This window comes from Hypomesus transpacificus, chromosome 22 (genome assembly GCF_021917145.1).
Source record: "Hypomesus transpacificus isolate Combined female chromosome 22, fHypTra1, whole genome shotgun sequence".
Taxonomy (NCBI): Eukaryota; Metazoa; Chordata; class Actinopteri; order Osmeriformes; family Osmeridae; genus Hypomesus; species Hypomesus transpacificus.
Genome location: NC_061081.1, coordinates 13,264,117 through 13,335,166, shown reverse-complemented (window position 1 = coordinate 13,335,166; position 71,050 = coordinate 13,264,117). Strand labels below are relative to the sequence as shown.

The window sequence follows — 71,050 nt, the reverse complement described above, 5'->3', positions numbered from 1 at the left end:
AGGGGGGAGAGAGGAGGCACCCACACTCCTCCTGGCTGTCACAGGGGGAGGGGGGAGGGGGGGAGGGGGGAGAGAGGAGGCACCCACACTCCTCCTGGCTGTCACAGGGGGAGGGGGGGAGGGGGGGAGGGGGGAGAGAGGAGGCACCCACACTCCTCCTGGCTGTCACAGGGGGAGGGGGGGAGGGGGGAGAGAGGAGGCACCCACACTCCTCCTGGCTGTCACAGGGGGAGGGGAGGAGGGGGTGGGGGGGAGGGGGGGAGGGGGGAGAGAGGAGGCACCCACACTCCTCCTGGCTGTCAGAGGGGGGAGGGGGGGAGGGGGGAGAGAGGAGGCACCCACACTCCTCCTGGCTGTCACAGGGGGAGGGGGGAGGGGGGGAGGGGGTAGAGAGGAGGCACTCACACTCCTCCTGGCTGTCACAGGGGGAGGGGAGGAGGGGGGGGGGGGGAGGGAGGGGGGGGAGAGGGAGGGAGGGGGGGGGGGGAGGGGGAGGGAGGGAGGCACCCACACTCCTCCTGGCTGTCACACTGAGCTGGGTATTCACATGGTGACAATTCACAGATGTGACAAAAGATATTAGCTAAAGTAAGAACTCCAAAGTGACAGCATCTGTTTTGGTATATCTCTAATGTAATATCATTACGCTACAGCTCTAATAATGTACTTATACCTCAAATAATTCCCTCTATACCTTTAACAATGTACTCTGTACCTCTAATAATGTACTGCTCAGCTCTAATAATGTTTGTTTTTTACGTATAATAATATACTGTGGGTCCAATTATGCACTGCATGACTAATAATGTACTGTACAGCTCTAATAATGCACTGTATGGGACCACATACCATACTGCCTTTACTCGTAGTACATCCTCCTCTCTCGACTCTACCATATGTCAGTTCCGTTCGTCTTTATTCTCCTTACTTCTTGTTCCCACTTGCAGTGGCCTTGCTCGTGACCCCTACTCCCCCGTACATCCATTCTTCACAACACCGCGCTCCAATCAGAAATCGGTAGGCTAGTTACCAAGTAGATACCGAGACCGTTTTTTTCTTTTTAACAACATCCCACCCTTCCTCGCATACACCCCCTCCCTCTTTCCACAGTCAATTTCTGAAGGTTTCGCACTCTCGTATTCAACGGAGGTATTAGTGACGGTAGATGAATGTCTCCTAGCTTTTTCCCCATCAGCCATACGTTCTGCACACGTGCACCACACGATTAGAGCTCCAGACGCAAAACACTGCTACTTTACTGAAGGCTCGATCAAGTCCTACGCACTGATTGGCTAGTCGTGCCAGTACATTCTTCCCTCCCCGCACACAATTTGAGCTTTGACCTACCAGTTATCATTTAGCAGAGCGCGTAGGGAAAGGTCACAGACATCGTATGATTTTGAATAATAATTACCACATTTGCGAGTCGGTCGCGGGTGTTATTTATGTAATCCGGTCGCTAGCCACGAGTGTACACCAAGCAAGTTTGATAAAAAGTTTGGCGTGATATTACCATCCCTGGCAACGTTTGACTACTAAAATACCTCCGTATGCCAGCCTCGTCCATTAATTGCATGTCGGACAAATTATCCCTTACTCCTCAGCGTGAGAAGTAACATGGCTACACCTTGTATTTTGACTCAACATTGCGTGCTAGCGTGTTAAACGGTTGAACTACTTGAGTCTCACGGCGAATGCGTGAACCTTGAGAGGCTTGTTGTTATGACAAGGATGATGGTTTGGTTTGAACATTTGTGAGGCTAAATATTGTTATCACCCTGCTAACACAAAGCCTATCTCATCTCTGCTGCTAATAATTGGTGGGGACCAACGGTCTCTTAACATCGGTAAGGACACGTTCTGCCTCTAACAGTCTGCATGTCACACAAATGGGGCTTCTCCAAAGAGACAATGCTGTGTACAGTGTATTTCTCTCACAAAGCCTGCAATTCAAAGACAGAATTTTCTGCACCATGCCATGGGAGAACATCAAAGTGAAAAGGTAATCCTTCTGGAGACTGGACCCCCCAGAGACAACTCTACAGCACAGAGGGGGAAAGGGGGGAATTGGATTAATGACACGGCCACAAAAACACTTCCGGTTAAGCAATAACGCACAGTCGATTATGTAAACATGTGGATGGCCTGATGTCCTTTGCTCCCTTCGTGAAGTGATTAGCCATGAGAGGAACGGCAAACGCTGTTCACAGAACAACTTGACAGTGCCAGCCCACTTCATTATATCATTACACTTCACTCGACTGAGCAAATGGGTTGCCTGGCCCATCGTTCCTTAAAGAGACTGTTCTAATGATCAAGCCACTTTTACAAATACACAATGAATACAAATTTGACCGCAATTATTGACATAATCATTCACTTGTGTGAGAACTGTTTAAAACAAACAGACTCAAGATTGAAGGGCAAACATGCTAATTTGGTTCATGGAGGCACTTCAATATAATAGTAAATAGAATAGAAAAATAATAGGATTTACACATTTGAAAGAGCATTCAGTGTACTGCAGCCATAATATGTTGATTGAAGTTGTTAATGAGACAAGCTAAGTTTGAGAAAGACAGACATGGATAAAAGCGTCTGCAAAGTGAATACATTATATTATGACAGTCCCGAACAGAATTAATTGTGGAGTGCAAATATATCCGGTCTGAGGTAAACATATTAGCAGCGGCTGCATGTATCAGATGTGTGTGAGACAGTGTGTGAGCTGAATTTGAGTTGGCACAGAGCTTCAGCTATATTTCTGAATCTAGATTCTGTTTGTGACCTTGTTATGAAGTTCTACAGACTTGCTGCAACAGCAGCTGGAATGTGAACACCTGAGATTTTCCCCAGCTCTTCTGTCAGTTAGTGAGGAGAAATATCACCCTTCTCACACCCTGCTGATGAAGGCATCATCGGAGAATGTCACTTGGAATGATTCAAATAAAGCTCACTCCAAAATGAGGTTTCAGAGCATAGCAACGACAACTCTGTCCTCTGTTTCTGTTATCTTGCTGCTGTTCACTGTGGCAGAATATTTTGTGCTACATGTCGTATAAAAAAACAAAATGTATACACAGTTAATCATATAGGAATCCAAAATGTATATATTGTAAATTATATAGGAAAACAAAATGTCTATACTGTAAATTATATGGGAATCCAAAATGTATAGACTATAAATTATATAGGAATCCAAAATGTACATACTGTCAATTATATAGAAAACCAAAACTTAAGAATGCAGTCTTAATGGTCCTCAAAAACAAATTAAGATTTATACTGTCTAATTAACAACAATCTGTGTGCATATTCAGTATTTGTTGTAAAGTGAATTGAATTGGTAAAATGAACTCCTACTGGCTTTGTGCTTTGGATAAATAATTTTAATAGCAAAATGTAATACTGAATATCAAGCAGTAAGAGAAGGTCTCCATCACATATAATGTAAGGTAAGTAATTTAAGGACAAAAATGTCGATGTCATAATACTACTCAGAATGTTAATCCTCTGTGCAACATCTTCAATTCTATCAAAGACGCCCAAAATAGCAACTCAACACTATCAAGCTCAGGGATTTACTGCAGAACGTTCTCGTTAGCAAATCCAAGGGTCAGTCATTCACATGAAGGCCAACACGGCTTGAATCTCATACACTTTTTAAGGGCTCATTATCATACACCCAAGTACCATAGAACTGTGATTTTTCGACGGACATACATGGACACATGTTCCAGAGACCCCTGCATGCAAAGGGTGTTCCCCCAGGACGAGCGCTTCCCTCGCACAGTGACCCCCCACCTTCGGGGGCACACGTGAAGAATACACTTGAGCAAGGACTGGCAATGAGGTCAGGAAGTCAAAGATGGAAGCGTTGTCGTACCGTCATGGCAGGTTCTAGAGCAGACTGCATGAGCAGCGTCATGGCTGAGAACAGGTTCTAGAGCAGGCTGCATGAGTAGCGTCATGGCTGAGAACAGGTTCTAGAGCAGGCTGCATGAGTAGCGTCATGGCTGAGAACAGGTTCTAGAGCAGGCTGCATGAGTAGCGTCATGGCTGAGAACAGGTTCTAGAGCAGGCTGCATGAGTAGCGTCATGGCTGAGAACAGGTTCTAGAGCAGGCTGCATGAGTAGCGTCATGGCTGAGAACAGGTTCTAAAGCAGGCTGCATGAGTAGCGTCATGGCTGAGAACAGGTTCTAGAGCAGGCTGCATGAGTAGCGTCATGGCTGAGAACAGGTTCTAGAGCAGGCTGCATGAGGAGAGGGCATCAATATTCCATTATCTTTCTTCTTGGGAATTCTCCCCTGAGATGGCTTAGTGCATCTTCTGTTCTCTAGACAAAATATTCTCTCCCCCCCAGAGCATTGCTATGTCCTGCTCTTTCACAGGGAATGAATTCTGTGCAGTGTTTTAAGGGAGGAATTCATTAAAGACAAAAAAAAACACTACCTTCGGTCATTATTAATGACACACATTGTCAAAGCTGTTTGGTAGAGTTCCCCTGGAGTTGAAATGTATGCGGCTTGACTCGTCCAACTTCACAACCACCACTGCGACATTTAAATGTCTTATTGGAAAGAGGTTTGGATAGTAGGGGTGGGGGGAGAAATCGATTCACATTTGAATCGCGATTCAGATCGATTCACAATTCGATTTTCTTTTTTTTTTTCATCTCTGAAAAATTGAAAGTTGAAAAACATTTCCTCTATTTTTTAAGAGATTAGCATTAAGCTGTGGTGTATATTACGCTGTGTATGGCATCATAGAGATCCTGCTGAATATGACCATGATCTCACACAGCATGTTCTGGCTACAGTCTTAGTGCCCTTGTACCTAGTTTATTCACACAGTTCACTGACAGCATGTAGTCCATCTGTTCCAATGTACTGCATGAGGTCAAATGTACTAAAATATCCCCCACAGTACTCAGACGTCATTTAATGAGTGGAATGGAGCTCGAATGATGGTGTGTTAGCGTGATCGCTGAGGAAGCGGAGTCGAGAAGGTAGAATAATTTACGCACACCTTAAAAGTTGTTAATTTGAATCACGGGTGTGTTATAATGAGCTGAAATTGTTATTTTTCGGTGTATACTTATAGGTGTTTGTGAAGTTTATTTATTTATCTATGACGTTATTTTTTTTCACTCTTCACTAATGAGGCCTTGTTTTGTGTCTTTCAATCAATACCGTTGAACGTCAGTGGAAAGCAGTCCAGTGTACCTCTCAATCCCTTCTCCCTTTAGCTCATTCCACCCCATTAATAAAACAACAGTTGCCACGGTTTACAGTGGATGCTGTTGACATCAAGTGAAATTTAAGACTGAAACGGTATGATTTTGAGAGTATTTTGCCGACGCATGGCAGAAACCCTAGCCGCCCCCAGGCAGGAACCTCCCTCCAAAGCTACTTCACCCTCAGCGTGTTGACAACCTGTCTGCTCAGGCCTGTACCACAGTCTGCTAAACCACATACGGTTCCTTGGCTTTATATACAAAAAAATACTGCTAGAACCGAACCACTTCTAGTCCTTGATTATTTCTATGTCGCTTTGGATAAAAGCATATGCTAAGTGAATAAAACGCTGTGTGGCTTTGGGCTCCGAGGCTGCTGCATGATGGGAAAACAACAGCACAATAAAGAGCTTGTCTCAATGCCTCAGCGCTCATTCATTGCGGCCCGATCATCTACTGACTGGAATAATGTCTAGTCCATCAGCATCATCATGATCATCATCATGACAGCCTTTCACAGTGAAACTGACACTCTGGAGTGTGTCTGAAAACACATGCAGGGAGACAGAGTCCGCTTTTTGGATGTCAGGGAGTGAGTGATCATAAAGAGGCCCCAGGGTGACCTGGCAAGGAAGCTAATCACTGTTTCATCCGTCAAGAGAGCGTCGATATCAGAAGCAACTTGAGGTGTGGAGGTGACAGACAGCAATGTAGAGAACCCGTGTTTTCACACTGTGTTTCCAGGGCATTTTACCCCATTAGCTTTCCATCGTTTCATCCATCAACAGATATAGGATCATTATAATTCAGCGACCTCAGTAAAGTGTTTATGTAAAAGGTTGGGGATCAAGGAGACAGAGAACATTTGACCAGGCACTGGTCAGCTTCACTGCCAATATCCCCCCAGTGGCCCCACCACACCCACCCCACAACAACAGGATCAGCAGCATATGTTCCTCATTACTCCTCTTTAGTCCCAGACACCCCTTCCTGCTTCCTACACACACACACACACACACCCACACCATGATCGTGTTCATGGCTGATTGAACCATTATGGACTTCACTTAAAGAAAGATGCCCACCCACCAGCACATTCAAACACAGGAATAGATTTAACCCTTCTGCAATTACCGCTAATCGGAGGCCAAAGGCATCCGTAATGGATTTCAATAAGGCAGGATTGACACCCCAGACTGTGATTTATGTGTGCTGGCCCGTCCTGTAGAGGGAAAGTGGTTTAAGAGAAGAAGCAATGGCTAGAACTGTGGACATGTCAATCGGCTGTTTTGAATAGGGACAGAGGGCATGAGGGAGGCTGCAGTAAACAAGGTGACTATTGGCTGTTTGTCTGTTGATAAGAATAGACCTTTCTAGAAGATTGCTGGATGTGTTCATGTGTAGCATTGTGAACACCTTTCAACAGCTGTACTCTCTCTCACTCCCTCTCCCATAGGTAAAGAGAGAGACAAAGGGTGACAGAGCTAGAAAGAGAGAGCAAAAGAGAGAGTGAGATAAAGAGTTGATGAGAGAAAGAAAGAGAGGAAGAGAGAGATGGAGAGACAGATTGCACTTCACGCTAGTCTAACACACACTCTTCCAGTCTTCTGTTATTTCACACTATATGTAGGCTACTGCAAGCTTACTATCCCTCTCTCTACCTTCATGTGTCTCTCCGTTTCTCCCTGTCTCTCTCCTTATCTCTCTCTCCACCACTTCATCTCTCACCACATTTCTTATTATATCTCCATCTTTCTCTACATCTCTTTCTCTCCATGTCTCCCTCACTCTCTTTCCATCTTTCTCTACATCTCTTTTTCTACATGTGTCCCTCCCTCCCTCGCTCCCTCGCTCCCTCGCTCCCTCCCTCCCTCCCTACGTCTTCCTCCAGTGCGCTATGGACTGTTTGATGTATTTTCAGCACGGGGCATTTGGTTGGGATTACTGTTAATTATTCAGGGCTGTTCTTCCCTGCTCTCCTACCTGGCGTGATGTACAGGGCTTTTAGAATGAATCATAGACCGCTGCTTGTTCAGGACTTAAGCTCCATATATACTCGTGGAAAGAACAATTCAGGTGAGAAACCCACGCCCCATTTAGTTACACACAGGTCTGTCACACGGACTGGAACAGGCTACTTATGGACGGAAGCTGACATACAAGCACCCACACTAACAAGCGACCAGACTATTATGGCAGTTGACGAGCCGTGTCAGAGAGGCCGAACGCCCCGCCCAATCCCCAACTCCCCGCTGCGAGACTAGATGCAACTTCAACAGAACAGACAGGCTGTACGCAGTGGGATACGGTTAAAATAGACTACAAACAAAACAATTTACCTTCCTGCAAATATTCGTTAAGTATAGGTAGGGCGCTTAGTATTTTAAGTGAATTATTTTCAGTTTATTTAGTTTTTCTATTGACATGTTAACCTACATGTTGTTGCTATTTGAATGTACGAAAATACGTGCGCATCCCCTTGCAGTATAACTAGGTAGCATAACCTGCTAAACTACAACGACTATTAAAATAACCTACTTACATTTAATATGACCATCAATTTATTTTGTATGAATTGTGTCAAGGTGTCTTGATCAGAATCACGACCACAATCTATTCAATTTGATAACCTACCTCGGGTTAAAATATACTTCATTTTCGAAGTATAATCCCAAAGAGCCTCCTTTTGTGTGCGCGGATGAATAAAACTGGTCTCTGCTTCAAAATCCGCGATCCGGGTAAGAGAAAACGGTGACAAACCCAGGTCAGCGTCCAGAAAAAGTTTAGCCCGATGATTTTACCTTGAAGCGGACTGGAGAACGCGGTCTCCCTATGACTCCGCGCTCGGTCATTTGAGATGTGTACGCGGCACAAAATCTTCTATTTACATCCAGACAATCCAGAGCGTCTCCAAACAGACCACCTCACCCCACGGGTGGAATCGACCGAATAGGTAAGAAAATGGCAAGAATACATAAACAACCGTCACAGTGTAATCCACTGAATTTGAGCATATCTATCCATCCGTCCCTCGTTGTCCAACTCGGGAGTTATCCTGTGAGTGTGCACTGCAGATGGGCGCGCGAAGGTAGCATCACATGTACCCCTCCAACGCGGATCTGCTCCGGAGTTAAAGGGAGCCCGGTGTGCGCGCGCGCCTTAAACAGAGGCACCGTGTTGGGGTGTATCAATGCTATCAGCTCTAAGTGAAGTTGGTTGAGCTCTTACATCCAGGCAACACACAACGAAATTGAACCCTAAAACATCCACGGTCTATAATTACCAAATCATTGCAGTTGCCTAGCCCTCGCATCCCGATGCTTTTCGGAATAGAAAACGCCACCTGAATCGTTTATAATATTATACCTGCCTCACACCTTTAGACGTCCTTGTATGCGGACGACGGCCATGACGTTATCATATAAAAATGTATATCACTCTATCCATAGTGCCTTATTTTTCTATGGTTAGATTTAACAGTGGTTTAGCTTAATGTACAGCCGTGGCCAAAAGTATTGGGAGCGACATATATTTTGTGTTTGCAAAGCTTGCTGGGCCTGCTAACATAATTTCAGTAAGTCATAGCACAGGGGAAAGTGTTAACTAGTTCTAGCCAGGTGAAATCACTCTCTTTCTGATTGGATTTTAAGAGCAGATTGACTGCTGTAAAAGAGGAGACCTTTTGCATATGAAAATGTTCGCCCCCAAAAGCTTGAAAAAATATGAAATGTGCCTTATTGTATTCCAGTACTCTATAGAAACATGTGAAAACATTCTCTTCAAATACTGAACCAGCAAACTTTGTAAAACACATCATTTGTCATTGCCAAAACTTATGGCCATGACTGTATTTTTAGGCTGCCAGAATATAGACACAGTAGACTATATCCCACACAACTTTTGTCTCACGTGGAGAAATTGTATTTTTTAAATGAATCATCCCATGCAAAGCATGAGGTCATCCAGATTTGATTACCACCGACCATAGGCGGAAATCCCTGGGGGACAGGGGGGACACGACCCCCCCCATCTTGGGAAAAATATGATTTGCCCCCCCCCCCCCCAATAAGTCACTGTAAACACAACTATGTAATTTCAATAATATTAATTATACGCAATGAAAGCACTTTGCTGATAATGGACACAATGGTGTTTTTTTTAATGTGCAATGTGTTACAGCAGTCATTTTGGTGTCCCCTTCAGGAATTACTCTTGAGGACCTATAGTTATAGAGCTTAATATATGTCTGTTGTGTATGCTTCTGTAATATATTTGTTATTTCTTGTCTTTCTGACTCCTCGGGTTGTTCACTCGTGCTCAGCATCAGTAAACAACAGTCTTTGCCAGGTCCATTTTCTCCTGCATGAATTAATGATGTCTTCATAAATTAAGCACGTTGCCTCATCTATCCGGGGACTTGTTATAAAGGCATGTGAAATAATGCGTATCATTTGGATGTATATAAATGGCAGGAACAACAGATTGCCACATGGGTTTACAAAGTCACGTCGCCTTTCACACCTTTAACAAAAACACAAACACTGATATTATATTCATACAAGTTTATCTGCATTCTGGAATGCAGTTGCTGTTCTTCATGGTTAATGGGCAGTACTGTGTTGTAGCCTCTTGCAGTAAATTATTGAATCATGGGTCTCCGAGACATTTAGAACGTCTCTGTAGCTGCACCTATCTCTCCCACTCTTTACCAATAATACACATTGTTGTGAGAGACTGAGGAGAATCACTGTGGGTGTTTTAGCTATCTGGGCAGAGTACAGAACAGGAAGCGCTTGTGACTCAGACCTTCTGAGATGCCTGTGTGCTTTTATTCCATAGTCAGCGTATTTGTTCTGAAGTCTCTGGATTTCCTCCAGTGGTAGAGTTGTATGCATAACCTACTCTACATAGAGCTACGGTGCTGCTCATATGAAGTTGGGAGTGGTGGAGGAGAGTTAGCGTTATCTTCTGCAGCACAATCAATGATTGGAACAAGACGGAGATTGAGTGGTGGTAACAGCCACCTTGTATCGGATGCCCAACTATTAATATTCATGTGACAGTCCTCAGATAGGGAACTCCAAGCCCCTTAGCCCCAGAGAAGGAGAGGTCCATATGAATGTTAATTAACTGGTCTCAATCTCCTCTGGGGTGGAGAGGAACATGAGCGCCTAAGCCAGCGTTTTTGTGTCAAGTCATCAATTAAGAGTCGGGTGGCTGAGCGGTTAGGGATTTGGGCTCGTAATCAGAAGGTTACCGGTTCGATTCCCGGCTGTGCCAATGATGTTGTGTCCTCGGGTAAGGCACTTTACTCTACTTGCCTCGGGGGGAATGTCCCTGTACTTACTGTAAGTCGCTCTGGATAAGAGCATGACTAAATGTAAATGTGTGCTTGTGTGTGAGTCTGCCTTGGGTCTTACTAACTAGAAGACGGTCCTCTCTGCTTCTCTAGTGAAACAGAGGTCAGTGACGTGGGACAAGTACCAAACTGTCGTATGAACATTCCATGAGTCAGAGATTAAATCCTGCAGCAGGTATTCAGTGTTTTAGAAAGGCTGCAAAAGATCTACACAACATGGGTTGGATGACGTGAGCTGTCCAATGTTGGAAAAAAAGAAGGGATTTGATCTAGGTTGTCTGCAAATATTCAGTTCATGTTTATTGCACGTACTGCCACCAGTGTTTTCATTCAGACCTAATTAGGCTGTCCCTTTCCATAATGGTGCCATCACACACATACCCACTCACCCACCCACACAAACACACACACACAGACTCACACATACACATAATATGTACACATTGACAGACGCACACACGCACACTTCAAATAACATGGGCGGTTTCATTCAGCACCGTGGCAAAGTGGCTTGGCTGGTGAACGTGCATCACACCATGGGTATATTTGATCCCGGCTGTAATTGATATTCATCTAATCCCCCCCCTTCAATTCTAGACGGTTAGACATGCTAAAATCAGTGCAATCCCTTCTACTCATGCTCTAAAGCCTTCTCTTGCTCAGGCAAATTGATGTGTGTCCCCCAAGGGGCCTCCAAACACTGTTAATCTGTTAAATCCAAACGTAATTACTGCTCGCTTCCTATCCTATCTGGAACAGGTCTGACGGCTCCTCCTGTGTTAGTCGTGTCACCAGACAGCAGGTCCTGGTCCGTTGTGGTAGAGGGGGGAGGCTCAGTGTTTCTTTGTCTTTCCTTTCCTATAGGTACACTCTTGCACTTTTGAGGTTTATGTTGTTTAGTAATTTGTGATTTGTTTAACGACATGCTCTTATGTTTTTCTTCCCATTGGCACTTATTTGCTTTTCACAATGTATGCTTCATGTTTTGGCTCCCCGCAATGTTTTTGGGGCTATCGCGTTGTTTATGATCATTGACCTATCCGTTTTTGTTAAGCTCTCTCTTGGAAGTCACTTTGGATAAAAGCGTCTGCTAAATGAATAAATGTATATGTAAATGTCTTCTCACATGGAAATGTGTGTTTGGAGACAATGTATATTAGGTTGGTCCTGCTTACACAGTGAATAAGTAACGTTGACTAGCCTGTTGCCATAATTCAGAGGTCTTTTTGCACGACAAGAGACGAGACCGTGCAAAAACTTCTTGGTCGTTTCTGAACTGTTTTTTTTCCCCTCAAAGAGTTGAGAGATGCTCAAAATGCAGCATCGCTCTTCCTGTGTCTTGGAATCTCAGAATTATTAATGGCAAAGAGTCAGACTTGAGAAATAGAGAGAAAGAGACAGAGAGAGAGAAAGGGAGAGGGAACACACTTTGCCATCTTCTGCTGACTCCAGTAGAACTTGGGGGGGGGGGGGGTGGGGGGTTGACTCCAAAAGTGCAAAGTTTACTTTTGATGAAGTGGTGTTGAAGAGAGACGTTTATTTTTTTTGCGTATTATCCAGAGGGAGGTGTCTTCGCTATTGATCGCTAGCCACAGAATGGATGGCAAAATGCCTGGAATGAAACTTTTAACAGTGTTTTCTTCTACTGACCTCTGCAAACATTGTGTGTTTTGAGATGCTGTTTAAGCAATGTGTGCTCTGGTTCCTGTCACCTTCTCTTCAGCTACCTACTCCATATATCCTATCACACCTACCCTGGGGAAATCACAATGTAGTTGGGGACCAAAAAGGACCAGTCCAGTCTCCAAGGCCGTGCCTGGACCCTTAATGCCAGTGTTAGGAGATGGGCAGCACTAATGACGGGGGTACCAGTAGGGGGTCTGTCACTGGAGGAGTTGACCAGTGGGGTGGAGGTGACATGTAGGTGACCTTGACCAGTGGGCGGGGAAGGGAGGGTTGTGGGCAGGGAGGGGCGGGGGAGGGGGGGTTGTGGGTGGGGGAGGGGGGGTTGTGGGTGGAGGAAGGAGGGTCGTGGGGGGGCGGGGGAGGGGGGGTTGTGGGAGGGGCGGGGGAGGGGGGGTTGCGGGTGGGGGAAAGAGGCTTGTGGGAGGGGCGGGGGAGGGAGGGGCGGGGGGAGGGAGGGGCGGGGGAGGGGGGGGTCGTGGGCGGGAGAGGGAGAGGGAGGGTTTTGGGGGGGGGGTGTATTATAACTGGACAATGAGAGTGTTAGGTGTCCGGCTGGAGAGCAGAGGCCACAGGACGTAACACCATCCCTCTTCACCCACCAAAGATCTCCACAGAAGTTCATTAATCACCACTATTGATTCGCTGTCACTTTCCCCACGCTGGGGCTGAGAGCGTCACATGGTTCACCCTCACAGCGGCAAGGAGACCCCCTCCCACGACTCACACTGGGTGTCGCCATGGCGGCGCCCTTTCACTCTCAGCTCCCCCCCCCCCCCCCCAACACACCCATACTCAACTCTCTCTCCAGCAGAACAGTTCTTTAACTGTCTGTGAGGTCCATCCGTGTTAACCTCATCATGTTTCTGTTTGCATCGTTATTCATCATTAACTAATCATTTTGATCAGTTCACAGCCTCTTTGCTGGTAGTTTATTAACACTGTATGCCATGCTAGAAAGCATACAGTGTTGCAGAGATTTGGCCGCAGAGATTTTATATTGTTGTTTTGATAAGCGTGTGTATGATTCATGCCCTTGTGAAGTTAGGCAGCTTTTGAAGTCTGTATTTTAGACGTCAGTTCTTTTGTTACAGGGATTATTATGTGTTGTGTTTAAGTCTCTCGTGTTTGGCTGCCTTTCCATATCAATCCAAACACTTTCATGTAATCAAAAGGGAACTGTCAAAGAACATCAACTAATTATCCTTCATGTTCATCTCTTCATTCTCCCTAATTAGTCTAACGTCTCTGGTGGGAGATCTTTGATATGTTACGTTCATGGACAAGTCAAAAGTTATTCCCCAATGTGATTCTTCTTGTAATGAATCACTGTCGATGTATGGTATGATGATGGTATAATGTGATGAAAGGTAAGTTTTCCCTGCGAGGGAGAAATAACGACATCCACAGACACCTCGTCCCCTGAGGGTTTCAATCCAGTGGAGGAAAGCATTGAGGTCAATCTTCTCACCCAGCAAGGCCTCTGAGACCGCCTCAAGGACTTCCCAGTCTATTTGTTCTTGGGTTTAGCAGGAGAGGCAGGTGCCCTGCGGTCGTGCTGACAGTTGGGAACAGTGTGCGAGGAACCGTAGTGCCGTGGTTCATCTCCCTTGTGACTCTCACCGACACGCATACACACACGCGGAGACAGGCACACTTGGACACACACACACACAGAGACAAAATCCCACGTAGACACACACACAGGTGGAGATACACAAACACTTGGAGAGACACACGTACACTTGGAGAGACACACACAGAGAGACACACGTACACTTGGAGAGACACACACAGAGAGACACACGTACACTTGGAGAGACACACACAGAGAGACACACGTACACTTGGAGAGACACACACAGAGAGACACACGTACACTTGGAGAGACACACACAGAGAGACACACGTACACTTGGAGAGACACACACAGAGAGACACACGTACACTCACACACTTACACAAATAAGACCATTACCACATTACTTGTGTTCGTGCTGTCATGTACATGTCAGAGGGGCCAGGGCTAAAAACATCTCAAAACAACATGTTCCTTGCGACTGTGAATGCGGCTTTATATTCATTTGTTTTTCTTTTCCGCTGAGAAGTTCAGAACATGGGGTCGCTCTTCTGAAAACAGACATAAAAATACCTGAACATTTATCCACATGGGATAACAGCACAGTCAGTACAGCACAGGGAGAAGAACACTGTCACAGTCTGAACAACAGTCAGAATAGTAATGTCGGTCCCAGCGATGCTGTCTAGGCAGCCACAGGCCCGGCAGGACTGGACAGAGCAGGTTCTGGATCAGAGCTCATGGACCCGTGTCTCTGTCACGCAGCGCTACTTACAGACCAGTGAAGAAACAGGACAAATATTGTGCAGAAAGGACACTAGAGTCATCATTTCCCACACACAAAAGTTTGGAATTATTGTAGTACTTTATCCACTCACTTTAACCACTCAGGGATTGAGTATTTTTGCAAAACATCCTGGTAGCTGTGTAAAACTGCTCTGGTTGGAATTATATGTAAATGGCCGTTAACCAGGGTAGAGGGAACTTAATAGATGGCTGTGGTTTTTACAGTGGTGGTTTACAAGGCAATCCATGGTGTCGTTTCAGTATTGTCGTGGATGAGTGCAGTGATAAGGACAGACTGCAAAGTCAAGGCTAATATTTTCAGTCTTGTTAGCCGTCTTTTCAGCGCTTAGATCACCAGTCTTCAGACACAAGCAAACAGTTGCGCGATCGATCGATTCATTCTGACACCTAGACAAAGGCCATGGTCAGTCTACCAACGCAAAGAGGATTATCCTGCCTGTCAAACATGCTCACGGACAGAAGATAACCTTTTATTTTCCCTTAGTTTAGTGTACCAATGTGTTTCCCCCTCCCCCGGTTAGAATTGTAAACAACATTCAATTTAATACTCATTATCGGGCAACAGTCATTCGGACTCTGCAGGGAGATTTCCTGTAGGGCCTGGCGGGTTGAGAGTGACTCAGAAGAATGTCATCATTAAACAAACGCTTCCATCCGCTTTCATATGGAGTCAGATGGCTGAGCGGTTAGGGAATCGGGCTATTAATCAGAAGGTTGCCGGTTCGATTCCAGGCCGTGCAAAATCAAGGTAGGGCACTTCACCTGTGCTTACTGTAAGTCGCTCTGGATAATAACGTCTCCCAATGAAGACATGTAAATGGTCATCCAAAGCGGATATACAAAAGGAATCTGCGATCTGTAGAAATGTAGTCAAATGCTCTAACTACTGAGCTCTACCCTTACCCTCAGCTCAGGGTTGAGAGAAAGCAGACACAGCTCTAGTGAAGACAACCGAGGAACAGAATGATTATTTTATTTATTTATTTAACCTTTATTTAACCAGGCAGAATCATTAAGAAAAAATTCTTACTTTCAGTGATGGCCTGGCAAAAAGCAGCTTTTTGAGGGAGAAGGGAAAGCGGCTAAGGAAGAAAAATCTGGTTAGAAAGCACAACGGCACACAACCACAGCAGTACAGACAGAAAAAAACAACAAAAAAGCAATGACAAAAACAAGCAGGTTAAACAAAGCAGGGCATTAGTGATGATAGGCTAAAGCCTTAGCCTCTGCAGAATTGGAGATGGCAAGGTGTGGCAAGGTGTGGCAAGGTGTGGCAGCTGTCACCCCAACAAAAAAGACTTGCCACCCCAATCTCGCTATGCTAAAATATATTATTGATACATTATAGTACATTTAATTAAATCATAGGCCATATTAAAATAATATTATTGTTATCATTAGAACTACAGTGTTACTGGTGGTAATTTCTTCCCAAGCCTGCTCTGTGCCACACCCCAAATACCTCCTGCCACCTCTTTGCCACCCCGGGTGTAGATGTCTGCTCTGCAACACTGTATCCATTTCACATTGCTCTATGCTGATATTTTATAGTGTGGCAAACTACGCTTTGAGGCGACGATCATTACGACAAAGTGGTAACAACCAATAGGTCTGGCTCGGGTTGATTTCGTTTTCCCAGCAAAAATAAACAAAACACTTAGCCTACGTATGTGTTAAGGGCTTGAAGATATGTGGCAAAAATAACAAATGAGAATGAAGTTTAGCTGACATAATGGGTTTCTTACTAGGTAATTTACAGTGTAAAACAGTGCTTTTTTACAGTGCTTTGAAACGTTCAACGGACGACGGTTAGACAAAAGTATCGAAGCATCAATCACCTTTCAGATTAGCTGCTTGCATTTCTCCAACTTAAATCAATTAAATCAATCAATGTAAAGAATGATCACTTTCAAATGGGTTTGTTTGCTGCTAAACAAGGCAATACTAAAGCAATTGTGCAACTCCATCGCATAGCAATTGGGTCAAGCACAAGCCCCAAATGAGTCATAATGTACAGCGGGAGTTGCACTCTCTCCCTCTAATGGTCTTCTGCGTTTTTAAAGCTCAGGAAATGTGGCCAGATCCTATCAATGGTTCACACCACCCAGACAACTTTAACAAGTCATTATCCAGGAAAACAGGGTTTTTTTCCGCAACAGAGAGTTTTTTTGAAAAATGGATCCATTGCACAATACACAGGGGTAGACAACTGTTTGGTAAAAAAAAAAAAAAAAAAAGCCCTTCGTCCTGCCCCCCCCCCCCCCCTCCACACACACTCTTTGCCCCCCCCCCCCCCCCGTACATCTCTTAGGATGAATAGTGTCGGCTAAATGAGCACATTATAATATTATTAGTAGCCTAGTATCATCTCCCATTGTTTGGATTAGTATCACGTTCTCCCATAGTAGGCAGGCATGGAGCAGTGCTCTATGTCCCTGGGATCATGCTGAGATTGAAACCAGATACATGTTCACTCCGGGCTGCCTGCCTGCTTTATTTACAGTCCTCTCTCTCTCTCTCTCTCTCTCTCTCTCTCTCTCTCTCTCTCTCTCTCTCACTCTCTCTCTCTGTGTCTCTCTCTCTTTCTCTCTCACACACACACACACACACTTAACACCCCCCCCTCTCTCTACCTCAACCCCCCCCCTATCTCTCTCCATCTCTCTATCTCTCTCTCTCTCTCTCTCTCTCTCTGTGTCTCTGTCTATCTATCTTTATCTCTCTCTTTCTCTCTCACACACACACACACTTAACACCCCCCCTCTCTCTCTACCTCAACCCCCCCTCCCCTCTCTCTCTCTCTCTCTCACACACACACACTTAACCCCCCCCCTTTCCCTCTCACACACACATTGAGGTCACATTATCTCCAGTAATGACTCAGTCCAGATGTTACTATTCCCCACTCCAACATACAAACATTTTGTCAGTCATTTTCTCATAGAGTGAACTGAGTTTGGGTCACGTGCCATTCCCCTCTCTAGGCTCTCTGGCATGGTCTAAAGTGATTACGCTGATTACCAAACCAGACAACAGTGGTCGCAATAACCAGGGCAAGAAAAATAGAAACTGGGGCATCATTTGTGAATCCTTTCTCTTCAAGTTGACATTTTAGCCGCTCTCTCTTTGTGTGTGTCTGTTTGTGTGGGTGTGTTTGTGTGCATTTGTGTGCCTGTGTGCGTGTGTTTGTGTGTTGTTCTCATGTCGAAAGCACCACACTCTCTGGGGTATTACTAAGTCAGGTGATACACAGTTCTGACCAGGATGAGACATGACTGCCATCTAGTGTTCATAGTGTCTACTGCACTGTGTACAACATGGACTAATACTGCAACATCTCTTGATAGTAGGCTACATTCAGAAAAGTAGCATAAATATTTATAGAATATCACTTTGTCACTTGTGCCACAACTCATTATGAAGAATTGCATTTATATTAGGTTTTTGTGCTGGGAGAAAAAATACATTACAGTAATACAAACAAATAGTACTGTTTCTCCATTCTGACATAAATAACCATGTTACAGTATTGCAGCCAAGAGTTGTTTACCAGCAAGGCTAGTGAATGGAAATGATTCCAACCACACCCCCAGTCTGTTTACACTGTTGTTGTTGTTGTGTTGTTGTTATTCTTATCTATTACTGTGTATGTGCATGTGCGAGAGTCTTACCGTGTGTGTGTGTGTGTGTGTGTGTATTTTTGGGTGTACACCGTCTATGTGCTATGTGTGTGTATAAATACTGTATGTAGGTGTTTGTGCGTAGGTGTTTGTGTGTTTGTGTGTGTGCATTGTGTGTATGTGTGTGTAGGTGTTTGTGTGTGTGTGTGCATTGTGTGCATTGTGTGTATGTGTGTGTAGGTGTTTGTGTGTGCATTGTGTGCATTGTGTGTATGTGTGTGTAGGTGTTTGTGTGTGCATTGTGTGCATTGTGTGTATGTGTGTGTAGGTGTTTGTGTGTGTGTGCATTGTGTGCATTGTGTGTATGTGTGTGTAGGTGTTTGTGTGTGTGTGCATTGTGTGCATTGTGTGTATGTGTGTGTAGGTGTTTGTGTGTGCATTGTGTGCATTGTGTGTATGTGTGTGTAGGTGTTTGTGTGTAGGTGTGTACTGCATCCGATTCAGAAAAAGCCTTCCTCCTGGGCCAGCGTGAGACAGTGAAATAACAGCCTCACGGCGCTACACAACTCCCATATCATCAGCCAATCATGAACTACACAGTACTGTGCCATGATCCTATGGGTCCCATATCATCAGCCAATAATGAACTACGTAGTCCTGTGCCATGATCCTCTGTGTCCCATATCATCAGCCAATCATGAACTACGTAGTACTGTGCCATGATCCTGTGTCCTATATCATCAGCCAATCATGAACTACGTAGTACTGTGCCATGCTATGTGCTGAACCCAGACGTGCTGTGGTTAAAAGGAGATCATGTGAATTTGAATGCTCTGAACCTGACAAAACCGTCACGCCAATGTCTTAGGGCTTGTGTTCACTGTTATCAATCTGAATAAAAGAGCATCTGCTAAATGACTAAATAATAATTAAAATATTCCTGTTCAATACTGTTTCATTTGACATTTACATTTAGTCATTTAGCAGACGCTCTTATCCAGAGCGACTAACATTAAGTACAGGGACATTCCCCCGAGGCTAGTAGGCTGAAGTGCCTTACACAACGTCAAGTTTTGTTTTTATCTCTAGTGTGGCCATAATGTGTTATACCACGTTGACCTCAAGGTGGCGTAACGTGCTACAGAGCAGTGGCAGTGAAAAGGATGTGGGACTTATGGCTTACGAAAGCAGCAAACATTTTATAGGTAGGAGTTCATTCAAAATCTTGAAGTTATTACATTTTGGGGGAGTGGCTTTGAAATGGGGTGGGGTGGGGGGGTCCCTAGGGGTCCCTAGCCCTCAAAACTTACAGATTCTGCCTTTCAGCTTTCTTAATGTGGTCTAACTCGTTCTGAGATCATATTGTGAATGCCTTTAATTAGAAATCAGAGTGAAATGTACTGTAACAGAAAGATGAAACACTGTATCAACAAAAGCAATAAAGGCAATAAAGTGAACAAGGACCCTACTATGCAGGAATGCAGCACACAAGTTATGTAATCATCCCCTTTCAACAACATTGTTAGAGAACAATTCCTGATCTGTACTGAGCACAATAACTGTGGTGTAACTGTTTTATCAACAGTTCCTGTAGAATAAAGTCATAATAAGGTTAGGAAAAATGTGTTCCGGTGTGTGTTTGAGAACCATGATTTTATTTATGATCCAAGGAAAATTGACAAGATATGTTTATGAGTCTGAGCACAACACACAACTCTTCTGTGACCTCAAACATAATCCTTTGCAGTGTGTAGAAGGATATATGCCATATGCAGAGTTCACAAGAAACACAATATTGTGTTTTTATTGTGCACAGACCAGGGAAGCAAATTCTACTATCATTCAGTAGCAAAGTACCTCCGTATAGACGCTCTGTGTCAGACCTAGGCACACAAAACAGCCTGCTTGGTGGCTGTGCTCTGCTTCTGCTAAATTCTAATTTAATCATTGGTTTCATCTGTTGCTTGTGTGCCCCTTTTTGTTTCCCGGTTACACCCTGTGTTCTGAGTTTCAGTCTGAGCCTTGATCCCCTAGTCTTCTGTATTTCTGTAAACCGTTCTGTATTTCTGACCATTTGTTTGCCTTCTGACTACGATTTTTGGATACACTACTTTGCCGTTAGCGGCTATTATGACCCTTTGCCTGTACTCAGATTATGATTTGTAGTGTCTATAGTCCTATCTGCCTGGACCTGTCTGCTTGACCACGCTCTGCCTGTTCCCTGACTACCCTGTGTCTTAATAAAACCCTCCTGGGTCTGGTCTAGTTACACTCCGTCACAACTGTTACGTGTTTTAATAAAAACATTTCAAGGATACGTGATGTGTACAACACAGGACATCTCCAATTGAATCTTTTTTTAATGTATATTATTTAATAATCAGCTAAACAAAACTTGCGTACACACATGCATATATCATTCACTAAAAAACTCTCACCCAACAATTAAAACTGTACATTCAATATATTATATACATTTTTAAAAAACAAACGTTAATCATGGGTTCAACTAAACTTTAACACGGTTAACAAATGTAGGTCCCAAAGCAGTCTTTAAAGTCGACGTTTCAACTCATTCTCAGTCAGACTTTACAGTAAAACCTACTGCACAGCGCTACAGTGCATTAATAAGCAACAGCCAGTTGCCACAGTATGGACATACAGAACTATAGGACCCTGACATAAACCAACATGTTATTTTGACATTTTTATGTATACTAGGAAACCACAAAGACTGTGGCACGAGATACTGCAAAGACTGCGGCTTTTGTGTTCTGGATTACCGCAAAGACTGCGGCCTGTGTTTGGTTGAGTCACATTTTTATTTATATTGGGATACCACAAAGACTGTGGCCTGTGTTCAGTTAACCCTAACCCTTTTTTACTTTTATTACTTGTATTATTGTTTTTATGTAAAGTACGTTGAGCTGCAATTCTTGTATTTTGCTATATAAATAAAGTCTTGTTATTATTATTATTAAGTTAATTGGCAGCGAGTCTGTTAGGAGTGTCTACCAAAACAAAACTACAGAGATCATTCTGAGAGTACAAAGATTAGGCCAAATCGCCCAGGCATTTTCAATACACCGATAGGTCACGGTTAAAGTTTAAAAGAAAACAAAGTTGAACTCAGCAATGCAATAAATAGTTAGACCTTTCTGCTTTAGGCACATAGGTACAGTAAAGGTTAAAGACTGGAATGTTTGTAAGGATCGGCTGAATTAGCCTGGGTGGGGGGATAGAGAGAGAGACCATCGGTATGGGTGGGGCAGAGTGTGGATGGAGGGGGAAGTCAGTCTGGTTAAAGGAGGGAGTGGGGTGAAGGTGTCAGTGTGGGGAGAAGGTAGGGGGGATACTCCATGGAGGTAGCCTGGGTGGAGGAGGGAGAGATCGTCAGCCTGAGGTAAGGAGGTCGTCCGGGCTGAAGGGGGGAGGGAGGGAGGTCGTCCGGGCTGAAGGGGGGAGAGATTGGTCAGCCTGGCCGCTCAGTAGACGGGCCGGTAGAAGACCTGCCCGCCGGCCAGCCTGCGTTTTAGCTCCCTCCACAGCAGGCTGCGCTCCCTCTGGGAGCCCTTCATGAAACCACGGTTCTCCTGGGCACGCCGCGACAGGTAAGGGATCACCTCGTTCACCGGTCCGTATGGAACGTACTTATACACCGGGAAGCCTGCCTGACCTGGGAGAGAACCGGACAAACACAGGTGTAAGAGGAACCTGCCTGACTTGAGCGAGTGAGAACTGGACAAACACAGATACTGTATTTATTCAGCGGATCCTTTAGCCATACAATGCGGATTTGAAAGTGGGACGTCTTGACAGACATGGCAAAAGGACACACATCCTTCACTCAAGTAATTGAAAAATTCAACAACAAAATTCAACCTCGACACTTTTTTTGTTAAACTTTTTTTTTTAAATATTTAACCTTTAGGAAATTATTTTCCAAACCTTTTCAAACAGATTTCTATATATATATATAATTTTTTTTACATTTCTTACATTTCTTACATCTCCCCCCCCCCCCAATAAAAATCAACCTTTTGAAACTTTTTTCCAAAATATTTTTTCAACCTTTCTAAACTTTTTTTATCCCAACCTTTTTTCCACACACAGTGAAAGGAGCCTGGCTAGAACATTTAAGAGGTATAAAGTACAGATATTTGTGTCAAAAAATGTAAGGAGTGAGACAAAAGTTGTCAGAAAATGTATAGTGAAGTAAATTACCGATTCCACAAAAATCTACGTAAGTACAGTAACAAAGTATTTCCCATCTCTGCCTCTTGATTTGCATTCAAATGCTCTACCACTAAGCTACACCTATTCCTGGCAGTTGTCTTGGGTGAAAAAAAATCATTTCTTAACAACAACACGACAAGTCAATATCTAGAATACTGTTTGCAGGAGCAACTTGAAAGGACATGCCTGCAACAGGCCCCAGGTCCCCAGGGGTGAAAAAGCTCCACCTTTGAACAAAAGATCCTGTGATGTTTACGCAATAATCAAGTGTTTACATTCAGTACCTAGGGGGAAGCTGATTTGGTCACACATGCCGAGCAGCTGTCCAAAGTAGACCTTGTTCTCCGTGGGCGACAGACCCATCTCGTTCATCCTGGTGTGAGAGAAAAACATCATCCAGTTACACAAGAGAGGAACACACATGCTCCTCTCATTGAGCACATGCTTTTGGCCAAAGTGACATTCTCTACAAGGGGAATTTGAACCTGTGACCCCGTGACCTGCAGTTGACTGCTCTAACCACAGGCCAACATTCCTATGTCCATGGTGTATTGTATGAGTATGAGATGAATGCAAAGCAGTCGTTACTCAAACTTGGTCAACTGTCTGTCATTATGTTCTGAATGTGTTACATGTTAACATGGCAAATGCTTTTATCCAAAGACGTGCAGGGGAGAATTGAACCCGGGTCTCTTGATCTGCAGCCACAGGCTCTACAGCGAACCCCTGAGCTATACCCCTGCCCTTGGAGTTCTCATTCTGTACAATGGCTCTTGAGCGAGAGTGCGGTCTTACTTGTCCAGGGTGAACTTCACTGTCTCCTCATTGTGTGACGCCACCATGACGTTGGCCCTGCGGTTGTGGTTGATCTCCTCCAGCACGTACTCCAAACACCTTCAGAGAGGATGGGAGAGAAGGGGAGAGTTCACTTTTGGATTCACCCCAAACCGACTCACCACAGGTGACCGATTCAAACGAGCAAACGACTCACGAGCAAACCGACTCCCAAGCACAACCGACTCACACAGCAGTGGAGTGGATACAGATCCGGGTGAAAAGTGATAAGGCTCACCCAGGGCTTTACAGGAACTTACTTGTGGTACATCCTGTTAGTGGCTTCGTAGTCGGGGTTGATGGGGTCCTCGTAGCCGATCTCCTGGGCCCGGGACCTCTCCTGGTACATGTACGCCCCTCGGACCAGCTTGGCGCCGAAGAACCAGCCTTCCCTACGAGACAGCTCCACGTCCACTGACACGTTATCATAGGCCTCCTGTGGAGACAGAGAGGGGGGTCACTTACATTTGTCATTCAGCAGACGTTCTTATCCAGAGCGACTTATAGTAAGTACAGGGACATTACCCCGAAGCAAGTAGGGTGAAGTGCCTTGCCCAAGGGTCGGGAATCAAACTGGCAACCTTCAGATTACTCGCCCGATTCCCTAACCGCTCAGCCACCTGACTCACACTTATATATAGGACACACCCACACACACACAATACATGCACACACACCTCAAATGATATATATGCACACACACACACTATACATATGCACACACACACACACTATACATATGCACACACACGCACTATACATATGCACACACACACAAACACGATACATATACACACACCCACACAAACACATGATACACACACACACACACATATAGACACACACCTTGTGATCTCAAGTCGCAAGGGTCTATTGCATTTGTTTTAAACAGGGTAGATGAGTAACAGCAATTCTGGTCATATGAAATCATAACCTTGAGTGTATGCATGATAAAACCAGAAGTGCTACTAAATGGATCTAGAGGCTGATACGATGTTCACTCTGTGTATTCAGCTGCCGCACACACACAGGGCCAACACGGACTGTTATCAGTGTAGTGTGTGTGTGTGTGTGTGTGGGGCATACCTTGAGGTAGCACTGGAAGGTGTTGAAGATGATGGGTTTATTCCTGTTAAAGATCCTCTGCATCTCCAGGGTCAGTCTGGTGATGGCGGGCTGAAAGTACGTCTGCTCTGCATCCACCATCAGCCTCACCCCGTTCTCCACTGCGTACTGGGAAACCAGAGCCACACAGCGGTCACCTCCCCTTCACCTACGACCGCGTGACACCCCTCCTCCGCCCCCCACCGGAAAACATCCGTCCTCCCTTCACCGGCTGTGTATACGCATGTATCTGGGACATACATGTTTTACTGAGAGGCTCTGACAGTGTTGGCGTGTCTGCTTCCAACACGCGTGTGTTTGTTTGTCTGTATCCTGAGGTACTTGGTTTAGTTAGGTGATGCAGATTCTCGTTGTTGTTTTTGGCTGGTGCAATCTCCAGGTCCCCTCTCAGGTCTCCCACAGCGCTTACAAAGTAAACAGGGCTGGGATACGCTATGTAGTAGTCCTTTCAGAGTTTGGCCAAGCAACGATTGCTGAAACCCCATCCAGGAATCCAGAAGAATCAATATAATTTGAAAATACTGGGCCAACAGGTCACTGTTTCTATGGTGTGTTAATGTGTTTACATAGCAGACGCTTTTATCTATCGCAACATACGGTGGGTTTCCAACTTAAAACAGTCTGTCGTAAAATTCTCTACCGCTGAGCTATACTCTGTAAAATAGGTTGTGATAATGACAATAACTTGATGTATGAGAACTAACTTAAGTAAAAGAGGTAAAGTATTAGCTGGGATATATATATTTTTTGTTACACATAACAGTACCCTGGTTCATCAGTAATGCACTGGTTCTTTTAGTCTTTTGTCAGGCTATTTATGTGAGAATGTATTTACGTGAAATCTGGGACTTTTATTGTGAAATCTGGGTCGACACACTGCATGAGAAACCATGCAAGTGATGGGTTGTTGTATGTGGTTGACGACGGTACCTTGGCCAAAACGTCCACTCTCTGCAGCAACCTCTTCATCTGCTTCTCTTCCTCGGCAGTGAACTTATTCAACAGAGGCTCCAGCTTGCCCGTCTGTAAGGCGGAAGAAGCATGTTTCCTTCATGTTGTGAGTTGTGCTTTTTAATAAATACTAATACAAATAATACTAATAATGTGTTCATTTAGCTGACACTTTTATTCAAGGCGACATCCAGGTGGAGTCAAATTCACTAACACCAAGATATACCCTGTCCCAAAGCCATTTGCAGGAGCATTTTCCTAACATTAGCATGGTTGAATAACCAAGACTAACACATAGATCGATGTTGATGTTTTTTACTTGAGTGATTCCTTTGAAAGTGTATACGCTGACTATTCACCTCTGCATGTAAATGCGTGGTCCATTAGCTAAGCTCACCTCAAAGTTTGGAATCATGAGCAGGTTGGAGATTTTGGTTCTGTCATTGATCAAGCTGTTCCAGTCCAGAAGATCTATGGTTCTGGAACATGAGAGGGTGGAGAACCATAAGCACATAGAATCATAAAAACTATCAAGAATCATGTTTGTTGTTTTTCTTGTTCATGACAATAATACTGTGAATATTATCATTCTTAAGTTTAAAAAAGCTACTGAAGCTTAAGATATGTGGCCCTTATAAAAATGCCCTTTATAATGCTAAATATCAACTACAGTGTGATTTAAACTGCTGTAAGGAGGAACTAGTGTACGTGCTCTTCGGGTAAGGGGGGAGATTCTTACCCTGAAGAGCCCAGTTTCTCTCCTGTAAACCAGTTCTCAATGTCATCTTTGGCCCCAACCCCCAACTTAGTCAAACTATCCTGAAAAGAAACATGAAAATGTATAACTAAATATCATTTAGATATATTAATATCATTAATATTAATATAATGTATTAATATGAATATCATTAACAATGTAAACAAGTGGTGGGGGATAGTTGTTTTGGCTTTCATGAGAAAGAAACATTGTTTTAGGGATAATTTTTTCTTAATAAATGACACTCCTTAGCCTCCACACTTCAACGGCATCTTCACAGCAGTTTGTTGATGATTATTTGACGAGAAACATTCAAAACGGTGGGCTTCAAGACGACAGGTCACTAAGAGCGAACCTGCTCATGCAAGACACTCAGAGTCTGTTTCCACAACAACCCCTTTTTTCCAGTTGTTGCCCAGGGCAACCTTGCCCACCTTGAGTTGCCCCAGCTCCAGTTTCTGCTCTAAAGCTGCCATATCCGATTTGCCTTGATGTGCTGCGAGCAGGTTGAAGAACTGCCTCCATTTGACCAACACCTCTGAGAACTGGAGCTGGTGGGGGGAACAACAGAGAGGGTCAGAAAAAAAAACATCTAACTGAGAGGAAATAAATCCCAAAACGTATTTTAATACGACTATATATTATATAGTATTTAAAATGACTTGAATACAATTGTGATGGAACTGAAGGCAGTTGAATGTAACAGTCAAACTCACCAGGAACTGAGGACGACCAAGGGCAGTCATCTTAATGGCAGAGAATCCATCTACAGAACTCCCTCCTGGGAACCACATGTGTATAAAGTACCGGGGGGTTAGGTATGGCTTAGTGGTTAGAACACCTAACTGCAGGTCTACTGAATGAATACTTTGTTATTAGTATTATCATTATTATATGCAAAAGATCTAGTAGTGTAACGTTGTTTTGAGTATAACTTTAGTGTCCAGACCTCTGGTATGTCTCCTGCCAGAGACTATGAAGCAGATGAGGACAAAATGTCCACGGAACATTTGCCTTAAATTAAATCACTTGCGAACCTGTATTACGTGGTCCACCACTATTCAAATCCCCAGGCCTTGAATCAGTTGAGGATGTAAATACCTCCCTAAGCATGAGAGTAGCATTCCGTCTTAGGCAGCCATTTTCAACATTTTCCCCGGCCCATAGCTCCAAAGAACAGACCCAACTGCCTACCGGAGGCCTTGATGCAGTTGAGGAAGGTCTCCATCTGGCTGTCACACTTGGCTTCGTCGGCGTAGAAGTACGTCCGGGCACTGATCACCCCACCGCGCCGGTCACCAAACTGTCGGTGGGCCTTGTACTTCTTCTCGCGACGGCCGACGCCTGGAGAAGAAGAACAACAATAGGGTGTGACGTCACCAAGGTAACGAGACCCTGTACCCGTCTGACCAGTGCACAACATCAGCAGGACGGAAACACACATAGCAGGTATTTGTTTTTCTGTTGACACAACCACCTGAATGATATGATTTTAGCCTAGAGATACCAAGAGATCTTCTTGTTCAGTCTTGTTTGTACTGGGATGGTTACATGTCGTTGGGTAACATTCTCCCAAGCAGAGATGTGAGATGTGACTTTTATTTTTCAGATTCAGGTTACACACAAAGCAACTATGAGCCTTTTTTTGTTGTTGTTGGAAACTTAGCTTAGCTAACCCTTTTCGAAATTGTTAAAGCTGCTTTGTGTAATTCTGGACAAAATATATAGAATCGACTGATAATTGAAAAACATTCCATAGTAATACATACAGAATGTATACATATAGATAAGATATACAAGATATTCCAAAGTGTCTTCTGCCATATTGAGCTCGTGAAGGGAGAGGAGAGGTGACTGAAGGGTAAACGACACACAGAGTCCGGGTCGCCTTGACCATGGCCTCATCTGTGTTGTAACTCCACTGACAGGCATGCCCTCGTTGGCCTGCTCCAGCTTGCTTCCAGGAGACAGCCAGATAGAACCAGCTTGGACCATCAAGCAAACCCACATGTCAGCCAGCCCTTTCCTTCCATGTCAGCAGGAGGGGTCAGGGCGCTAGGAATGCAGGCTGTGCTGGGGCACAGTCAAGCCTGCCAGGCTGTCCTCTCACTGGCATGTTAACATTAGGGCACATTGATGAGGGGCCTCTCTTCCAACCCCAAAATACACTTCATAGCCACCTTGAAATGTCAAGAGGTTGGTAACCTTTATTTCGTCCGGAATTACACTAAGGTACTTTTACGAATGGTTGCAAAGAATGGTCAGTGAGATATGTTTAAGACAACTAACTGGTACATCCTTCACTTTTGTTGAGTTACAATTTATCTGTAAATATATTATAACTAAAACCTTGGTCAAGAAATATTCGCTGTGGTCATGCTGGACCATCAACATGCTGCATGCAGCCCTGAAATCTAGTTCATGCTGTTTTCCTAAGTGCAAAGAAATTCTACTGAAAGTATACATACAAAGTATGTACAAACATATGTACGTGTAGTTAAGTTTTAAGTATCCTCCCAATTGCATTGGAAAACAGATTTATATAATGACAATGTATTAAGCTCTCATTTAATATATTTAAATTCGATTTCAGGGGACTTCTGGAGGTTTTCTGCATGGGTTGTGTTAAGCTGTTGAATATTTTAAAGCTGGCAACACATCACATGCAAATAAATCGCTGAATGACACAGAATGTAATTGAAATGTATGAGTTGAGTCCATGAATACACACCTGGGGTTTCCTTCTCTGCTTCAGATACACATGCACTGAAAGAGAGGGGATTGGAGAAAGAGAGAGATGAGTAACACATAGTGAATTAATGAAGTCCTGTCAGGCATGCATGCACCAGGGCAGTATTTAGACTGGCTGAAGAGGGTGCATGACACTAGAGACAGCTACATGAACCGGTGAACACATGATCAGACGAATCAGGTGACAGCATGGAAAACTGAGTTGCAAAACGAGGTTTTAGCCAAGCAAGGTGTTCTTAAGCAAATCACGTTTCATGTCACGCCTGGTTTGAGCCGGGCGTTTCACAGCCGATCCAGGGTGAACAACCTTGTGTTCTATTTCTGGCATGTTTGGCAGCAAGCAGAGAGACTCACGCTATATGCACAAGGGCAAACAGTCTGTTATTTGATCAGTTATGCGTGTGAGTCTTTGGTAATGTATCCGAGTCAAGGGTCCCCCTCAGTCCAAGGGTTGAATGTGCGTGTGCGTCTGTGTGCGTCAGTATGATGTTCATCCAAACAATACCACACAGTCCAGTTTGTATCAAGTTTCTCAAGTACACAAAACATTTTATAAGGACACATTTTGTGATATTTGTTCTTCCAATCAAACCTAGCAAGATTACAAGTTAGCAAATAATCCCTTCCTATTTCATTTTAGAATTCAAAACACTTTGAGAGGTCTCTTTTACAGTAAAATACTTCTTTGCAGAGAGCAATGTATTAGAAATATTTGACCACCCCAAATGTGTTGTATGTAGAGAGACCTTGGATCATCATAAATATAACAGTGATTATTGATTAGTTGGCGCCGAAAATGGCTGCCTCAGTAGGCTTCTTCCTGCCACAGTAAATTCCTTGTCTGTGCAAACTTTCATGGCGAATAAAACCCCATTCTGATTCTGATAACAAGTACAATTTTGGGTCGTGTGTCAACATTTCAATCAGGCCAGCATGTGACAGGGTCAGCATTGTGAAACCATTTAAAGTAAAACCTTTTGTATTCTGACCTTGGATTATAAACTGTGCAAACACGTTAGCTTTGTCACCCACAATAGACAGAAAAAAAATATCCTGTATGGGCCGCTCCCAAGCGCTTAGCATAGTGCAAAACCTGCTCACCAGTTTGAACAAAAACCTTTATCTCAATTATTCACCAAAGACACACTGTTGAGAGTAGGGGGCACAGAGAATGAGATGTAATCTCCAAGACTCCTCTAAGCCTTTGAATGTGTTTGTTCATCTGGAACATTCCTGCACAATCAGGCAAAAGCACACCCTTTCACTACCCTAACCCTCTCATCTTTTGACCTGGTGAAATCCAAGAGATTTCTGTCGCAACTCCTTCCTAAACGCGTTGGTACATGAGCACGACCTCTCTGGTTTATTTGTTCCTTGTATTTTTAGGGACTTAAGTTGGTTTGGGAGCAGTTCTTTGGGGATGTCTGAAGCCCTCTGTGACATTGCCTGTGAAAAGGGCTATAAAAATAAAAGGCAGGTTCAGGGTGGAAGTAAGTAATGTGTTACCCAAAATACTAAGACACCTGCAACCCAGTGTAATGGCTTCCTGTGTAAGGAGTGGGTGTTCTGTAACTAACGGAGATACGTAACTGACAAGACAAGCTCAATCCAATGTGTTCCTTGACATTTGACTTGCAGTCACTTGGTGTCAAACGTATTATACAGTCTCTAATGCCTAAACATTATTCATGACATTTACTTTCATCAAAATTTGATATGAATTATATTTGCAATGGTTTTAAATGTCATGATTTTAGTTTTGGTAAATTACATATTTTGGGAAATGTTTTTCATATTCTATCTGTATTATCAGAATGAAAAATCATTTTTTTTAAGCTAAACATCCAAGCTACAGCTGTGTATGTTCTTAGAAAACATTCCTTGGTTGATCTTCTCAGTATTCAGTTAGCACAGCTAGAATGTGGGAGTATCCTGTAAGAAAATCCCTACCCAAATATACACTCCCTAGGTGCTTTGAAAACACTTCACATAAAGCTCCACCCCCTTAGCCTCCTGTGAAAGGATGTGACATCACAGGGTTGCTATGTGCCAACTCATGTGACAGCAGTCTGTGACAGAGTGGCTGAAACAGGCCCCCTAGAAACAACCAATAAGGAATAAGAGGTCAGTCAAGGCTGGCCAATGAACACTGGGTATAGGCAGAAGAATTCAAGGGATTTTAAATAATTGTTTACAACCAGAACTAAATGAAAAATGGATGTTTATGTGCAAGGTTGTCAATATCAATCTTAGGAGTAATTGCACACAGGCCTGTTATGCATAGAACATATTTTCATTGTGCTGGAGATATCCTGGGCAGCTGAAACCAGTCCTAACAGGTTTTACTCGAAACTACAAGTCCAAACCGGACAGTGATGTCATAGTGGACTGTTGAATTGGTCACTGTTACGTTTTCTGCCAAGTTTCGTCATTCCAAATGCAACTGCCAAATTCAGAATGTTTGTTGTTATGTCAATCAATGACTGAGCAATTTGAGCTAGCTTGCAGAAAGTGAAACAAGAGCACATCCTTAACAAGTAATCCAGGCTACCCTTAGCAGTCTTAGGGATGTGCTTAGGACACCTCAATAATAATGGGCTATCAACAAATGACGTGTCACGTTTAGTTTCATAAAATAATGTGTCAGAAAAACTCACTCCATCTCCTTCTTCTCCGCCTCTTCTTGGGTTAGGTCTTCTTCCACACTGTAGTCTAGCACTGCCCCTACACCAAACGCCTGGTTCTTCTGGATCAGCGGCTTTATGGTGTTATGATCCTCCCCTGCCACAAACTGTCCGTAGAAGGTCATCCTCATCATCTTCTCAAACAGTCGCTGGCCAAAGACCTTCTTAGTGAGGTTCATCAACTGTATAGGAAAAACAAATGAATGAAGGTACTGTCCAAGTTTGAGTAGAAGACCTGTGGGGCAGTTTTGACGTTACTGGGCACGATAGGACCTAATGAGCACTTCCAACACACTTACAGTGTGTGATGAGGGCAATGTTATTTAAAATACCTAATTTGAAGAAGTATTGAGGTAATCTAGCTTCCATATTCAATGCAAATTACATGATAAGAGTAGTATTTTCAGAGTAAACAGAAGTTTTATCTGACGTTTTGATTCCCAAAACGCTACTTTTGACCTTGTTTTGTGGGGGGGGTTTACACATTGATTTCCATTATATATATATATATATAATATGTATTTCCATCAGTTCAGAACAATCAAGTACATAGCCAGTAGCCAACCTGAACAGTGCCATTGCAGCCTACAAAGGATGGATATCTAGATTCCTACCTCCTTGTTCTTGTCAACGAGGAAGTCGAACGTACATAGCTTAAACACCAGAAGACTTCTCAGAAGCTCGATGTTGGTTTTACTTTTGTACGCTTCCAGGGTGTTCTCAAAGTCAATTGCAATTTTAAGTGTGTGAGCGTCTGCAGCATTTTTTGTCTGGCTTATGAGGTCAACCTGAACCGGTTTCGCCACCGTACAGTGACCATCAATTCGTGGGTCTTTTTCCCCACCCTGAACCTCCGTCCTCTGCGTTGAAGCAACAGTTGACCGAAACCTCCCAGGACACGAAGAAAACCGTATTCTCTTGATATTTTCCGAATTTGCCCTGATTAGAGCTGGTACTAATTTAGTGTAAGACATCAGTTTATATATAGAAGTCAAATGAAGTTAAAGTTTCTGGTCTTGAGAGTACACGCCGGATAAGAAACTGATGGAGAACTTCCTTGAGTCAGAGACTTCGGCGAGGATCTTTATAAACCACGAGCACCACGCACAGCGATTGGATATCGCTCATTCTGACGCACTGAACATTCAGTATTCATGAACTACCTCATCACAGCCAGCACAACCAGCGCGCAGGCTCGTGGTAGACCCTATATAGCGTGGCGCAGGGGCCAAGTTTACAGCATGGTAAATAAGTACTTTAAATAGACTACTTGGTTATTTAATGGTTATATGCACGTTAATTGCACGCTGATGGTGCGATGCAAAAGTACCATAGCCGAGCATTATGCGTTATTGTGGTGGTTTATACAGTAGTATACCTCCTAACAGATGCATTTTTAAGGTTTAATTACAATTATCTCCAGGACATCGAATCATCCCTGTGGTGGTCAGTTTGGAAATATGTGGCGCCCTGTCGTTTGTGAACATGAAGAATAACTACTGTGTATGGCTATAGCCTACTAAATAAAGCCTTTCAGACTCGGGGACTGTTGTAACATGGAGTGAGACACAATCTTTTAGCAACAGAGGGAGCCCTTGACCACATTTTCAGTGTATCAGTTGACGTATTCATTTGTTTACATAGTATCTGTGTAATTACTTCATGTTTAAACCAAAACTAGTTGGCTTACTCCTTATTATAGTCTTGCATATCTGTACATTGGGTTGCAGTCATGCCATCAATGTTTGTTAACTTCAAAATGATATGTTGAAGTATAATTTCCAAGTCAACAACTAATTTCTATTCTTGTCAAAATAATAATAATGTATACAGAATAGCTATAGGAAACGATGACGTTGTTTACATTTAAACAAATACTTTAGATCGGTATCTTGGTCTTTGAGGATGACGAGAGTCTCTGACTGCCCGATGCCGTCATTGGACAGTTGCTTCCCAGCGGGGTGGGAGGACTCGGAGGAGGGCTTCCATGCTGTTCTGCCACTCTGGAAGTTTTGGGAGCTGGTAGAGTTGCACGTTTTTGCCACATTTCGTCAGTTCTTTCACACTTCAGCCCAGGGAAAGCTCTTGATTACAGAGAGCTGCATGGGCAAATATTTTGTTCAACTCGGAGCAGGAGGTGTCAGTGGAGCTTGGAAAAAAAGGTTGCCTGTTTTCCCTGGAAAACACTCAGTGATGCTTTCTTTAGCAAAATGGGAACAAGGAACATGGAAACAGTTACTGTGTTTCTTTTGAGTGTACTTCTCTGCTGGAGTCAAGGACTAAATCCCAGAGGTAGAAATGTTTGCGAATCTGGGTAAGATATCTTTCACACAATAAAATGTTTTTATATATATGACTTCACTTAGCAAAATCAACGGAATCTTTACAACAAAAAGTGACTATGTTTGTTAAATATCAATATTGGTGGTTTTTTGTATGTTTGCAAAACTATAACAAATACACACGGTATCTTTCTCCTTATCTTGTTGTGACTTCAGCAGTTGTCATGGTGTAAAGTTGAATGTGCTATTTTTGAATTGTAACTTTATATTACTTTGCTCCCTATCTGTGTAATAACACTGTAATTACTTAAATTACAACAATCTAGTAACTAAAATGTTGCTTCTCTCATAAGATCTGAAGGAAGTTTACAATGTTGCAGTGGTTGGGCTCAATTAGGCGAGGAATGCTTAACACGTGTGTACATTGAATCATTACACTCATTACACTTTCAAACGCTAACTTTATTACAGATAAAGTGTTTTCAAGTTTTTGATCCTTTCCGGCTTCGTCCCCACAGCACTCTGTGAGGGTAACTTCACTTGCAACGAGAACGAACTTTGTGTTCGCCCCAATGAATGTCGTTGTCGTCACGGTTACTTTGGTGCTACCTGTGATATGAGTAAGTATCTTTTGTTGTTGGTCTTATACATTTTCTTGTTGCCTATCCCCCCCGAAATATTAATATTAATACTGATGTATACAATTAACTTATGTTTTTGATATTAAATACAAGTTGGCTCAGTGTAAGTCATGTACAGACTTGAATAGAAAAGTGTCATATTTTAATTGACCCTTCCTTCTTCTTCCTACCTTGCTACAGAGTGCCCGTCCCAGTACTGGGGTCCTGACTGCAAGGGCAAATGCACCTGCCACCCCAACGGCCAATGCGACGATGTCACCGGGACCTGCACCTGCAAGCCCAACCGCTGGGGGCCAAACTGTGAGCATCCGTGCGGCTGTCAGAAAGGCTCGTGCCACCAAGACACGGGCGTGTGCAAGTGCTACCAGGGCTTCTGGGGCGACACGTGCTCCAACAAGTGCTACTGCAGCAGCCACTCTCACTGTGACCCCAACACGGGCCAGTGCCAGTGTTACCTGGGCTGGTACGGACAGCTGTGCAACGCTCAGTGTTCCTGCAACAGGTCTCCGTGTGAGCAGCTGACAGGCCGCTGCCAGTGTCGGGAGCGTCTTTGGGGAACCCACTGCGAGAACATGTGTCAGTGCATCCACGGGCGCTGTAACCAGGCCGACGGATCCTGCACCTGCAGGCCGGGCTTCAGGGGGAAGTTCTGCAAGGAACCGTGTCCCGCCGGGTTCTACGGGCAGAACTGCAGGAACCGGTAAGGCACACGTTCGCCGCCTCACACCCGGGGGCGCCCTCCGGTGTCGGCATGTGCGGTGATGTCACCGGTTAGCCGAGCAGGCAGATCTAATGTGGTTGCCATCCCTTTTGAGGTGTGACCCAGTTAGAAACAGTATATTCTTTCCCATGACCCAATAGGAAAGCGTAGCCAATGGTGTTGGTCAGCTAAAGCCAGTAGGCTTCTTTCCCATGACCCAACAAGAAAGCAAATCCAATGGTGTTGGTCACAGACTGGCCACCAGCTACAAAATAAAATAATCCTGACACATTGTGCTCGTTCGAGGTGTATCATTCAGGTCCCCGCCCAAATTCAAAATAAATGTATAACTGGGTATGTTAATTGTAATTCCTGAGTGTTTACACAGGTCAACTCTGATCATCATGAGCACTCCCTGTGTGAAACAAAACACTTTAAAATGTCCTGCGTTGTGACTGTGCTTGTCGCAGGTGTGGCCACTGTAAAGGGCAGCAGCCCTGCAAGGTGACAGAAGGGCGCTGTGTCACCTGCGAGCGAGGCTGGAACGGCACCAGGTGTGACCAGTTGTGTGCCCCCGGATTCTTTGGTGAGAACTGCCACGACATTTGCCCGCCGTGCAAAGACGGGCACTTCTGCAATCGCATTGACGGCAAATGCCCCCACTGTAACCTTGGGTTTATGGGAGACAGGTACTGAAACTAGATCCGGATTATAAATGTTAACTCCATTAAAATACATATTGAATTCGTATTCATTAATAAATATGTATTTGTCAAGCAGTTTTGTTAAACTTTTTTTGTGCCTTAAACTTTGCAAAGTACTGTTGTTTCATTATAAAAAGATGATATTCTGTGCTTAGGTGTCAATTCCTAAGTAAAAAATGTGTTCATTTTCATATTGACAGGTGTGAATTTAAGTGCCCAAATGGAACATATGGAGAAAATTGTGCCAATGAATGCAAGCTTTGCTTCAATGGGACTTGCCACTTTGCTACTGGAGAATGTCTTTGTGACTCTGGTTTCCACGGAACTCAGTGAGTAAAAAATATTCCTCATGTAACTGTGATAGTGAATAACAACCTGAAGTTATGAAGTTGGGATTTTATTTTTACACTATAGTTTAGACATACGATATTGAAATGTAAATGTAACATATACTGGAAGGTTTAAAACCAGTGATGAAAGTGACTATGATTTGGACTTTTTTTCTGTTGCGCGTATGTGATTTATCCTTTGTCTCTGAACAGTTGTAACATAAGCTGTGCACCTGGTCAATATGGCATCGACTGTTCCCAGACCTGTTCCTGTCATGACAACAACTGCCACCCCGTCTCTGGAGCGTGTAACCTACGTAAGAAACATCCATGTTCTCTTCTCAAACAGCTGATAACACGAAAGCAAACCCTGTCTCTATTAGTGAATCCTGCTACATGATAAATCGAAGGATTCCTTAAAACCAGACAACCATCAGATTACTTTTTAATGACATGTTTATGCTACAGTGCGCAGCTCACGGTAACAAGCGCCACGGACAGATTAACGTTTCGTCGCGTTGTTTTGATGTTTCAGAGCCAAACCAGAGAATGGGTGTAATGGCAGCGGGAGTACTGGTGTCTTCTCTGCTCCTCCTGCTCCTCTCTCTGCTCTGCTGCTGCTGTCTGTGCAGGCAGAAGAACAACGACGAGTAAGGCCCCTCCAGTCCAGAACATGCGTTGATCTGAAACAACGTGTCTTTCGATTTTGAAGCGCTGTAATTTTGTGTTTTTTTATGAGCCCATGACAGAGTCTGTGTAGTTATTCTGCACTTAAAGGATTTAATGTGTTTGTTCCACATTTCTGTGGAGAATTCACTGTTTGTTTTTTGTTGATTCCTTTCAGCCCAGAGAACAAGACTAATAGACAGCTCTGTGGAGGATTTACCAGAATAAGCTCCAAGCTGCCTCGAATTCCGCTGAGGAGACAGAAATTACCCAAAGTAGTTGGTAGGCATTGCCTGTACCAAACACTTACTTTTCCTCGTCTTGCCTGGCTGCTGGATGAACTACACAAATACTCTGTATATTACAATGACGTTTTATTATTTTAGAGGACACCTTTATCCAAAGTGACATAGAAATAGCTCATATAGCAAGCAGAGCAAATCAAAGTATCAGAAGCGCATTGCTTATTCATGTCTGGAATTAGTATCTGGAAATGAGCTCTTATGGGCTATTTTAATGTGCCTGATTGAGTATAAACAAACTTGTATAAAGGGGGACTTGATCTAAAGGACTTAAGGTCAGACTTGGACCTTTCCACCCATGCCAGGTAAACAGTCGGAGGTCAGGGTTGAGGATAAGAGTATCACTACCCCTCTGTCTTTAGTGGGTTTTGGGAGGAAGTGCCGTGGTGATGAGGTCAATGTGTGCATGTCTGTAGCTGCGCTCTGCCTCCACCCTCTACTCCCCCCCCCCTTCTCTTCCTCCGTTTCCCTTCATTCCAACAAGGGCCCCTCTGGACAGCCTGACAGGAAGTGGCAAAAATTATCCCAACCTGCAATTTCTCTCTACTGGAACTGGGGTAGTGGGTCTGCGGGGATGAAAGGGGGAGAAAGGGGGCAGGGTAGTCTGATGCTGCCTGTAAAATATACTCATTATACGTTGTACATGGACGTACTGATGAAATGTGCAGATATATTTCCAGATATGGCTATGCAGGAAAACCTAACTGTGTTGTTGTCTGATTTGTGATCCTTTTGAAGTGTCGCACCACGACCATGAAAACACGTTCAACTGCAGTTTCATCGAGCCCCCCTCAGCATTAGAGCAGCCCTCCCCTTCCTGGTCTTCCCGAGAGTCCTTCTCCTCTGAAGAGACCGCCGAGGACAGCCCTGTCTACTCCGTGCCCCAGGATGGTGGGTGACCAGTGCAGCCTTCTCTGTCTTCCTTTAAACTTTTACATTTAGTCATTTAGCAGATGCGACTTACAATAAGTACAGGGACATTCCCCCAAGGCAAGTAAGGTGAACTGCCTTGCCCAAGGACACAACGTAATTTTGCACAGCAGGGAATCAAACCGGCAACCTTCTGATTGATTTCCCAAGCAGTGCCATTCCAACAGGGAGAATCACTTTGTGATCCTAGAAACTTGTGAGACGGTAGACGTTTTGTCAAATCTTTGTTCCCTTGTAAAAGAACATTTTGTGTAGGCTGTCGACTGAGGTGGTCCTGGTAATTTTAACAAATCACCCAAATACATGACCTAATTTCAATCATATAATTTGTATTGTAAACAGATACAAAACATTCATATCCTGTCTGGGGCACGGCTCTAATCTTAGCTGAGATCCAGAAGAGGTGTTTACTTAAAGCTACAGCTTACTTAGATAAGCTTTTTTTAATCAAGCCATCTCATCCCATTAGAAGTCCAGTAACATGAGCCAGGAATAACAGGAAACTGATAGAAAACCCAAAGCCTTTGTCAAATCTTGACCTTTTCCTTTCAAACGTTACGTTTTAGCTGATGTCAGGATTGATTGGATGATTAGCCAAACTTGAGTCTTAAAAGAAGATCATGGCGATAGATAGGACGATATAGGGGCGTATCTTTGAAACAGACAAATCAACGTCCGTAACATTCTGTCCTGTCTTCTGTTCCATCCGTCCAGAGTCTGGCGAGGACAACAGAAGGAAAGAAGACATAAACAACACAACAGAGACAACGATACTTGCCGATGATGAGGACGTGGACGGCGTCTCCGAGGTGGAGACGTTGCCTGAGGACACGAGCGCGGCTGAGCAGGCCTCAGCAGCCAACAGCTGTGAGCCTCCAGGCCAGCCGTTTCCATGCCAGCCGTTTCCATGCCAGCCGTTTCCATGCCAGCCGTTCTCAGAGAGCGAGGGTTCCTGCAGTGGCTCCGAGTCTGCTGGTGTGGCCCTCAAAGGCCCCGCCCCTCAGCCGCCTCAGCAGATAAATAAGCCAAACGACAACAAAGGTGGGAGGAGCAAACCTAAAGAAAACAGGAAGTGTTCGTCGTCAGAGAGAGTCAAGCCGAGGCCGCCGGACCCTTCCACAAAGCCCAAAGTCTCCTGGATCCACGGAGCCGCTGGGGCCAATCCCAATCAATTAAGTCAGGAAGAAACCATCGTGGAGGACAGATCGAGATCGGGAAAGAAATCCAGCAAAAACAGGACCGTGAGCCCAGAGGAGGCTGCATGCATAGATAAGGCTAGTGTCTCTGGGGAGACGAAAACACAGAGAAACGGTTCAGGTCTGGTGCAGCTGGACCACATAAACGGAGCCGTACAGAGTGTCTTTAGGAAAATGAGCGGCTTCCGTGTCAGTAAGAAGACTCCAGAGCCCACCGAGTCTCCGCCAAAAAGTCCCAGTTCCTCCAACAACAGAGAAGTTAGTCAACCGCACATCAACCCGGAGGCTGCGTCTCTGTTAGCTGCTCAGCTGAAGGAGAAGACTCAGAGCCTGAGCAGAAGCGAAGACAAGACCAGCGAGGAGGGTAGTCTCTATAAGGGCCAGAGGAAGAAGCCCACACCGCCCCAAAAGACCTCTGCAAGCAGCCATCTTGGAGCTGGAAAGGCCCTGCTACCAACATCAACGTCCAGTGGCCTGCAGCGTTCTGCTTCAGAGTCGCCATCCAAAGAAGCCAAGACTCTGGAAAAACAAGATTCTGAGAGACCCGAGAAGGGAGACCTGGTGGTCAAGAAGACGCCCATTAAAAAGCCTCCGAGAAAGAAGGGCAAGGACGGAAACTCAGACCAGAAAACAAAGACTGAGCCTAAGGTGGCCGTGATGCCCCCACAGATTGTAAACTAACTTTTTTTGTATTTTCTTTTTTTTTTTGTAACAGTGTACTGGATACATTTGTTAAGTATTTTTTGGCAAATAAGACTAAGTGTTTTTGCCCTGGATTTATATTTTTTACAAAACTTTTTTTTCTCATACAATGCTTTATATTCAGTATTTTGTGTACTCTAATACTTAAATATTCATAATAAAACATACTATAAAGAATGCAAGAGATTATAGTACATTTTCATTTAATTTCAAACATTTATTTTATTAAAACACAATTAAGTTTCCTTTACTCTCAGGAGTACTCATACAAAAAAAATCTTATTTCAGAAATAAGGAACTTTTTCAAATACTGAAAGTGTTCATATTTATAAAGAGAAAACCTTTGAAGCCTATGTTGACACAATTAGATTGACTCGTAGCAACCAGAACTATGGAGCAACCAGAGGTCTGGTATGGAGACAAGGGGCCTGTTGATGGTGGAACAGTCTGGGGTCTGTGTCCAGCCCCGTGTGGCTGACATGTGTCCTGCTGGCGCTGCTTGAGCAGTTTTTTGGGGTAGGTGGCAGAGAAGCCGACAGATCGTATGGTGTTTAATCAGACCCAGATGCTGAGCTGGAGCCAGTTGTGCTGATTCGACGATTCTAACATCTTCAGACACGCTCACATCTGACACTGACACAAGCAAAGAACAGCGGAAAGAGTTTGTTAAAGATGTGGGGGTGGGTTTCCAACTATGATTAGTTTATGAGTAGCAGATGATTAGAAATGATACTTCAGCATGTACGGTCATCATGCTGGTTGGACTACTTCAGAGCAAGTAAATTAGTAGTGGTTGAGCGAAGTATAAAGGTAAGTTAGGGTTAACAACCATGCCTTTGGGATTTAGTAAGAGTGCGTGTGTGCAGCTCATTGAAAAAAAGATTGATTCAGATGCCATGTGGGAAAAGCCTGTGGTCTGGTGGTGAGAGGAGAACCAGAATGGCTTTTTGACTGCCAGTTTAAACATATCCCTGGAGCCTGGTCTGTGACTGCATGCCAGACCTTGAGGAACAACCACCAACTCAATCCTGTCCCAGAATCCTCCAGGGAGACAGTGGTTACCATAGTGACACCCAATGAAAGCATTGACATCTGGTAGCTATTACATAGCTTGGGAAAGAATAAAAAAATGGTGGAAAAAAAAACAACAACTGCAAAGGAAAGCTGAAAATCAAGTGGTGTATAGTTTGTAAACATCTTAATAAACGGGCTTGGAAACGTGTTGGACATTATTTAGTTTCATTCTCTTGAAATGCAGCAACACATATATGAATTTGAATAGAAAAAAGTTATGATTGTCAATTACAGTTGAGTTGTTTAATTTAAGAAAGTGTTTAAAAATGTACCGAAAGTGGGGTCTTTTAAGTTTTGGAACAAACTAATTTACTGGTCACTTGTATTATATTGTTCTGTTCCAATGTTTTCACTGCTCACAGAACACACAGCGCCATCTGCTGGACCTCACCCTCCACGCATCCATGAAGCTGCATGATCGAAGGTCAAATGGGGTGAGAAATGCCAGGAGTTCTAAAGATCTACATTAACCTTTATGATTTCCAGTACCAGTCAAAAGTTTGGACACATTTTTGACTAGTACTGTGTATCAGGAAATAGTCCATTTGGAATCCACCTCCAAATTGTTGACTAATAAAGCCCTTTCAAATGTGAGTGATGTGCATTCTAGAGACTATGCAAATATTCATTTCATTTGAACACAGAGCAACCCCAATTTGATATTAATAACAGAAGCTAAAATATTTCTATCCATTTGAACTGGATTGTGTAAATTAGAATTTTAGTATACCATTTACATACTTATTATTATTTTTGCATAGTATAAAGGTACTGGAGAAGTGGCTATTGTAGGCCCTTTATTGATCCCACAGTAGTGGAAGGTGATGGTGCACAGTAACGGTTGTGTCTGTACTATGAGAAAGACATGGTTTTTCAATGTCACCATATTAACAGAACCATTATTTTTACAGAACACACCAAACCTACTAATATTATAAGGTTTATCTGGAATTTATTGACAGAGGTAATTTAAAAGTACATTTACAGGTTAAGAGGATGAGGAGTCAGGAGAGCAATGGCAGGGGAGAGGACAAATGAACAGGAATCTCTCTTCCACGATGATCTGATCAGTCTTTTAACCCCAACAGGATTTCTGATAGACAAGACTTCAGCCGGACATTCAAAACAATGTCGAAGTGACGATTCTGGAAGATAGACTCGGGAGGAATGGGATGTTGAAACGGTAGCGTTAGCCTCCTTCCCGCCGCATCATTGGGCTGCATTCTATTCGTCTTCCTTCTCATAGTTGTGCTTGATGTGGGTCCAGAGTTTCTAAACACACAGTTAAAAACAACACGGAAGTTAATAATATTGACTGTCATTGAACATTTAGCTAGTAAACCAATAAGCTAATGAAAGAGTTTAGAATTCCAGGATTAGACCATACAACAACCCAGCTATAGACTTGTTTTCTGTCAAACAAACAAGATGGTTAGGAATGTTAGTTACATTTAAACAGGAATACTGGGCCAAAAGCTGTGAGCTAGTAGGAGCCGGTTACAGTATGTTGCGCGGTGTCCTCCGTTAGCTTCCTGCTAACATAATGGCTAGCTAAGGTCAACGAGTCTGTTAGGAATAGCGGTGACAACACTTACCCCCCGATTCAGTTGATCGAATATAGCGTCTCCTCCTTGGTCGAACATTCGCTCAAATAGTACCGCTGCGACCATAATGGTAACGGTAAAGGTAGATGTTTTTTTGAAGAGCAAGTGGTAGACACCTTTTACTAGCGACATGGTGGATGCTGGATGGGTGGCGGAGAAATGCAGTTTCCGGATATGATGACACCTTAAAACGTACTGGTAACGTCACAACCGTACCGGGTGGTAACGAGGACCCTACAAACCAGAACATATAGGATGTGTAATATTGCGCTTATATAAGGTAAATACACGTACAAATTCATAATGTATTGCTATTGTTACAGCATGAAATTGTTTTAGTTGTCAACGGAGTCAATAATCAAATAGCAAAGCTTAATATAAATGTACAAACTCATTACTTTGTTTGTTAGCCAACGTAGTGCTAGCTTTCAATGTAAGGTACGCTACTATGCTGTAGGGCTTTTGAACAAATGTTTTCCGTTTCCTACATTTTGCTGACGGCCATTCGCTTCTATGGCCGTCAGCTATTCCCACATTTTGAGCAAAAACTAGGGTAATTTACTGTATGCGATGCCTTTACAGAATCTGGGAGCAGCATTTCATCATGGGGAAGCGGTATTATTGTGACTATTGCGACAGGTCCTTTCAGGACAACATGCACAATAGAAAAAAACACTTGAATGGAGTTCAGCACCACAGATCAAAAAAAGCGTGGTTCGACCATTTCAGAGGCAAGTTATTTACTCCATAGAGGGTGTATTATTTTCTTGCAAGATCATTTTAATAGTTTTAAATTGTAACCTGAGGTAGAACAAGTGTGTGCCTAAATAAAGTTTTTTCTTTTCTTACTTTGCTGCATTCCTGCTTATACCTGGTGGGAGTTGTAAACCTTGACATTCTTTCTCGTCCAACAGACACTGCAGCCCTTCTGTATGATGAACAAGCTAAGAAGCCTTGCCGGAAGTTTCTCCAGACAGGTACGACCAACACGAGGACCAGATGAAGGTCCCTGAAGTTTGAAAAACATACCAATGTTAATCAATAACCTTACTTTCCTTACTTTAACCCTTTCCTTGTGCGTCAGGGAACTGTGGCTTTGGCCCCAGCTGCCGGTTCTCTCACATGTCAGAGAGGGATATGGAGAACCTGAAAAGACACATCGAAGGTGAGTTGCATCCACAAGATGGTGCTATCTGCCTTGTCCAAAATTGTTTGCGGAGCACGCAACATGACTCCACATCCCGTGTAGGCAGTTAAAAGTATTTTCGTAGAAATCCAGACGTATCGGTTTATTTGTGTTGACTTCAATCATGCTTATCTTTCTGTGTCTGTTCAACAAATCGATCCGCTTCCCATGGGAGTTGCTGTGGGGACAACATTGGCTAGATTAGTTTCATATAACAAGGTATGGGTTCTGTCTTACATTTACATTTAGTCATTTAGCTCTTATCCAGCGTGACTTACAGTAAGTACAGGAACATTCTCCCCCAGGAAAGTAGGGTGAAGTGCCTTACCCAAGGACACATCGTCATTTTGCAAGGCCAGTAATCGAACCGGCAACCTTCAGATTAATACATTTACATTTAGTCATTTTTAGCAGACGCTCTTATCCAGAGCGACTTACAGTAAGTACAGGGACATTCCCCCCGAGGCAAGTAGGGTGAAGTGCCTTGCCCAAGGACACAACGTCATTTGGCTTGGCGGGGAATCGATCCGGCAACCTTCTGATTACTAGTCCGACTCCCTCACCGCTCAGCCATCTGATCCCCTGTCTTCCAGAGGAAAGACATCACAGGGAATCCCCCGGAGACAGATCGCTCCCTGAGCGCAGCGTAGAGGACTGGCTCACCAGGAGGGAGAAGAAGAGAGCTGCCCTGAGCAGCGGAGGGTACGAGGCTACCAGCGCTAACTCGCACACACTGTGTCATTAGATGGCCACCCATTGAATTTCTCTCCCTAGTGCTAAAGTGAAACTCCCGCCCCTGCAGGGTTTTGAAAGAGGAGGAGGAGGAGGACCACGAAGAGGGTCAAGCTGCGGATGACATCCCCACACAGTTTCTCTCCATCCCTGACCTGCCTCCTTCCCTCCACCCCCCTCCCCGTGGTGGGTGGAAAGTCCATCTGAACAGTGAGTGGGGTTAATGACGGGTCATTGTCTGGGCCTTACTGTCCCGAGGCAGTATGTCATCCACATTAGAACTCAAGTTGCCAGTCACTGGAGTCTGCAAACTTTTACGTGGATTGGGAACATCTCTTTGTGTTGTTTAATGTTGATCATTTTGTAATAAATTTACGTTTTTTTACTCACTTTTTAACGTGTGCAATCTTACTGTGTAATTAGATAGATAAATCAGAAATGCTTGCATTTTAATGTCGATTAAGAATCAACATTAAACTACTAGATACTCACGGGGCTAATGGACTTCTGTTACTGCCGTCAAGGGATGTCCTAAAGAGCCATGTGTCACTCTTGGGATGGTCCCATTCTGCTGTCAGCCTCCTCTGCCAGGGAAGCAGATAGCAATCAGGAACACCGTATCCTGACAGAACTTGCCATTTGTTCAAGATTGGTTCCCTGAGGAGGATGCCAGGATGATAATGACATCCTTCAGTGATGTAAAAGGACTCTCTCTGCCTTGAGGAATAATATGGCCAGGCTTACGGTGTTGCAACGTGGGAACTGTGATGAAACATGCAAGGGCTTTGTGTATAGAGTTGGGTAATATCAAATCATGCTCAGTGATTCCCATGTGTGATTTATTACTCCAATATCCATCAGGGAACTCCAATCTCTTCGCTCACCAAAAATTAATATTTAAAACGAGGAGATTTATAGTAAAGTAAATGTCAAGACTACTTGAATCTACAGCTGTCTCTACCTAAAGTTGCTGTCACCCGCCCTACCTTTCACGCTGTTGGTATTCAGCAGGAGCAGTTCGGTGTTTAATTGCACATACTCACTTTGCCCTTTCTATCTGCTCCTTTTCACCATCACCACTGCTCTGTAAGACCTTCACCTCTACCAGTGAGGTGAAGCTGAGCAGGCTGTGCTGAATACTGAAATCAAACTTTGAAGCACGATAAATTAACATAAATATATATATATATATATCGAGAGAGAGATGGGGTGGATGGGCCAATCGATCGATAGATTAAACACATAGTCAAGATGAATAGATAGATATTCTGTCTAAGGAAACTGCATGAATAATTGTAGCTTTGTTTTGCATGTATAAGTTGTTCTGGAGGTGTTATATCCAGGGACAGCCATGTCTGGGAGAGGTACCAGTTGTTATGGCGCCGTGGTCGTAAAGAAACCGTCAGTGTCATTCATTAGTGTTTCTCTTTATGTGGCACCTAACAGTGATGGTGGCGGTCTGCTTGTAGACTGGTGAATACCAGCTTGGCCTAGTGTAATTTCATGTATTGTTGTATCTGTCATCACTAAAAAGTTTCCTCATTGCTCATTCAGCTGAAGTCTTCTTAATAGATGGCATATACATGTCAACATAGTCTCCCACTGTACGGTCACCACGGGAATATAGATAATTATTTTAGTTGAGGCAGTATGAAATTGTTTTTAATGTGTTTTTATGAGAATGTAGGCAGACTCAGCCACGTGTTAATTTAGAGTTGCATTTGCATTAGCATTTACATTTTAGTCATTTGGCACATACTTTTATGCAGAGCATACAGGATACGCTGTCATGACACACATTATTAGTAATGTTGTTGGGGTTTTTTTTTACCAATGATTAGTAGTACTACACTTAAGCTGGAGCAGCACTATATATTACATATGCCAACTAGGCTACAACTGTAATGTTATTGAAATATATAAGTCGATAATTATGGTAATGATAGGCAGGAAAGATACAGTGGTGAATGATATTGTATTTCTGGCATAATTAAGTAATATCTGCACCATGCTGTGTTATGTACACCTATTATGAGAATGCAGTCCAAAATGCCTGAATGAATCATTACTGAAACGAGGCACATCTCCCCTCTCCCTGACATGGAAGCCAAAAGTCTTAACATTTAATTAAGAGACAAGATAGGTTTTGCATTGGCTTAGGGGAAATTAGGCTTTGGCCTGACCCCAGTTGCTCTTCTGCTCTCAGTAATGCAGTACCTGTAGGGTGGGTTCCCATATCCAATCCGGTAAAAAGTAAAAAACTCTACCTAGTTCCGAGCAAAGCTCAGGGGAGAATGATGTTGTGTAAACGAACATTTGAGGCGTGAAGTGTGGAGTTTAAATCTCATTCCACAAAAATATGCTAATCATATTTTGGGGGGCGGTACAGATTGTTTGTTTGTCTGGAGTGCTGCCTGGATTTACTCATTATAAGATTTATTTTTAGCTTCCTAGTGGTTCTACACTATCATTTATTTAGAGTGCTTCCTTTAGTACAGATGATGTATTTTCCTGTCGTCAAATAATTAATACATAGTTAAGAAATGCTAAATATGTATGGAGAAAGAATAACGTTATAGATTGCCATTCCTCACTTTTAATTAGTTTCAGCTTATCAGCAGTACTGAATCATAAAACAAACCTCATATTCCTCTTTCAGATCTCAAAATCATAAATTTCAGTTTCCTGTATTCTTCTGCTCCACTATTAGCACTGGAAATAAAACTACGCACCAGGATCAACTGTCACACCATCATCCTCCCACATCACAACGATGTTTGATAAAAGTAACATCAAGTTGGACTCCAACTTCCACGGTAGTCACATGAACCCCTGATGACTCCTCCTCTCTGGTTGTCGTCCTTACAAACCCGATAGAGCTTTGAGGGATGGTGGGCTATCAACGACATGAAAGTCCTGTCTACCCACAGGCTCTCCAGACCCCCACTGCAGATAGGCTGCTAGACCCTGAGACTGGGGCACTCGACCCCAGGGGGGAGAGCTCTCCCCAGACCGAATCCAGGCGCTGTCATCGTGAGGAGGACACGCCCGTGTGTGGAACTAAACTCACTAAATTCAGAGTGCCTATTTGTCAGAGCTTCCCCGGTCGCCAGCTTGTCAAGGTTTTACACCGTCGAAACCAGAGCGTCTGTCATGCAAAGCAGCATAGATATGGCACACCCCTGTGGTAGGAGCTTAGAAGAAGGAAAAAAATGAGATAGAAATATCAAGTAACAGGTTGTACATTTTTCATGTGTGGGTGTACCGTCAGCTTATTCGCATCTAACCCCAGAAGAATCAACTCCCAGATTTAGTGACATCTGAAATTTCCTGAAGAATTGCAACAATGAGCAGACATTATAATCTCTGCTTGAGGGGTTGATAAAATTAGCCGCAAATGTCTTTGAAAAAGGGCAGTTTTCCATGCCAGTTCTTAGCACTGACATTCAATCTGCTTTCACGCAAAGCAGCACCAGCTGAGGCAGCCCCACGTTGAAATTGTAACTGGGCTGCTTTCTAACATCTGGAGGCGACATTGAGGATGTGGATCCTCTAATGATGTCTGCTCGGTGGACCCCCTGCCTGCCAGGTGACGAGGATGCGTGTCCCGCGAGTCCAGGGAGGGGATCACCATCTGGGCCCCGGCTGACTGGCTCCTCCCAAGGTTTCTTTTCATTTTTCTACGCATAGAATTTCCCTGGGAGTTTCTCCTCGTCTTCCTCGAGGGTATCTGTGATCTGTAGATCCATGGGTATCTGTGGAGCCCTGACGATGATTATATAACTGGCTGTTCAACCGAAGTTTGGATTTTGAGTTCCTGCAAGCCATTGGTGATTTTAGAACCTTTAAATTTAATGTCAGCACCCCTGAAAATAATAATAATACATAATATATATATATACATTATTGTTTATTATCATTTGACGCTGGTACTTCATGAAGAAAGGAACATCCTTAGTTTATTCATTCATTCAATATTTTGCATAATAATACATAAATGTATTAATTGTTATCCAATTTAATTAAGGATTTATAGCAAGGGGGTTTAGCACTTTTGCAAAGAACTGTATTCATGTCACATTCTCATTGGGGGCTGTGCACCCCTAAAGGTCTGATCCTAGAGTCGCCCCTGGTGCAAGAGTCTGAGACGTCCGTCAGCCTTCAGACTGGCAGCAGAGGGGTTCTACCAGGAAAAACAAAACCAGATGTGATCAAGACGCTTGTGTTTCATTTAACTGTGGTTAGCGGGCCCGGGATTTCTCTGACGCAAGCCGTTTGAGACGGCGGCCGTCACCGGAACGTGGTCACGGATCACACCGGAGCAACTGACCTTTTGATCACAGATAGAAATTATGACATGTTTGCTTGCAATGGCTATCACATAACTAACCCTTTATCCTAATACTGATTACTTTGTACAATCCCAATCAGTGGACTGAACTTCAAACCGGAGTTAGAGAATATGTGATGTGTTTACCAGGCCAGTGAATTATGTACTCATACCCCCTAAAATATACTAATACACCACATTAGATTCATGGATGAAATGACCATTACCATATTCTGTCAGCTAGTCTTCATGTTACGTTGAGACAGTTACACTTTTGTGGTCTATTCCGAGAACAAAATGGTCCTCTTGAAGCCAATGTGTCTGTGAAAAACTACACATGACAAAAGGTTTAAATCTTATGTGTTTAATTTACTGCATGCTTCCAGATACCACACACATACAGGTTTCATATTAGATGCTATTATATACTGTAGATATTAATATACTGTATGTGTGCAAATACAGCACATATTAATGACATAATCTCATTGGATGTTCAACTGTAACTGTAGGGGAATTGAAACACGTTGTTGTATGCTCCATGTACATTAACATTTAGTCATTTAGCAGACGCTCTTATCCAGAGCGACTTACAAAGTACAGGGACATTCCCCCCGAAGCAAGTAGGGTGAAGTGCCTTGCCCAAGGACACAACGTCATTTTGGCACGGCGGGGAGTCGATCCTGCAACCTTCTGATTACTAGCCCGACTCCCTCACCGCTCAGCCATCTGACTCCCGTACGAAGAAGATAGGAAGTGCAAAACGTTTAGAATGTTTGTGTTTCTGTTCACTTTGCTTGCAGGTATAGCATCATTATTTACATTACAATACTTCAGACAAAAATACATTTGGTGGCTTTGAGGTTCGTTATTCCCAAGAGTTGTCCGCAGGAGAATTCTGAAATCATTGGTAAGTGCATTTTTCAAACTCTACTAAGCTTGAAATAGTTACTTGAGACAACTTATCAGAGCTGCACAAAGCTTGACTCAAGGTAAGTCACAGTACTATGAGTTATAAAACAAAAGAGAAATCTCAATTTTGGCAAATCGTAAACAACAGTAGAACAACCATATTACCTCAATGCCACTGAAACATACGATACGCTGTATAATTGCTTAAACGTCTATAAAGCATTGCCTATTTTTCAATACACTAGCTATTTGCATTAATGCAATCTATGGACCTATGTTGTATGGTCAAAGGAAATAAGTCAAAGAGCAACTGGTTGTCCTTCTTGTGAAGACTATTGCAAGCTCTATTTCTTTGTAATATAATAATATATCTTTCATGATACATATTCTTGATAACATTTGATAAAAAATAGCAAGAAAAAAAATAAAATTTCAATTTAACTTCAAGGGTTTTCTGTTACAGATTTATTTTCAAGAGTCAGTGCTTTCTTTACTAATGTTTGTCATAAAAGTAACTGTAACAGAAAACCCTTGAAGTTAAATTTAAGTCCATGGCCTTAAAACACATTAATTGTGTGACATATCCTCTATTTCCAGTTAACCTGGAATTATACATTATAACCCTGATTTACAAAATATTCAATGTTTTGCATTCTTAATAGAATCATAGATATAAGGTGTCCTTCCTCTCAATAAGAAAATAGACCAAATTAAACAATAGTGGAAATATGTTGTTTTGGTGTTCTACATAAATGTCAAAAAACAAAACAACATTGATATGTTTGTGTCCATCACAGAATACTGCAAGACATGTAGAGCTTTTGGAATTGTCTCTACATTTACATAGTACTGATATTTACAAAAGGAGTTAATGTACTAAGTACTTTTTTTTCTATAATAATCATATCATTTGCATAATTATTTGGATAGATACATCAAACTTTTGACATTTGACACCACAAAGATTAAGAATACACATTTATCTTGAACATATTTACATGACACTGTACCGTGTGTGATTACTGGGACAACGTGGTGGGACAGGAAACACCAATTACCTAATTATTACTGTCTGTCAACGTCATCATGGATATTACAGTATTTTGCTGTTTTACGTCAGTGGCTCACGACTGTATCATTGGTGGTGGCAATGTTGTAGGTGATGAGGTCACAGGGGCTACCCCTGCAGCTAGCTCAGACACACCCCATCTAAAACTGTTATGCAAAGATAGTGCAAATTATAAGCCTCCACACATTGCGAGCGTAACTCCTGTTACAACAGGAAGTTACAGGTTATTCACTGTTGACTCCCTGCTCCGACTATTTAATACATACTGGGGGGTATTCTAGAAAGCAGGTTATGTGACACATCCAGGTAAGTTAACTCCCCAGCTGACACCCAGCATTGTAGCAACATTGCCAGTAGATTGCTGCCACATTTTGAATCAGTTGGTGGGTTAACTTACCCGGTTGTGTTGCATAACCTGCTTTCGGGAATACCCCCCTGGTCTCTGAACATCAGAGAGAACATAGTTACCAGTTATCATGACACAGATCACACAGGTTCACTCCGAGAAATGCTTCCACAATCCTGTCTTATTATTGAGCTCTAAATCCATGAGTGTTTAAGTTGTTGACTGATATTCTTACCAGCCCTTTAAGCAACAATGTATTTTACATCTGTATTTTACTTTTGTATTTATTTATTTTTTACAGATTTTACGCTCCTGTTTTTGACAGTTGTTATAAGAGAAAGCTAAAATGGATTTCAGACCAGATTTTTTCAGATTCAAATTTGGTGATGGGGTTACAGCTCTTTTTCTTCCCTCTAACCTACTAAGTTGAATGTCAAAAACAAACAACAACAACAACAAAAGAAAACATTTGTTTGAGAAGATGATGGAGCTCCTGTGTTTACTTCATTCCTCTCCTGAGCATCTGATTGGCTGCGATGAGCATCACGCTGATGATGAAAGCAATGGCGAAGGCACAAATCAGGCTTTTCCGCACGCACGTATGCTTCACCTGTTGTGTTGGGCTTGCTGCGTGAGTATGTGTGGGGGGGAGGGTTTGGGTTGAGGGGAGGGAGAAAGAGAGAGAGAAAGAAAGCATGAGGGAGGAAGTGATAAAAATAAAAATAATGAATGTCTACGTTGCTTTGCTAAATGAATTTACCACAGTGTCAATGTTAAAATGCATGCAGTACATCAACAAATAACATCTTAGGGATCAAATCTATGGATAGATAACGCTGAGGTCATACTGTCGATGTCCACTTGGCACTCTGGGCTGTCCATGTGGCTCTCCTCGGTCATAATGATGTTCTCGATGTCTTTCATGGTGAGGTGGTCACAGAACGTGTCGTACAACAGACTCTTTAACTCGTCCACGGTCAGCTTCTGCATGTCACACTGAGGGAGGACAGGAGAAACAGTCCTGCTGACTACAGTACTGACTACAGTACTGACTACAGCACTGACTACAGGACTTACTGCAGTACTGACTGCAGAACTGACTGCAGTACTGACTATAGTACTGACTGCAATACTGTCTAGTACTGACTGCAGTACTGACTATAGTACTGACTGCAGTACTGACTGCAGCACCGACAGCAGTACTGACTACAGTACTGACCGCAGTACTGGCTATAGTACTGACTGCAGTACTGACCCCAGTACTGACCGCAGTACTGACTATAGTACTGACCGCAGTACTGATCGCAGTACTGACTATAGTACTGACTGCAGTACTGACTACAGTACTATGAGATAATGTCACACTTTGGCAAGGCAGGAGAGCAAGAATTAGCAGTGAGATCTGGGGCATGGGAACCAGTGTTGTCATTGTACTATGCTATAGTACTTCATACTACTGTACTGTATAAAACACAGTCCTTTAACTACTTTATAGGCTACTTTATACGACTGTACTGCAGTACTATAGTACTTTATACTACAGTACTGTTTAGAACACTGTCTTTAATGCAACTGTATAGAGCACACTACTTTATAATATAATATTATGCTGGGGTAACAGAGGAGAACATGACAATGAGGTGTTGCTCATGTTGTCAAGTCAGGATGATAAACTCAACATATCACGATGATAATATGTTACATGTGTCAAATTTGAAGTTAGTTGTGGTTTATAAACTATTTGATATGACTTTGTAGAGTACTTTGTTCTACAGTTCTGTATAGGATAAAGTGCTTCATACTGCTGCACAGATTACACACTATGCTGAAATATTTTATTAATAGTATACTATTATTAATATACAATATTAACTATAAATAAATGGTATGCTATAACATTATATTTATAATAAAGCATAACTAGTATAGAAACACCCGTTGTCATGCCAATGTCTTGCACTCTGTGTTGTCTTTGATTCATCACTGAAATCGGTGACCATCGGGCTGTAAACAATGAACTCATAAAAAGGTTTTGTTGATTGAGTGAACATTGCACTAGGACCGCCTTTGATTAAGAAATAGAATCGATTTCAAAAACCTCAGAGGAAAACCTGCTCAGCCAATTAGAACTGTTAATCACTCTGGAATTACTCTCATATTTTAATGACCACAATATTTAACTCCTATCATGTTTTCATGGGCATTTTAATTAAAATGGTTTATTATCACCAAATAGTTTCAAAGCCCTCAGGAAAATCATTTCACAAAATTGTAATTAACCCTGATAAAAAGTCGGGACTTTACAGAAAAGAGAACACTGATAACTTCTTTGTATACCTTCCAGAACACAGAGTCAAAATCTGCTCCGTGGAACTTATCGGGCATTCCAGCTGCAGATAGTTTTGGCCCCAGGAGGGTCACAAACTCCTCAAAGTCAACCTGGCCATCGCCTGCAAAGACAAGTGTGTAGGCATGAACACATAACAGATACAAACGGTACACACACATTACATGAAAGTACACACACAGTACAGTGCAGTACATTAAAATATAATGTAACAAAACCAATACACAGCAAATGAACGAAAAAATAAATGCAATCCACTGCAACAATACACATACACAGGAAAGAAACATCCAATAAATGTAAATCCACTGTGACAATACACGGTAAGTAAACGTACTATCAGTAATCAAAGTGACTTGTGGCATCCTGTGCTGTGTGCTGATTTACATTTATTCATTTAGCAGACGTTTTTATCCAAAGCGACTTCCAAGAGAGAGCTTTACAAAAGAGCATAGGTCACTGATCAAAACAACAAGATAGCCCCAAACATTGCGGGTAGCCAAAACATGAATCATACATTGTGAAAAACCTAAAAACTGCCAAAGGGATTAACCATAAGAGCATGTAGCATTGGGGTCAGATGGCTGAGCGGTTAGGTAAATTAATTAGGTCCCTGCACCTACTGTAAGTCGCTCTGGATAAGAGCGTCTGCTAAATGACTAAATGTAAATGTAGTTAAACAAGTTACAATTACACAACATGAACCTCAAAAAGTGAAAGAGTGTACCTGTAGAAAAGCAAGCAACAGTAAAACATTTCACAGCGAGTACAACAATTTTAAATCAGTTCACGTAGTGTCTGTGTGTAGATGAGCGACTGGGAGATACTTGCCGTCCATGTCCAGCCTCTGGATGATGACCTCTAGCTCCACCTCATTGGGCATGTACCCCAGAGAGCGCATAGCCATACCCAGCTCCTGCTTGGAGATGAAGCCGTTCCCATCGCGGTCGAACACCTTAAACGCCTCCCGTATCTCTGCGGGTCGGATGGAAGGGCGGAGGAGAAGAGAAAGGAAGTGACATAGGGATTGGGCTAGGTTCGGTATGTTATTGATTGTAGGGATGAGGGGAGGGGGATGAGGGATGAGAGAGTGTCACGTGAACAGGGTTGATGAAATGTTTCATGGCCCGACAGCTATTCTTGTAAAACGAAACGACACCCAAGAGTCATTAAAAAAGGTATATCGTTTTTTTTTTCAAAACCCCTTTTGATGACATCATATAGAAGTTTCTTTACATCTTTGCCATGTTGCTTACATGATCGAGCCCATTTTTTATTCTACCCTTATATGCACTGGGTATAAGACTGGAAATCTGAAAGCTATTTACCAAACTAAACGTTGGCCCAATAGACGCTAATAGACACTGTGGGCTATAACACCAATCAATGCTACAAACCAATGCTAACCACTGCTATTCTAATCCACATTTAGCATCTGATACTCTGGGAGCAGCCTGTCGCTAAATCTTAACAAGGCTCTGGGGCTTACACACTGCTAACTAAAAAGTGGAGCAGCATGTGTTTCAAGGAATTACTTATTTTCTTTAGTCCCTGGTGGTAATGGGTTTTGCACAAGAACTGAACGAATCCCCTTGAATGAATGGATGACTCCATGCCTATAGGGGCATTTGTTTAGTGAGCTAAAACGATTCCCGAGTGACTCATCTATGCCATGTGAATCCTTGTAATTATAATGATCAGAAAGCAAGCTGAATGCAGCACAAAGTGTCTGCAGGACTCTCGGGGGAAGACCCAGCTACTCATGACAGAGGCCCAGAGCATTAAACAATGTCTTGAGCGTGCAGCAGATCAAAGCAGAAATTCGCTTCAGCTAAACAGACAACAATAGAATGTTTGTTGAGAATCCATTCTAGAACACGGATCCATTCTACAACCCGGATTCTTTTCTCTTTTTTTGGGACTTCATCAGCCTCCAGCATGAGGCAGGTTTGTTTGTTTTCACCTTTTGTCTACCATGCTTCATCTATGCAGAGCTTTGATCCCCACCTCTCTCTCTCTCCCCTCCTCTCTCTCTCTCTCTCTCTCTCTCTCTCTCTCTCTCTCTCTCTCTCTCTCTCTCTCTCCCCTCCTCTCTCTTTCTCTCTCTCTCTCTCCCCTTTCTCTCTCTTTCCTCCTCCATCCTCTCTCTGTCCCTTTCTCATTCAAATTCTCTACCTCTCTTGCTAAAAACATTGCACAATGCTGTTAGAAACAGTACCCAATACTGCTAAAAACACTTCCCAAGACTACTAAAAACACAACCCAACACTGCTAGAAACACTGCACAAAAGAGTTTAAAACAGCCATTACTGTAAAAACAAATGTTCCATTTCTCTCAGACCAGTAGGTGCTATTTTTTTTATAACAAGCTCATACTTTCCACTTAGAGCTGGTACAGTATTATGCCATTCAACAAAACGAACCCTGTCAGACAGATACTAGTGACAGAACATTAATTCAGCACCAGTGATATATACTTTCATCCACTGACAAGCTGTCCTGTTTTCAGTCTTAAAGTGGAACCCCTCATAGGGTTCAATAGCCCATCATCCATTCTAGCCTTCAGTGTCTCTTCAAGGTCAGTCCAGAAGGTTTAAAAAAAAAAAAAATTATATAGTTATGTTGTTGCTGTAGACATTTGATTTTAAATCCATGCTCTAGTGCTTGGACAATTGAATACTACAAAGACATTCTTTCCAACTGCCGAAGTCAATTTACTTCAGAGTAATTGTGCAACACCAGATCTTTGACCACAGTAGAAATTGCATGTCAGCTATCATTGTTAGTGCTCAAGATAAATGTCTGATCTATCCAAGGCCATTTACCAGTCTTAAGGAGCAACACTACTTCGGAAAATGTATCAAACTACAATCGAAACCCATTACAAAAAAAAACTACTGCAAGTCCAAATCCATTTCAAACATTCAGCTGCTTGCATAAATTAAACAACCTTCACGTTAACAACTTTGGTAACGCTTTAACTATAGTTTAATTTCCAGGTAAAGTGAGTTCTGTTCAGGCCGAATAGAAGACAGCTACACAGGGGATCGCACTGTCATCCCTGAGGTAACGGGAACTTCTGAACCTTTGTCCTCCTGTGTCCTAGTCCTGCTGTTAACTGGAGAACGATGGATTCCTACGCTCAGGACTTTGTACTCCCTGCTCGCCCGTTAGGATCAACATCAAGGTGAGACACTTCAACGAATGTGACACCCATGAACCTTAGCTCATTTTGCGATTGTATATTACTCATGGACACTGACATATGTGCTCATTTGGCTAACTTACTTTAACATTTAGTAGACGCGCTTATCCAGAGCGACTTACAGTAAGTATAGGGAGATTCCCCCAAAGGCAAGTAGGGTGAAGTCCCTTGCCCAAGGACACAACGTCATTTGGCACAGCCCGGAATCGAACCAGCAACCTTCTAATTACTAGCCCGATTCCCTGACCGCTCAGCCACCTGACTCCCGCAATAACTGATATTACTTATAGCTAATTAGCTTATTAAGTATTTGATGTTATGTTGCTATAGGTAGTGAAATATGAACTTCTGCATTGTGACAACGTTGTTGTCTCATCCTTCATGTGATTGATCCTAGCTCGTCTGGGCCATTGGCAAGATAATACTGCTGTGTTTTGGGAAGTGAAACACTCCAGGCTTTACCAACAAGAATTATTCAGCTTGACTGACAGGTATTCTGTGTATTTACTGGTTCCCAGGTAGTAAATGATCTCCCTCCAGGAATGACCTTGTTTTGCTTGATAGCTTTGCTCTTAGTGTTTTGGGTCTTAAATCCCCTTGAAGATAATAAGTAGATATTTTACTTCCTTTTGATGGGTTAGGGTTAGGAGAATTGCTGCACTATAGGCAGGTATATTTGGTTCAGTAGAGGAGGTCCTGTAACTAACTTTGTGAATGCCCAGCTTCTCTTAAGTCACAGTTATGTGGGTTTTTGAAGATGAGAGGTATGATTTATCACTGTTAGCAAACCCTCGGTGGAGCTCATTTAAACTGCCTGGGTCTCCAGAGGGAATTCACTGATTACCATTCTGTAAAAATCTAAGCTTATCTGTAATACTACTCTCCCACTTTGGAATAAATCTACCTTCTGCCTAGGCTTTCAGTTAGGCGACAGAGGAACTGAATAGTTGACATTCATCAGACTCTTAAGCATTTTTCTTTTGTTTAAATACAATTTACAGTGGCATTGTGAAACTTTCCCCATGTAATTATGTTATGTTATTTTCTACTGTAAACAAAAAATGTATGTAAAAAATGTACATACATACACAAATGTTTTGTGTATGTATGTACATCTGCCAGTTAGATCAAAAGGATAAATCAATATTGTTTTTATTCAGACGCCTCCATCCTTCAGCTTCCAGAAAGAAAGACTGGTGCATGATTATACGTCTTCATTCGTCTCTGTGTGAACAGCATTGTGTAACATCCCTCTGTTTGTGACAAAGACAGCTTTGCATGCTAAATGAAAGCAGATCTGCGGCCCACTACTACATCAGGTGTCTGGGGGATCCTTCTACACACTGGGATCTATAAATACCATTCTCTGAGAGAGACAGAGAGAGAGAGAGACAGAGAGAGAGAGAGAGAGAGAGAGAGAGAGAGAGAGAGAGAGAGAGAGAGAGAGAGAGAGAGAGAGAGAGAAAGACAGAGAGAGCGAGAGAGAGAGAGAGAGAGAGAGAGAGAGAGAGAGAGAGAGAGAGAGAGAGAGAGAGAGAGAAAGACAGAGAGAGAGAGAGAGAGAGAGAGAGAGAGAGAGAGAGAGAGAGAGAAAGAGAGAGAGAGAGACCATTCACACTCTGGCACCGAGCAACAGGAAGAACATTACACTGAAAAACCAGGAAGTTTATGTTGAACTACAGTCTTATCTATCTCAGCAGACATGCCTTTCTCTTGTCCAAGGATATGAAGCACTTAGCTGCGACATTTTGGCCATTATGCAATAGCAGGGGATGCTTGAGGTATTTGAGAAACACATCTGAAACATTCTGAAATATAACAGAGGTCCGTAAAAGCCAATCCGGCCATTTTGTTGAATTTAACTTCCTGAAATCCAGTGAAAAGGTTTTGGCCATTGGTGTTTGGGTTTTGCTGACACATTTTTTTTTAAAGAGAAAGCCATACCACACGTAGTTTTGTAATTTGTTATATGTCTGTATAACTTACAATTTTAGAGGGTGTTCACTTTTGTGACATTGTTAGAAAGCCTAGGATGTCTTCTCAATTGGACAAGAGAAACAATCAAACACAAAGGGCAGTATGAGTTCCTAACTTCCAAAACCAAAGTTCCTAGACCAAAACCAATATCCACTATAGCCGACATAAATAAGTTCCTGTGCCACAGGAGAACATGTCCTCCACCCAGCAGTCTAGCCAGCCTCCTCTCCATGTGTTAAGGACTGTGTGGCAAAGCTACGGTCGGGACAGTGCCGTTGGCCTGGCAGTCTCTCCATCAGCAACACATGGAGCCTCAGCAGCCTCTGTTTTGATCTCATTCTTTGAATTAAGTTCACTCTTAGCCGAGTTTTTAATGAGATCTGTTTCCCCCTATGGGAGTTTGTAATGACAAATGAATCGCTCAAAGCAATAAATATTTTGGGGAGGTGAGACAGCTTGGCAGGAAGTGGGCCTGGTCATCAGGAAATGGGGCCTGGACATCCCGCAAACAGCTGAAGGCAAAAATTTATTTTCATCATCGACATGAAAGGATGTCGGGTTTGATTGTCCTCTTCTTCTTAGGCCCCAGAAACATGAGCTGTGCCATTATTTTGATCTGACCAGTGACTCCTTTTCATCTAGTCTTTTTTTCTTCTTCTAGTGTTAAGTAAAAAATCTCAAATGGAGATTAATGTTTGAATGCATGAGTGTGAATAGAGATGTGTGTCTTGGTATGTTGCCAATTCACTTTTCAGACAGGTGTAGTAATGGTCTCTGGCATGGTTCCCCTGGGCAGTGAGTGGAGCTTAATGATGTGATGCTGTATCCATCAATCTCAACTCAGTAAGAGTTGGTTACAATGAGGAAAAAGCTATTTTGCTTCTACATTTCATTGTCATTTATTGATACACTGTACTGGGCAGTCCTACAGTAAACACCTAGTTATGTTTTAGCTCATAGCTTTTTTATAATTTCAATGACTGCTGCTTTTACAAATAAAGCTTTTTATGGTATATTATTATTTGGATCCTTTAACCTCCTGGTGTCTTGGGCTATCAATCAGGAATAAACTTAGCAAGAAAAAAAAACAGCAAAAGGCAAATTCATGAATATAGTCCCACTTAATTGGCTTCTGTGAGTCATTCCTTTCAAGAGGCAAGGCAACCTGTCTCAGTGACATGCTGTGAACCCGGTGCGTGTACAAGATCGGAAATAGAACATTTCCTGACATTATATAAACAAGGAATTATATAATAAACTAATAAGGAATTATTCAAAATGACTATGTTATCTAAAATAGTCAATTCTATTTTAGCTGTCAAACCAACAGCCAACAACCTACTACAATTGGTCCCATCAATGTATGACAGATACTGCATGTCATTAAATATGTCAAGGAACCTGTTTAAACATTGGAGTGATTTTTGGAATTCTCTTCCAGAGAGCAGATGGTTTATTTGTACATATCCCCATTTATAAATCGGTTACACATGTTGGGTTGCAACAGATAAAAGCAGGGCAAGTGAGTATGTTTCATACTGAACTGGAATTGGTAGGCATTATATTTGTCCTTTTCAGGCCGACATCTATTGAGGCGATGGGGCGCTATCCAAGGTCCTGAACTCATGGTGGCAGTAAATTAATGATGTCAAAGCTCAACTTTCACCTAAATGCACATGCAAATGGTATTCGTTTGAAACAATAAACTAGTAATGATCTCACCTTCCACCTCATCCTCAGGCAAGGTAACGGGTGTTCGATACGATAGGATATCCGGAATTGTGCAAAGTCCCTTGTACATGAACCTGGTGGTTACAGCACGCACTGGCATTTCTGCGAGGGAAAACCAACACCTGTTTGGCAATCGTCATATAGCTCCCCGTGGTTTTTGATGGAAACTTCACTCGGTAGGCTGTCCACTTTTCGAAGAGAAAAAAGTCCACAGAAACTAAATATTTAAGTGCTCTTGGTTGTTTTGCGTTCTTCTAGTTCATTCAGAAACCCAACGACAGAATCGTGTAACGTCGAGCTCGGTGACAAAGTGTAAGCTGTCCTCCTCTGGTTTCAATGCACACAAGCTACATCCCAAGTGCAAAAATAGTCAAGACAAATAGACTACAGTCTACAGTTTGTGCAGGCTGCACAAACGGAACGCATTGTCTTATCTGAAACAATAATCATCATAAACTGGTGACACACTCCTTCAAGCCATAAACTCACTCTATTGAGACCTCACCAGAAAATACCTCTACGAGACACTAGCATATCCGTGAAGGAAGCGTTTGAGGATTCTAAAAATGCATTAAAAACTGAAACCCGAGTCTGCACCGAGGGCTTCTCTGTCAAAGTTGTCACTAATTTTCAAGAATGCGCATTTCAAAGGACCAAAATGTTAAGTTGGATCCTACAGGTTCAGGTTTATGGGTTAAATAATTTAAAAGAGTCATGTCTATCTCACATTTCTTTCACATTTTTGTTTTTGCGTCTTGCTTAGCCTACTCAAAACCAGTTAAATGATCTTGCAGAAATAGCAAACGGTTGTTTTATAGGTTGCCTGTTTTTTAGCTGCGAAAAAAAGAGGGGGGGGAACCCCAAAAATTCTTGGATGTCTTCCGATTAGATGTTCAAGAGATTTTCCCGGCGACTCGTTTTTTGAGGTGTAGCCTGCACTCTCCGTACGCAGGTTGTTTCAGTCTTGTTCTCTGCGCGCTGTCTCATTTTGGCTCACTCTCAGCTCGCGCACTCCAAAAGCCACGCGCTCCTCCACCTATGTCTCCCCCACCCCCTCCCATTCCTATCCAAGACGTTGTAAATTATTTTACAAAATAGCGCACAAGTGGTATAACTCAAGCTGCCTGTCATGTAAGCATGAGACTGTTTTGAGTGCTGAACAGATTGCTCATGAAAACAACTCAGATACAATCAGCTTGGTTCAATACCCAACAGCCTAATGCTTCCTATATGAAAAAAAGATGATCTCGTTGCTGCAAATGGCTGGTAATCGACTTTTTGATCACACTTGAATTACAGCTTTTAACTAATTGCCTGGAACGTTTGTAATTAATCGATCTTCCAGGGCAATGACATCCAAAGCAGGTCTGACAGAAATGACAAATATAGCTGTTTCTAGAGAGCCAGGATGATGGTGGAGTCTACTGTCACAGAAAAGAGGAATAGAAGATGGCTTGACACAAGTTGAGATAACCTTGCGCCTCCATCATAATGCCAGATGTACTCTGCTGGTTTAATGTGATCTAGATGGGGACCTTAAATGAGGCCTTTGTAAAATGTATTTGTGTTTTGGGAAGATCATTGTACAGTGGTGCATGGGCTCTACGGAGAGATTCACAAACTTCTTTTGCATTTATTTAGCTTTCGTCTGAAGCATCACACAAAACACTCAGACCTGCATCGTCTTGATCTGCAGTGAGACACTCCACCACTCAACCATCCCCTTGTTCCTGTGCAGGGCTGGTCTGGCAGGTCTATTCTCCTCACAATGCAGGGGGGTCGTTTCTCTCCACTGCACCTGAGGCTCTCTCCGGGCACCAGCCTCAGAGTCTGACAGCATGCTTCATGAGACCTGAATAACAGGCTTTCCTGCCCAGGCTCATGCACCATTCGATTGGATGTGTGAAGATTCCGAGACTGAGTCATCCCCTCAGACCCAGCTTGGCAGGCTCCTGCTTCCAACAATGACACGGCGTCTGAAGAAGCTTGTGTTTGTTGGAAAGTGTCGGGAATTTCCACTGGTAAACAGATCAAGTACTTGATGGATTTAATTGTTAAATTATTTTATTCAAATTTTTTTGAGCTATGAGCTAAAACCAGAACACAATGGCGTGTACTTATTTTTACATTATTAACAAACAAAAAAATCCACAGTCAGCCAGACATCCAGTGGACTCTGTACTGTGGCTCCGCCAAAAAAAAGCCCCCCACTTGCAGTTAAGTGTGTGTGTTTACAAAGGTACCCTGCTCGCTTGGTGCCTGAGAGCCAACCTTTAAATATGGATTGGTCCTTCAATGTCACAGCTTCCTTGCTAGGAATAAAATATGCTGGAAAGCTGTACAAACCAGTATGGGTTGAAGATTGTTTTGTATGCTTGGTGACTGAGTATGTATGTGTGTGTGTGTGTGTGTTTGTGTGTGTGTGTGTGTGTGTGTGTGTGAAAGAGAGAGAATATGATGCCCCTGTGAAAAGGTGTACACTCTTTCAGTAGTTTTCGAAGGTCAGGCAGCTCAATAACCTCCAGACTGCATTCATGCCCTGACCAGAACGGGGGCCTCTTTTGTTCCAACTGAATCTTTAATGGTTTGAGTCCATTGGAGGCGACCCCACGGTAACAGAGTCTGTCAATATGACTTCACTCTGCTTTGTTTCCCCTTCACTCCTCTGCTTGTTCGGCAAACACGGTTCAAAGAGCCCTCGCGCCTTCCTTGTGATAGGGAACAGATGGCCGCCAGTGTCTTACCTGGGTCAAGAGACCGACTTCAGAAGTGAATGTCCAGTGAACCCCTGGGGAGCCAGTTGTACGTGTCACGTCCCAACAACTACCAAGCTACCAAAACGACCAAACGGTTTCACAGCTCAGGTACCATTTGGCTGGTTAGTTGTGAATGCATTTCATTTGTTTAGTTGTGTACATCCTGACATTGAGGTAAACTGTTGAACAACTTCAATTTCATATCCGTGGCAAGACACGAAAAGTAAACAGTGTTTAATTTTTGTTCTACAAGATAGGATTGGGACAACAGGGCTTGATGGCTGTAAATATTTGAGTTTGTTAATGTGTAATGCAGAGAGACTCCAGCTTCTCCTGATCAAGATAAAAACAACAAATAAATACCTTTTATTTTACATTCCCCTAGCCAATCCGAGATTATATCATGACAACAGCACACCTTTTCACCTGTGGACGCTGTACACCCATTGGAGGTTCCTTCAGTCACATCACAATGCAGGATTATTGCCAATGACAAGCCCAAGGGCATTGTTTACACACCAACTGATATTTTCTGTGGTTACCATGGCCACTTCAGAATGCAGCACACACCCTCATACCCAGTGATGACATAGATTTATGTTAGGCGTTAACAACAATCCTCAGATGTGAATAAGCTGGAGAAGTATGGTGTTTTTCTATTAGAAGAAGAAATCAATGTAAACTTCATTGAGTGTTTTTTTTTATCCTGCAGTTAGTTGTTGAGGAGACATTGGATATTTTGATTAGATTCCGTTAAGATCAGCCTCCACACACACACACACACAAACACACTCATGCAGGCACACAAACAAACACGCTCACTCACAAACTCTGAGACACACACACCACCTTGCAAAAGTTATCTGTAAAAACAAACAAACTGGAACAGAATTTTCCTTGCTGAAAATTCAATCTGTAAAACTAACGGAGCAGAAAGGAATTCACCCATACCTCATCAATGAAACCTGGATTGCGACACTTTATGGCTGATTCTATTGGGAATATTGATTGCTTATGTAATTGGCTGGAGAGCCCTCAATTTCGAAAACTATGAGACTGCTCCTCTGAGGCCACGTGATAAGAATGAAATCTGGTTATTTTCTCGGCATAGGCCTAAGCCTACGATTGGCCGTTGTGTCACTGAAAACCCAACAGATCCCAGCAATGTAGGTTTTGAAGAATTCAGAGAAAGTGTTTGTTTGCTTTTAAACTTTTCTGTTATTCTGTTCCTCCTCCGCAAGGATCAAATCATTAAGCACCAACATCCAGCAAGGATCCAGATTAGATGCCCTCAAATTAGATTTAACAGTCATAAAAATGTTGTCGCAGCACGCGCTTCTGCATATCTATGAGGCCGTAATACTGATATTATGGTCGAGAAGACATTAATGAATTTCATTCTGATGATTATTTGTTTGCATTAAACAAACGCTGTCCGGATTTATGAGACCATTAAGACACAGAATTAACGTTCCGTAACGCTGCCTAATGAGAGGCCGTAACTCTCATCGAGATTGTCTGGTCTAGAGAAAAAACGCTTACTCACTGTTGTTGCTCCTATGAAACTGATGCACACCGTCAGGTTAATGATCATGTCAAGCCCACAAACTAGCTACAGCACCAGCATCTGTCGGTCTTTGACGGACATTCCCACTAAATAAGAATACAAATCATGTTTCCTTCGCTACACGTTTTCTCAATAAAAGATATTCTGGATAATCAAACCCATTTGAGGGTAGCAGGACCGTGTGCAGAGTTTGAAAAATAATGAGGTCCAAAAACAAAGTTTGCTAGGGGGGTTGGAATTCATGTTAGCTGGTAGCTAGCTAGCTGTTTTACTCAGGATGGACAGCCACGGTCTGACTGGGTGGGAATGAATCATGGCAATAAACTACACGCAGACGACTAGTAAAAGTGTCTGGTTACCTCACAACGCTTTGGCGGATTAAGGTGCCTGCTCTTCCCAGACTTAGGTTTGGTTTGATTTGGGCCTAGATATGGACTTAAATCTTTTGCATTAACTTTACTGCATTACTATAGTTTTTTATATATGGCTCCAGCACAGTGGAGCATTTTCATGAACACAGTCAACAATAAAACTTAACATTAACATTGATAACACTGTCAAATTCGGTAGCTTGATTGAACAAAAGTTATTCACATTCACCTGTACCTGTAGGCGAACAACATTAAACAAAAACGGTATCCTAAACTCTTCCAGTGGAATATCTCATGCATCACTTCTCCAGCTCAGAGAGAGAGAAGTTTCTGTATTTTACCACAAGGACTGAACAGAACAGGGAAAACTGAACGATTGTGGAGTTGAAGTACGATCCGTGCCTTGCTCCGAGACTCGTCTTGTCACAATCCGAATCAGCCAGAGGAGAAACGTACCAACAAAGAGCATCTGGCAGCCTACGCAGACGAAGACAACATGACACCATTAGAAATCAGTTTATGTAACTGAGAAGAGGGAGCCTTGTTTTTTTTGTCTCTGCTTGCCTTCCATTCCTCCCTCCCAACCTTCTTATTTCTTTTATCAGCAAATAAGTTGACACACAAACTGCCAGTGTGTGAGATCTATGCTCTGTGATTACATGGATGAGCCCTAGGTAGTTTGACAAGGCAAAAAGTATTCCAGGCAAAACTCATGTTGTCATGTTAGACATATAGTTTTTTCGACACTGGAATTGATGTTGGTCTCGTAAACCATAGACCAGTGTCCTCAATAAACCCCTCTGAAAGATTTACAAGATTGACAGGACCTTTGATTTTAGGTCAGCTGTTTTTTTTATGGGAAAGAAGTTTAACTTTAAATCAAGAGCTGACATCCGGCTGCCCTCAGCTTGATTTAATCGTGACCTTAAGCTAAGGTGACATAGTGATGTCAGAATGGGATGAATGAGTTAGCGATGTGATGCATGTTGAAATAGCTTTGTGAGTCAAAGTCTTGTTTCTGAGCCTGTCATTGGTCGATCAACGACATGTGACAGTCTGTTGACACATGGACACGAGACAAACATTATGACAAACATTATAACATGCCATCAGACAAACATTATGACAAACATTATAACATACTATGAACATAACAGACATTCATGCAAACCGTGACTGCTTGGTGGTCATTTTCCACACATCTAACATTTAGAATGCTTTTTTGAGAGAGTTTGACACTTACAACCTGCATGATAATCCAATCCGAGTAGTATACTGTGTGTACGCATATATACGTATATACAGTATATAGTTTATGGGTGTGGATACGTATACATGTAGACAGTACAGAACCATGTAAAAGGCGCCCCAAGACATTTCCCCAGAATCGATTCAAATAATTAGATTTCAGTTATTTAATTAAAATAAGACTACCCAGTACTACATATTGTTGTGTGTATTTGTTTTTCTGAAGTTGTGATGTGGTAGACTAGGGGGCCACGAGGGGCCACAACAGGGCTGGCACATCTTTCCCTGATGTGATCACACAGTATTAACTGTTGCTGTAACCAAATCAAAGTCTGAACGCAAATATTTGTCTGGAACACATAAACCTACCTGCAGAGAATGCCCATGACGCTAATGCCCATCATGTCAATTTGACTGCTTTGAAAGAAAAATAAATATAAATGTAAATAGGAGGAACCAGCTGCTACGGTGGAGCTCCCAGTTGGACTGGCTCCTCATCTCCTCTCATTTACTCTGTGATTTCCGCTGCTATGTGCAGCTTCTCAGAAGGAGACGCAATTAGAAAGAAGGCATATAAACACTTAGGAGCGCAATTAGCCTTAAGGTAGCCTAACATTTTTACCTCTGCGATTGCGATAAATGGTGTTAAATACCTCTTGATTATTGGATCGATTAGTGTCAATTGTTTGTCAGCAGGGGGGATATGTGTTTAAAGGAGAGTTCTGCTGTTACATTTGTAAGGAGAGACAGTAACAGGTTAGATTATAGCCATATCTCATGATTTGGTGCTCTGCCATCCTGCTGTTGTATAACGAGACATCGACGGAATTACCCTCCACATCCGTCAGGGGAAGAGGTGTTTAAAGTAAAATATGACTTTTTCATTTACATATCTGGAGAGCCCCCAGATCACTCACACTCACAAAAACACACACACACACACACACAGATAATACACACATGCATACACACAGACATACATACACACACACATCACTCATGCATTAACACACACCAACCTGCAACACACAAATACGTTGCCATTTGATTTGCCAATGCATTTATTTTTAGCACATAAATACATATTCTCACTTTAGCTTATCAAGAACATCTCACTACGACTGATCACAATGTCTTCTCCGATTTATGCAGTCCTCGGGTAGAGCGGGAGGGAGAGACCGAGAGAGGGAAAGAGAGGAAAGCAAAGGGAGGGAGGGCGAACAAGAGTCGGAGAAGAGAGAGAGAGGAAGGGAGAAAAACCCTCAGTGGAGCACGAGAGCCAAGGTCACCCAGATAGAGACTGTTTTATCAGAGACGAGGGACAGACTCGCGTGAAATAAAGGTGAAACCTTTGTGTTGTCAGGCGGGACTGAGAGTTACAGTCATTCCATTCATCCAGCAGCCAAGCTGCATTACAACACAAAAACCGGCCAGTAGCAGTTCTCACATTCTGCCAGTGGATGTGCCAGGTATGAGAGAGGAACACGTTTATTAATATTTTGTATTCAAATAAATGATGAAAGACGCATCACATTTCCCAAGCACTGAAAGAGACAGAATTAGAGTGAGTTCTCTGAATGTGGACCAGCAGAGTTAGAGGACAGCATATGTTACATCAGTATTATTTATACATACATGGTACATGCAGCATTACATTCTGATGGTGCAGACACCTGTCTACAGTGTTCCTAAATTACATGTACGGTTATTGGTTTTAATGTGCGGTATACGTTTGGTATTGATCAAAAATAACCATTATACTTTGTTTTTTGTGTCTAAGCGGGACTGTCAATGTGTGGTAGTGGTGAGTGTGTGTGTGTGTGTGTGTATGTGTGTGTGTATGTGTGTGTATGTGTGTGTGTGTGTATGTGTGTGTGTGTGTATGTGTGTGTGTATGTGCATGCCTTCTAACCTGTCTACTGTCTTTGTTATGCTCACAATCAAGGCAACAAAAGCTGCGCACTAGTCGATTCAATTGAAAGGGTTTTTTTTATGTTTTGTTTTTTGAAGGGCACACAGTCGCTCTGTTGCCAATTAGGTTACCTTCTGGAGCTTTCTACCACCGTCACTGTGAAAGCCAAAACAGCATAGATACATAAATTACTCAGTTCTTTTGTGCTGTGCGCTTGGGTCTTGGCAGCAATGCATAGCTATCTGAAGTATAATGCAGTGCAACCAAGGGTTCAATCTTTTCAAAACAATGACCTTTTTCTTGGTGCACAACACTCTAATACACTTGAATGTCAAATAACAGCTCATGACTTATAAGTAACTGGTGGCTGAACCAACATGGAGGAATATAACAAAGTGTTCTGGATGACATTTCTGCATTTATTTCAGTACTTTTCCTTTTTCGTTTAGATTAATATCAGTGGCACTCCAACATGAATAAAGTCAAATCACGTTTCATACAGCATCTCCACCCGCAAACCCGTCTAGTGATAGGCAGAGAGAAGGAGACGGGTGCAGAGGAATCACACCCTAACTGTTTTATTTTATTTTATAATGACTTGGACATGGCTCTTATTCATGCAGTCACAAGAGGAAACAGCTCAGACAGACTGTGCGGGCAATTTGCATGCTCCTCTGCAGAGGCCGTTTGGAGGGAGCTGTGAGCGTGGAGAAGTGAGATAGTTTACGACACAGCGAAATGGTGAATGAGGGTGTTTCAAAATCTGTGCCAAGATGAAAAGGTGCATTAAGCAAAGCAGTGCACCCCCCCCCCTCCCCACCTTCGCCACCCAGATCAAATGTTCACAGTTAAGTCCCACAGTCCTTATCATTTTCATCATCCTTGTCAAGTTGTCATGTTATGTTAGTTGTCTGATTTGTTATAAAAGTGTTAAAAGACAAGCAATAGTACAAATGTATCGTGGCACACTTTCCCTTCGTATCATTTTCTGATAGATTAATTTAAACGATCTGTCTCGATGACAATGATTTCTCTGACCTCACACACATCAATCCCGTTGTGGGGATGCGGGCTTTTTGAAACAACAGTGTTTGTGCACTCGAGCATAAACAACGGAAACTTCTTTGTTGAGAGTAATCAGCAGTGAAGGTCACAACGAGCTACGATGCCTGTATTCATGACAGAGTGTGAAACACACAACGTGGACAAGCAGGTCTCCACATCTTGAATGACAAACAGAAAACGCAGACATTGAAGGATTCCTGAGGACGACAGATTGGAATCAGGAGAAATGATGACTGTGCTCAAAGTACCCTCCACGTTTTACCACCAATAATTGATTTTCAAACAAAGATATGGAGCAAGTCATTTGTTCTGATGAAAGGTTGACAAAGAAAAAACTAAATAATTGTCAAATACTGTGCCATATCACATATAGTAGGCTACCTCCATTCTATATAGACATATAAATGAGTATTGGTATAAGATAGTATTAGTTAGTAGAGATAGATTATAAGTAGCATCAATGAATGAACAAGGGCAACATCACAGAGACAACATGTTTTGAGGTAAATCTTTGGTATGGTGATTAGCCTTCAAATACAAGTACATACTTAAGGGTGATGATCTGGCACAAACAGTAGCAATCTACAACAATAGCTGATCAGATACATTGTTTCTCTTCTCTTCCAGAGGACCAAACAGTTAAGATAAAAACTAAGATAAATTCCAAGTGACAAATAAATGCCTCTGGTGAAAGAGACGTCCCAAGATGAAATTGTTCTGCGTGAAGTCTGTGATAAAATATTCAGATTTTTCTTCTTCTTTTTTTTCTTTTTTTTTAAAAGGCAATCAGGAAGTGTTGCCTTATTTCATGGTTTTTGATGAGACCCACTGTGCAGAGGGCATCTCCATTACCATTGCTGTTAATAGAGAGTTTCCCTCTTTGACATTCCAACAGCGACACACAGAGATAACCATTTGGCAGTTTTGACAGGGAGAAACATTTCATTTGGAGAGAGGGAAGGGAAGTGAGAGGGACTGACACAACGAAACAGAGGGGTTTTGAGACGTGTCAATATCAGCCTGGGTTTGAACGACATCATGATAATGATATTTCAAACACAGTGTCTTGAGCTTTACTGTACTGTATGAATGACATCACTATTTAGGATCCCAATGGTGAGAGGACCACAGTCTACAGAGAACCGCACCTCATTCGCGTTTTACAGAAATATAATAATGCAATTCAAGTCTATTTCATGTGTATGTGAGCGTGTTTGCGAGCGTGCTAGCATGCTCAAACTTATGGTGTCAAATCCCTCTGTGTTGTGATCTAACTTGTAATGAGCACCTTATCTACTTATCCTCATCCTAAAAGCCATTGGCCGGGTTTCCCAGATTCGTTAAGAAGCTCTAAACGCTAAAATCTTCTTAGGAACGTTCTAAGAGCGCTCAGAACGCTCTTAGAACGTTCCTAAGAAGCTCTTAGCATTAAGAGCTTCTCAACGAATCTGGGAAACCCGGCCTTTGTCTATAAAAATGTATATCCATGATGTACAGGATTTTGCACAAACTTACCATCCAGAATGGGACAGAGAACAAGGT

General features: G+C 42.8%; 6 protein-coding genes across 6 annotated transcripts in view; 2 read left to right on the top strand and 4 right to left on the bottom strand.

Moving 5' to 3' along the window:
- Window positions 1–8,390, bottom strand: part of LOC124484832 (reticulon-4 receptor-like) — a 15,295-nt gene extending 6,905 nt beyond the window's left edge. Inside the window, exon 1 of the mRNA XM_047045947.1 lies at window positions 7,873–8,390. Within this exon, the coding sequence (XP_046901903.1) occupies window positions 7,873–7,894 (22 nt within the window). The 5' untranslated portion in view covers window positions 7,895–8,390. The remainder of the gene's footprint in view (window positions 1–7,872) is intronic.
- A 12,238-nt stretch (window positions 8,391–20,628) lies between these two features.
- LOC124484484 (proline dehydrogenase 1, mitochondrial-like) lies at window positions 20,629–32,702 on the bottom strand. The gene is made up of 14 exons (XM_047045409.1): window positions 32,239–32,702; window positions 31,598–31,806; window positions 28,921–28,955; window positions 27,384–27,533; window positions 26,906–26,970; window positions 26,624–26,740; window positions 26,172–26,251; window positions 25,830–25,911; window positions 25,412–25,504; window positions 24,443–24,589; window positions 23,617–23,792; window positions 23,318–23,416; window positions 22,807–22,895; window positions 20,629–21,962 (listed from the first exon to the last, which is right to left on the bottom strand). Exons 1-14 carry the CDS (start codon window positions 32,596–32,598, stop codon window positions 21,772–21,774), a joined length of 1,893 nt encoding a protein of 630 aa, XP_046901365.1. The 5' UTR covers window positions 32,599–32,702; the 3' UTR covers window positions 20,629–21,771.
- Window positions 32,703–33,552: 850 nt separating this feature from the next.
- On the top strand, window positions 33,553–40,260 carry scarf2 (scavenger receptor class F, member 2). Its single transcript, XM_047045403.1, has 11 exons — window positions 33,553–33,938; window positions 34,260–34,321; window positions 34,425–34,526; window positions 34,728–35,247; window positions 35,718–35,936; window positions 36,152–36,280; window positions 36,494–36,597; window positions 36,816–36,930; window positions 37,125–37,228; window positions 37,987–38,139; window positions 38,893–40,260. The coding sequence occupies exons 1-11, from the start codon at window positions 33,835–33,837 to the stop codon at window positions 40,053–40,055; spliced, it is 2,775 nt and encodes a 924-aa protein (XP_046901359.1). The 5' UTR covers window positions 33,553–33,834; the 3' UTR covers window positions 40,056–40,260.
- A 1,825-nt stretch (window positions 40,261–42,085) lies between these two features.
- On the bottom strand, window positions 42,086–42,944 carry LOC124484791 (cytochrome b-c1 complex subunit 9). Its single transcript, XM_047045885.1, has 2 exons — window positions 42,746–42,944; window positions 42,086–42,422 (listed from the first exon to the last, which is right to left on the bottom strand). Exons 1-2 carry the CDS (start codon window positions 42,884–42,886, stop codon window positions 42,375–42,377), a joined length of 189 nt encoding a protein of 62 aa, XP_046901841.1. The 5' UTR covers window positions 42,887–42,944; the 3' UTR covers window positions 42,086–42,374.
- Window positions 42,935–45,061, top strand: zmat5 (zinc finger, matrin-type 5). Its single transcript, XM_047045008.1, has 6 exons — window positions 42,935–43,034; window positions 43,337–43,485; window positions 43,669–43,731; window positions 43,839–43,919; window positions 44,534–44,642; window positions 44,743–45,061. The coding sequence occupies exons 2-6, from the start codon at window positions 43,359–43,361 to the stop codon at window positions 44,894–44,896; spliced, it is 534 nt and encodes a 177-aa protein (XP_046900964.1). The 5' UTR covers window positions 42,935–43,034; window positions 43,337–43,358; the 3' UTR covers window positions 44,897–45,061.
- A 6,358-nt stretch (window positions 45,062–51,419) lies between these two features.
- On the bottom strand, window positions 51,420–61,144 carry cabp7b (calcium binding protein 7b). The gene is made up of 5 exons (XM_047045482.1): window positions 60,581–61,144; window positions 54,508–54,651; window positions 53,667–53,779; window positions 52,178–52,325; window positions 51,420–51,956 (listed from the first exon to the last, which is right to left on the bottom strand). The coding sequence occupies exons 1-5, from the start codon at window positions 60,687–60,689 to the stop codon at window positions 51,829–51,831; spliced, it is 642 nt and encodes a 213-aa protein (XP_046901438.1). The 5' UTR covers window positions 60,690–61,144; the 3' UTR covers window positions 51,420–51,828.
- Window positions 61,145–71,050: the final 9,906 nt, after the last annotated feature.

Coding starts and splice junctions, on each gene's coding strand:
- cabp7b (XM_047045482.1), bottom strand. CDS start 60,689: ATGCCAGTGCGTGCTGTAACCACCAGGTTCATGTACAAGGGACTTTGC. Junction 52,326..53,666: donor TTGACTCTGTGTTCTGGAAG/GTATACAAAGAA, acceptor GTCCTCCCTCAG/TGTGACATGCAGAAGCTGAC. Junction 51,957..52,177: donor GTGCCAAGTGGACATCGACA/GTATGACCTCAG, acceptor ATACTCACGCAG/CAAGCCCAACACAACAGGTG.
- zmat5 (XM_047045008.1), top strand. CDS start 43,359: ATGGGGAAGCGGTATTATTGTGACTATTGCGACAGGTCCTTTCAGGAC. Junction 43,486..43,668: donor GTGGTTCGACCATTTCAGAG/GCAAGTTATTTA, acceptor CTCGTCCAACAG/ACACTGCAGCCCTTCTGTAT. Junction 43,732..43,838: donor CCGGAAGTTTCTCCAGACAG/GTACGACCAACA, acceptor CTTGTGCGTCAG/GGAACTGTGGCTTTGGCCCC.
- scarf2 (XM_047045403.1), top strand. CDS start 33,835: ATGGGAACAAGGAACATGGAAACAGTTACTGTGTTTCTTTTGAGTGTA. Junction 33,939..34,259: donor AGAAATGTTTGCGAATCTGG/GTAAGATATCTT, acceptor TTCTCTCATAAG/ATCTGAAGGAAGTTTACAAT. Junction 34,527..34,727: donor TGGTGCTACCTGTGATATGA/GTAAGTATCTTT, acceptor ACCTTGCTACAG/AGTGCCCGTCCCAGTACTGG.
- LOC124484484 (XM_047045409.1), bottom strand. CDS start 32,598: ATGTCTTACACTAAATTAGTACCAGCTCTAATCAGGGCAAATTCGGAA. Junction 31,807..32,238: donor TCGTTGACAAGAACAAGGAG/GTAGGAATCTAG, acceptor TTTCCTATACAG/TTGATGAACCTCACTAAGAA. Junction 23,793..24,442: donor CCTTCCAGTGCTACCTCAAG/GTATGCCCCACA, acceptor CTGTCTCCACAG/GAGGCCTATGATAACGTGTC.
- LOC124484791 (XM_047045885.1), bottom strand. CDS start 42,886: ATGTCGCTAGTAAAAGGTGTCTACCACTTGCTCTTCAAAAAAACATCT. Junction 42,423..42,745: donor TCGATCAACTGAATCGGGGG/GTAAGTGTTGTC, acceptor CTGTGTGTTTAG/AAACTCTGGACCCACATCAA.